The 72,089-nt window shown below is 36.2% G+C and overlaps 6 protein-coding genes across 6 annotated transcripts in view; 2 read left to right on the top strand and 4 right to left on the bottom strand.

The window, feature by feature from the left end:
- LOC137713602 (TPR repeat-containing thioredoxin TTL1-like) overlaps positions 1-1,720 on the top strand; it is a 3,581-nt gene extending 1,861 nt beyond the window's left edge. The window contains exons 4-7 of the mRNA XM_068452928.1: positions 105-438; positions 546-750; positions 858-958; positions 1,348-1,720. Of these exons, the coding sequence (XP_068309029.1) occupies positions 105-438; positions 546-750; positions 858-958; positions 1,348-1,500 (793 nt within the window). The 3' untranslated portion in view covers positions 1,501-1,720. The remainder of the gene's footprint in view (positions 1-104; positions 439-545; positions 751-857; positions 959-1,347) is intronic.
- A 5,625-nt stretch (positions 1,721-7,345) lies between these two features.
- Positions 7,346-8,784, bottom strand: LOC137718546 (uncharacterized). The gene has a single exon (XM_068458102.1). It carries the CDS (start codon positions 8,695-8,697, stop codon positions 7,582-7,584), a length of 1,116 nt encoding a protein of 371 aa, XP_068314203.1. The 5' UTR covers positions 8,698-8,784; the 3' UTR covers positions 7,346-7,581.
- A 5,224-nt stretch (positions 8,785-14,008) lies between these two features.
- On the bottom strand, positions 14,009-16,275 carry LOC137715330 (transcription termination factor MTERF8, chloroplastic-like). Its single transcript, XM_068454621.1, has 2 exons — positions 14,927-16,275; positions 14,009-14,251 (listed from the first exon to the last, which is right to left on the bottom strand). Exon 1 carries the CDS (start codon positions 16,083-16,085, stop codon positions 14,946-14,948), a length of 1,140 nt encoding a protein of 379 aa, XP_068310722.1. The 5' UTR covers positions 16,086-16,275; the 3' UTR covers positions 14,009-14,251; positions 14,927-14,945.
- Positions 16,276-26,693: 10,418 nt separating this feature from the next.
- LOC137747158 (F-box protein AUF2) lies at positions 26,694-28,067 on the bottom strand. The gene has a single exon (XM_068487194.1). It carries the CDS (start codon positions 27,762-27,764, stop codon positions 26,793-26,795), a length of 972 nt encoding a protein of 323 aa, XP_068343295.1. The 5' UTR covers positions 27,765-28,067; the 3' UTR covers positions 26,694-26,792.
- Positions 28,068-35,541: 7,474 nt separating this feature from the next.
- On the top strand, positions 35,542-36,534 carry LOC137730709 (NDR1/HIN1-like protein 13). The gene has a single exon (XM_068469669.1). It carries the CDS (start codon positions 35,553-35,555, stop codon positions 36,396-36,398), a length of 846 nt encoding a protein of 281 aa, XP_068325770.1. The 5' UTR covers positions 35,542-35,552; the 3' UTR covers positions 36,399-36,534.
- Positions 36,535-68,233: 31,699 nt separating this feature from the next.
- Positions 68,234-70,947, bottom strand: LOC137709919 (probable trehalose-phosphate phosphatase D). The gene is made up of 12 exons (XM_068448904.1): positions 70,879-70,947; positions 70,462-70,766; positions 70,218-70,358; positions 70,006-70,077; positions 69,786-69,878; positions 69,620-69,676; positions 69,422-69,523; positions 69,207-69,284; positions 69,023-69,092; positions 68,735-68,805; positions 68,546-68,638; positions 68,234-68,440 (listed from the first exon to the last, which is right to left on the bottom strand). Exons 2-12 carry the CDS (start codon positions 70,756-70,758, stop codon positions 68,384-68,386), a joined length of 1,131 nt encoding a protein of 376 aa, XP_068305005.1. The 5' UTR covers positions 70,759-70,766; positions 70,879-70,947; the 3' UTR covers positions 68,234-68,383.
- Between the last annotated feature and the right edge of the window lie 1,142 nt (positions 70,948-72,089).

The following is a 72,089-nucleotide window of genomic DNA, read 5'->3' as shown; positions in this document are numbered from 1 at the left end:
TGCATCCAACTTTATTTATCTGCATCCAGTAATTTAGTATTACTTTATCTTAGTTCAGATAAAATGTCAAGATTTTAACGTCATAGAGCTACGGGGGTTGGCAGGTTTGAGGACGCGGTAGGTACAGCTACAAATGCAGCATGGCTCAATCCAGGTGACAAGAACGTTGGTATGGTGGTGAAGAGGGCTAGAGCTGTTGCATCAGCCCGAGTGAGTGGTAACCTTCTCTTCAAGGCATCAAAGTTTTCGGAAGCGTGTGTAGTATATGGCCAAGGACTACAGCACGATCCACACAATTCGGTTTTGCTATGCAATAGAGCAGCTTGTCGTTCTAAGCTTGCACAATTTGAAAAGGCCATCGAAGATTGCAATGCAGCACTCGATCTGCAGCCTTCTTATAGCAAGGCCAGGCTGCGCCGCGCTGATTGCAACGCCAAGGTGAATTGTTATTACTTGAAAGCCAAGCATACTTTCTGCACAGAAAATTTCATGTGTGATAACCCTTTACTAATTAGTACCGTTCTTTTTGTTTTGTTCTATCTCAGCTGGAGAGATGGGGAGCTTCAATTCAAGATTATGAGATGCTGATAAGGGAAACTCCTGGAGATGAGGAGGTTGGAAAGGCTTTGTTTGAAGCCAAAATCCAGCTCAAAAGACTACATGGCGAAGATATTGAAGACGCAAAATTCGGATCAAATTTGGTTCTTGTTTCCAGCAATGAGCGTTTCAGATACTTTGTGACATCCCCAGGTAGCTATATATTCTTCCCTATTTTCTAAGTGCTCAATGTTCTACTTTCTACCTAAGTAGATAAGAAAGAAGTTCACCAAACTAACACCTCATTGTCTCACCAACAGGGATGTCTGTGGTGCTGTTTTGTAACAAAAGTAAACAAATGAAAGTGTTACAAGCCCTGCACCAAGTCTCCAAAAGATTCCCATCTGTTAATTTTCTCAAGGTTAGTTATTACTAAAGATTATATGGGCAAAAGGAACATTCACAAACATAACTTGTTGCGAACTTTTAATAGAAAGTAGAACTAGGGACACTAAACAAACAATAAGTTGTATATAAATTATGGTTTAGTGTAAAGGTGGGCATAGTCTGGTTTTGGCCGGGATCGGAAATCTCACTGATGGTGTCAATGTGAGATTTCCTCAGGACCAAAACCAAACCATTGATCCCATCAACCGACCTGGTCTACTTTTGAATATGAATTTGTAAATTTTAGTTCCTATCCAATTTTATTTTTTCAATACAAGTTTGTTACCGGTTCTATTTCTGCATATTTAATCAGCTTATATTAGTATTGTTCTTAACATTCAAAGTGATTTTTTTTAAATTCAGGTGGAGGTAGAAGACCATCCCTACCTGGCCAAAATGGAGGATGTGAGCACAATCCCAGCATTCAAGATATACAAAAATGGATCAAGGGTCAAAGAAATTCCAGGCAAAAACCATGAACAATTAGAAAGCTCAGTCAAATTGTACAGCAGTTGATCAGGATAGTTAAATTAAACAGAAGATAAACAAAAATTACACTTAATATATGGTGACTGGCAGCAGAAACTTCACATCTTCCAAAAGAAGAAGCCCACATGACAAACTTAATCCTTTGCGTGCAGTGCACATAAAAAAAAAGGATGGGAAGAGAATCAATGTAATCATAGATTAAATTTAAGGAATATGGAAATTTGAGTGGACTTGAATATGTATACCTTCGTGATTCTTTTTTATATATATATATATATATATATATATATTTTTTTTTTTTTTTTGTTTTGTTTCTGTTCTCCCATATTGTAAGATCTCACATTGCCCAGGGGAGTGTATTCTGTAAGCCTTATATGTATATTCTCATCTCCACCTAGCACGAGGCCTTTTGGGAGCTCACTGGCTTTGGGTTTCGTAGGAACTTCGAAGGTAAGCGAGTTCGCACAAGAGCAATCCCAGGATAGGTGACCCACTGGGAAGTTCTCGTGTGAGTTCCCAGAAACAAAACCGTGAGGGCGTGGTTGGGGCCCAAAGCGGACAATATCGTGCTACGATGGAGTTGAGCCCGAGATGTGGTGGGGACCTGGGCCGGGATGTGACATTTGGTATCAGAGCCAATCCCTGGCCGAGTGTGTTGACGAAGACGTCGGGCCCCTAAATCCAAAGCGGACAATATTGTAAGATCTCACATCATCTAGGGGAGTGGATCCTGTAAGCCTTATATGTATATTTCCATCTCTACCTAGCACGAGGCCTTTTGGGAGCTCACTGTCTTTGGGTTTCGTAAGAACTCCGAAGTTAAGCGAGTTCGCGCGAGAGCAATCCCAGGATGGGTGGACCCACTGGGAAGTTCTCATGTGAGTTCCCAGAAACAAAACCACGAGGGTGTGGTCGGGATCCAAAACGGATAATATCTGCTACGGTGGAGTCGAACCTGGGATGTAGTATGTTTGCACACCAACATGTACTTGGTTCAAATGAATTGTGGTTTGATTAAAAGTAAGTATTTGAGATTTGTACTCTGTTTGTTAATTTTGTTATTTTAAAAAAACATAAATTTATACAAGCGAGAGTTGAGAAGAGAAAGTTGATGTTAACTTTGTTATATTGATAACTTTTGTTTTATACAAGCCATAGTAAGAGGAGAATTTGAACCTAGGATATCATTACCGCTGCCACTAGAATAGTTACAACTACTACGGTACTACCTCTCATTTATGGAATAATACAATAAACATCATTCTACTTTAGGTTAGCTAAATAAGAAACTTCACAAATTTAAAAAAATTAAATTTCATCATTTCAAATCTTATTATTTTAAAATCTTAAATTTTCTCATCTAAACAGAGTTGCACTTGTTGAAGAATATAAAGTCCGGCCTCAAAATTTTGACAAAATCAACTTATATTTCTTCTACTACTAATCACACTGGGCTTGTACCCAAAATTGGGTTCTTCTCTGAATTTCAACTTTTGGGTATTCATTGTGATTTGGACCTGATACATAGAGCTTTAGCCACAAGTTTCAGCTTCATCAGTACCAATATAGGCAACATTTTGACTGCATTTTTGTTAAGTTAAAATCACTTTTATTAAAAGATACAATCTACGGGGTAAAAACCATGAAAAGAAAATAGCAAGAGTGACAAAAACGTAATAACTTAGACAAACATTTTTTTACACCGTAGACTGCATCTGTATTAAAGATACGACATGTAAGGTAATGATTTTAAGATAAATGGATAACATGCATTCAAGAAGAGTGGCAAATAAATAACGTCCAAACTTGGAACAAATGGATAACATGCATATAGAAAGAGTGGTCAAAATATAATAATAAGGTAAATTTTCAATTACATTATAGTATGCTTATCTATTGACTTATTTTTAGGTAAAATCTACAAGGCAATGACAATGAAACAAAAAATAAAATGCATTAGGAAGAGATAAAAATGTAGGTCTGGCAATTCCTGACACGACCCGATAATCCGACACGACACGACACAACACGAAATTAACAGGTGCTCGGGTCGACACGATAACGAATCAGGTTGTTATCGTGTAACTCGATAAGCACATGTTAAGATTACGGGTTAGTTCGGGTATACACATGGGTAACACGATACACGATAAGCAGAATATTAATTTAATAATTTTATAACCCTACAAAAATACTATAATAATTATATATATTAGTTTAACAATTTTATACCCCTAAAAACTATAATAAATAAATAAATATATATATATATATATATATTAAATTAACTATAATAATTATAATAATTATATATACTATAATAGTTATACCCCCAAAATATTAACTATAATAATTATATATATATATATATATATTAAATTTTAAATTAAATTTTATACCCCTAAAAACTATAATAATTAATATGCATCATGCCGCCCTTTGAAGAAAAAGGGAGGGAAAAATGAAAATTATAAGAAAAGCTGAAAAGGAAACAAAAAAGTGAGCGAAAGATGGGACCTAGTGGTATTTTCAATTTTGCTTGCTACTAGTAGGGTGGGTTTTTCCACCGTGGTCAAGTGTGCACTTGTTCTTGTTAAGATAAGATCCGACAGCTGTGTTCCTGACACGTGTACGTTATTTACCTCTCTCTCTCCTCTTTTTTCTTGAGAAAATTTTCATTGTAACGGGAATACAAATAGTACACCATGTGTTTTAATAGAAGTGGTGAGAATTTTTATTTTTTTAAGTTATTAACTTTCTATCACACATATCCCACTATTTTTATAATGACACGTGATGTGCTACTCCGTGTACCGATCAATTATATGTACAAAATAAATAGATTTAAATCTACTTAATAAATATATATATACACACACACACAGAATGCATATTAAAACACATGGTGTACTATTCAATGGTGTGAACTTGATGGGATATGCATTCTACGAAACTAGTTTCAATGATCCAACTGTCAAACATGTTTGTATACTTACAATGATTGAATTCAATGATTTTTTACAGCTACACTCCTTGACCCTATGTGAATACAATGAATGAACTCGATCTTCAATTTAAAATATTTACACTAGTGGATACTACAAAGTCTTATGTTATATTTAATGAAAGTATGAATAAACTCTAAGTGTTAGTGAATCTGTCGTTTTGATAGGATACGCATTCTACGAAATTAATTTCAATGATCCAACAATCAAACATGTTTGTATATACTTTGAGATCGAATACGCCAAAAATTGCAAAAAACAGACATTCAGAGATCAAGTAACGGGAGAAAAGTTTTCGACGGTTATCATTGAAAAATCATAATTTAACGGTTATTTTAACTCCGATTTTGATGATTTTTTACAACCGCACTCCTTGACCCTATGTGAATACAATGAATGAACTCGATCTTCAATTTAAAATATTTACACTAGTGGATACTACAAAATCTTATGTTATAGTTAATAAAAATATGAATAAACTCTTAAGTGTTAGTGAATCTATCGTTTTGATGGGATACGCATCCTACGAATTTAATTTCAACGATCCAACCGTCAAAATTGTTTGTATATGCTTCGAGATCGTATACACTAAAAATCACAAAAAACAAACATTCAGAGATCAAGTAAAAGGACAAAACTTTTCGACGGTTATCAATGAAAAATCACGATTTAACGGTTATTTTAACTCCGATTTTGATGATTTTTTACGACTACACTTCTTGACCTTATATGAATACAATGAATGAACTCGATCTTCAATTAAAATATTTACACTAGTGGATACCGCAAAATCTTATGTTATACTAAATGAAAGTATGAATAAACAAGTGTTAGTGAATCTATTGTTTTGATGGGATACACATTCTACGAAACTAGTTTCAACAATCCAACCGTCAAACATGTTTGTATATACTTCAAGACCGCATACGCCAAAAATTGTAAAAAACAAACATTCAAAGATCAAGTAATGGGACAAAACTTTTCGACGGTTATCAACGAAAAATCACAATTTCAAGGTTATTTTAACTCTAATTTTGATGATTTTTTACAGTTACACTCCTTGACCCTATATGAATACAATGAATGAATTCAATCTTCAATTTAAAATATTTACCCTAGTGGATACCACAAAATCTTATGTTATACTTAATGAAAGTATAAATAAACTAGCGTTAGTGAATCTATCATTTTGATGGGATATGCATTCTACGAAAATAATTTCAACGATCCAACCATCAAACTTATTTGTATATGCTTCAAGATGGCATACGCCAAAAATCGCAAAAAACAAACATTCATAGATCAAGTAACGAGACAAAACTTTTCAACAGTTATCAACAAAAAATCACGATTTAACGGTTATTTTAACTCCGATTTTGATAATTTTTTACAGGTACACTCCTTGACCCTATATGAATACAATGAATGAATTCGATCTTCAATTTAAAATATTTACACTAGTGGATACCACAAAATCTTATGTCATGATGATCGATGAAAATTGAGGATTTTGTAAAAGGAATAATATGCAAGCTTTGAGTTCCATTGGCAAGGTTTAAACTTTTGAGAAAGGCTTCACAACCTTGAAAACAAAAACTCTTTCATTTTGCATATCCTTGCACATTTAAACGACAAATGTGTTTTAATGTTTTGAAGTAATATTTATGTGGCAATGTGTGGTATGTGAAAATTTAAGAAAAAAATACATTTTTCTTAAAGGGTCATAGCGGGTCGGGTCACTTTACCCGTTGGGTAAAGTGACCCGACCTGTTAAGGATCCGTTAAGATAACGGGTGTAACACGACACGACCCATTAAGATAACAGGTGTTACACGAAAACGACACGAACACGACAGACACGACCTGTTTGCCAGGCCTATAAAAACGTATCAGTCGCGACAAATTTCGGTATAGATAGACAAATGCACATAAGAAGACACGGATCAAAAAGTGACAATTTAGAAAAACTTATTAATTACATTGTACACCCATTTATATTTAAGATAGAACTTACTTATGCTAATGGATAAAATGCATAGAAAGAGTGACAAAAGGACATCAATTCTCTCTCAAAATTAAGAGCAGTTAAAGAACTAATGGATAAAATGCATAGAAAGAGTTAGGATCCCTTTGAAGCTTGTCTTTTTGTTCATACTCTGTTTTGGAGTTTTGGTAGATTGTTCAAGCACTACATGAGTAAGGTGCTGCTCTGAGAATCCCTCTGCTGTTACTCAGAGTTGCTGGTTGATATGATAAGCTCATGCTTCTTGACCCTACAATTCTGACGAAATCTCAGTTCTTTTTCTACTTGGAACATTCTCCTTGGTTTGGACACTCACCATCGCTAATCTAAAAATCTCCGTCTAGTGCCGTTTAGGTCCCACCTAACGTCGTCCAGGTCCTGCCTAGACACTAGCCAGCTAGCCATCGCTCTGATTAATGCCTAGACATTTAAAAATTAAGGAATGATGCCTAGACACCCGCCTTGGTCGTGAGTCACTTAGATAGAAAATAAATAAGTTTCATTTTGCATTTTATTTTTTCAATAAATTGTAAGAGATTTATTGCATACTTAAATTACACACATTATATTATTATTCCCCATGTTTTCACTATGTTCCAATACATTATAATATATGTCTTTTTATTTTGTAGTTTATGATGAAATTATATATATTTTAAGTATAAGCAGACATTTATTTATACGAAATATAATAGATTTACTTAAATTCGTCTAGCCCGCCTAGGCGCTATGCCCAGCCTGCCGCCCGACTAGAACCTAGCATCTTTTAGAACCTTGCTCACCACATAATAAAAATCACAAGTAATTTCTGATTTCTTAATTAAAAAGATATACATCACGAAAATATAAAATGCTGGCATAACCCTTTTCCAGGAAAAAAGGAGAAAAGCTGTACATGTAATAATCTAGAGCAACAAGAATGAAGCAAAAGTAATGCTAAAGGAGCTTGGAATTTACCAGTTTCCCGCTGAATAATTCAGTGGACAAACCAGCTCACAAACAAAAAAAAAAACAAAAAAAAAAACAAAAAAAAAAACAAATAAAAGCAGAAAATTAACAGAACCAAAAAAAAAAAAAGCATCATATCTTCCAACTTCGACTCCTGGAAATTGCTTCCTTCAATCCACCAACAACCCACGTCTCCTTTGCAATGTCCGAAGAAATATTGTAGAGATCAGAATCATATGCCATCACCACCAAATTCTCCATCTTCTTTTTCTGCTTGTCTTCCTCCATTAAACTCCTCAGTGTAACTTTTGCTTTTTTCTCTTCCTTCTCCAACCCATTTTCTCCTCCTTCATCGTCGCCGTCTTCTTCTTCGTCTTCGTCGTCTTCTTCTTCTTCTTCTTCTTCTTCTTCTTTCTCTTCTAGCCATGTTTTTGCAGGGGCGGACCTGCACCTCATTAGCAACAAAGCATTTGGCGGTGGAACGGCGGCTGCTGGAGCTTCAGAAGTTGATCCAATTCCGACACCGTCATCGAAATTTGGCGTACAGTTTCTCTCCTTTTTGTCCTCTTTACAAAACCCATTACTCTGATTTTCCTGTAAAACCATAAACCATTTGGAAAACACAGTCCTAGAGCTACTCTGGTCAGAACCGTCACTAATTCCCACACCACCCGCATGGTTTTCTCGACCGTCTCTGTTTTCTTCCTCATCTTCTTCATCTTCGTCGTCGTCGGAAGTTATATCGGATTCGTGAGGAAAAGAACCGAAACACCTAAAATCGAACCTGATACTTCTCAAGCAAGTCAAGAATTGCATGACTTCTTTCTTGAACCCGAAAGCCTCAGCCCAATTGGGTCTCCTCTGTTTCCTCTGTTTTTTGTTGTTGTGAATTCTCTCAATCTCTTCCATCACTGACTGCCAGCTTTTGCACGAGCCTGACTTGTGCCGGACTTTGATTTGTCCGGCACATGTGACTTTTGGGGACGTGGGCTCAGAGATTTCCGAACCCACGGACTTGGTCTTGGCCCACATCAGAGGACTAGCATGACCAAGACCGCTCCTCCCAATGCTCGACTTTTTTACGAGTTGATGCTGATGCTGGTGGTGGTGGTGGGGGTGGCGGCAGTTGGGCTCCGAGGGCCTTGCCGGACTGCAAATTGGTTTCGGCATGAGTTTTAGATGGGTTCTTGAAGGAAAACATACTAAGAGATCAGCTGAGAGTGCTCCCTTGGCCTCCCTTCGCTTCATATTTTGAATGTTTGTTGCTTTGCTGCTTCAATTTTCTCCTCTCTCTCTCTCTCTCTCTCTCTCTCTCTCTCTCTCCCTCCCTGTTTATGTTTCTCCTTTTTTTTTTAAGATCATGTGCTCTGCTTTGCTTTCTTGCTGAAATTGTGTGTTTTTTGGTTTTTGATGTGTGTTCTGGATGGCCTTTTAAAAGAAAGGAGGGATTTATCCTAAAACAAAAACAAAAAAGAAAGGAGGGAGAGCTTGACAGCTTTCCTCTGCTTTTGCCTTTACTTGATGTATTTAACATCTCTGTCTTTGCTTTTTTCTCTTTTCCTAGTTCCTATTATTTTTTTTGCAGTAATTGACATTACATCGACTAACAATCTACAATATTTACTATATGATCAACATTTGAGAGATTATTCATTGATGTTACTAAACACCGACCAAATATCAATCCTATTGTAATAAGCATGGACAAAGTATTCAACTGTTTCAAGTACTATAAATTAATATCTGATAACATTTAAATTGATATTCGCTATCATTTAAATTGATATCTATTAGCATTTAATATTTTTCCTTCAATAAATATAAAAAAATATTATGAATTGTATTAAATACTGTAAATTAATATTCGATATCACCAGTATTTTTCCTTCTAACACTACTTTTTGCACCCTTTGAAATGGGGTCACAAACATTGCTTCTTTCGTGGCCTTCACTTTTTCTCTATGCTTCCATAACATATTCAAACTTTTTTTTAAGAAAGGTGCATGGGAAAGTTAAGGGCCACGAGCCTTGTTTAATTATGCAATCATACCACCAACTTGTGAACCCATGCCCTATATTGCATTGCTAGTGCCCACAAAAGCAAGTGAACAACTACCAAACCACTTCTCTTCATCTTCAATGGAACCCCACAAGAGTTGGAGAGGTCTTCTTAAGTCATTCTTAGTGATTTCACACCCTTTCATTTTGATGGGATGTGTAAATAATTGCTTAGTGATTGAGTTAGTAATATGTCATTCAATAAAATCACTTGGTATAACTACCATTATGGTAGAGTCAAGCCAAAGAAAGAACATTGTTCTGTTCATTCCTCTCACTTATTCACCTGCAAATCACAATGTGACATATTTACAAACATATCTCATGAAAAATTGGAAAATATATTTCTATAACCATGTCAAAAGAAAAGAAATCATAGGTAGGTGATAGAAATGAAAAAGAAAATATCACTCAAAAGTTAAAAACCATTTGCAAACACGTAGCCAAGATAGCTAAAACAAAATACTTAACCGTTTAAATATTGAATATCACTCGAATAAAAAAGATTAAATAACATTTATAAGTTTAGATAAGATTGCTTCTTAATCTTCCAAAGTATTGAGAGACATTACCAAACTTACATTTATGTTCTAATTTTCTATCCCTTCTCTCTCCAACTCTCTATAGCCAAACACAAGATAGTAGTGGCGGCTGGTGAGCTTTGATAATATGAGCAACGCATTGTTTAACTGAATTTCATTCAGCTAGCAAACACGAGTTCAAATCTTCTGCATTTATTTTGTGTGTGACCTCTTTGTAGCATTTATTATTGATTAACATGTGTTCATAAACTTGATCCTCCTTAACTTTGTTGTCATAAAATTAATACGCCAATTAATAATAGAAGTCACATAGACAGCACACAAAATGAATACAGAAGATTTGAAGTCAGTAAACCCAAGAAGTTGTGAAAAGCAAAAAGACTAGAAAAGAAAGGATGGGATCCGCAGAGTTCATCATCAAAAAAGAGGAATGGGATTAGGCAAAGTGTGGTTGTGATGATGAAGTGATAGCAATGCACTTGAGAGCGTGGAAAAAAGATGACCCCCTCTAACCACTACTTGCCTTAGGAATTTAGGATTAGACTTTACTTTTATTTGGGGCCTTCCATGCATGTATATCCGAAAAAGGTCTCATACTCAAATCCATGTATTATATTACTCTCTTTTCCTTTTCGATTCACATTGATAGAGTATAAAATCCCATATCATTAATCCCAAGCCTTCAACTATAATATAAAATCATGTACCTCTCTATTGATTCCATACTAGTTGATTTTGACTTGGATGATGTTTAAGTTTTAGCATACGTTTAGAGTAATATACCTGATGTTAATTGATTCTGAATTGGATGCTCGAGTTTTAATATAGGTTCGTAGCAAGCAACTCTGCCACACGTTACTTTACTTCAGTAAGTAAAACTAGTTCATGTATTTGACTAAACTAATCACACATAAGGGATCCCAAATCGTATATAAATTTTGTAATCAGGATGCAAGGCGAGAGTAATATGAAAATGTAGCACCACTTAACGTACATAGAAGCTGGTCAATTGATATTTGTCTCCACTTGATTGAAGATGGTCTAAAGTTTACATAATTGCTTTCCTAAGGTCCTCATTTGAGGATCTATGAGGTTCTTTTTCATATGAATCCTCAAATTAATCTTATGGTAGATTAAGTTATTAACTTAAATAATTCTTGTTACATCGGTACACAACAATTCTTCGAAGTGATTAAATTAAAACAAAATTTTAGCATAAAATCTTTCGTCTTCTTCCATGTCGTCTTTCTCCTCCACATTCCCTTCCTTTCTTGATCTCTCTCTCAATTGTTCACTCTCCTCTCCTCCTAAGTTTTTTTTTGTTTTCTTCGATGTGATTAACAAAATTCTCGCACAAAATCTTTCGTCTTCTTTCCCTACTGTCTTTCTCCTCCACATCTCATTCCTCTCTCCTTCTCTCTCTTGATCGTTCACTCCCCTTCTCTCCTCCTAAGTTTTTTGTTTTCTTCGATGTGATTAAATTAAAACAAAATTCTTACATAAAATCTTTCGTCTTCTTCCCCCACTGTCCTTCTTCTCCACATCCCCTTCCTCTCTCCATCTCTTCCTTGATCGTTCACTCCCCTTCTCTCCTCCTAAGTTTTTTGTTTTTTGTTTCGCATATGAAAAAGGGAGAGGGACCCTTTTTTTTATATTTTTCACCGTCATCAAAAAATTTCATATGAAAAAAGGGTTTACACATATGAGAAAAAGGGGATGCCAATTTTCGAAAACAATCTCAATTTTTTTTGGTGCTTTGTAACTAACTAAGCTTGAATATTATTGATAAAAGATTGGATGAAATTAGATACATAAGTTATTATGGTTTTACGCAATTGGATTTGTTGGGTTTAGATATTCAGTGAGGAGACTAGGTTTTGCAGATAGAAGGGATTTGACATGAAGTGAAACGTTCTTCTCTCTTCTTGTTTTTTTGTTTTATCAATAGTATTTTGTTTCTGTGTAACAATAATTATTTAAGTTGATAGATTAAGCTATCATAAGATTAATCTGAGAGCTCATATAAAAAACCAAAGTCACATGTTATCAAAATGAGGACTTTAGGAGAGTAGTTCTCCTTAAGTTGAACTTGTATGGATGACATAGATGATATATATTTTTGTGATAAGTTAAATACTTAGTTGTGAATAGTCCACATATGTTTAAAGTGCAAGTCACAAACACTTTTGAGGTTTGATGTGCTGTCAAAGCTATTGCAATGAGTAGGATGATTTTCGTGACAGTATTTTCTAGTATGCACCTATACTCCGGGAGTCTTGGTCATTTAATATTTTCGTTTCATTTTGCCTTGCGCTTATTAAACGCGGAATACAACAGCTATCCAATTCCGTCCTGTGTGTACCTAACATAGCACGAAACCTTCATTCTATCCTATTTTATTCCGTCTTATTTCATCCCATCTACGTACCAAACACTCCTTAAATTCTCGTTCAAAATCTTTGGATGCACATCTAATCATAATATAGTTTTGAGTGAAGTGCCGATTTAGTCCTTGAACTATCACCTCAGTGAAAATTAAGTATTTGAATTAATTTTTTCAGTAAAATAAGCCCCTAAATTCATTAAAATTGCTAATTTCATCCCTACTATTATATTCAAAGCTATTTTATCCAATTTTTGGTCAACGTAAGTCACTTGACACACTTTAGAGTGTCTTACCGTCATTTTCTCCCCTATAAGCCCTTAACATTTTATATAGGTTACGAATCTAACGTCTAATATACCCTCCAAAGTAAACTTCATACACAATCTTTTTATGAAAAATTATCAATCTAACCTCCAATGTGCATTACATGCAAGTAACGTGACTTAAATTGATGGGAAATTAAATATAGTAACTTCGAATCTAATATTAGGGATGTAATTGACATATTTCTATAATTCAAGGACTGCTTTTTCTAAAAAAAAATAGTTTAAGGACCTAATTTTCACTTGGTGATAGTTCAGAGACTAAATTGACACTTTACCCTATAGTTTTTGCATAAAGAGTCCAAGTGCTTGGTACACAAACATTTTTTTGCACAAAAACCAAAGCCCTTCGAAGGGAGAGAAACTTTCGTATCACATAATGCATACTTTAGGAATTGGATTTTCATAAGACCATGCGCACATGGATATTCATGGTATCATGTGATATTCTAAACCACTCTAATATACAAACAAGTTTGAATTCGAGTACAAGGCAGCGAGCACACTACTTGACCAATCAACTAACCAACATTTAATACTAATCATGCTCACTTAATGGGTAATTTTCTGTTCATTTGATCCTTAAGTTAAGATAAAAAAGTTCAAAAAAAAAACATGCCGGCCAAGCAAAGCCAGCCCAAGTCTAAAGTTTGCGAAAAATAATGGAGAAAGTACATCTATGTTTGTTGACCTATTTCTTATCTTATGCATCATTGAGAATTTGAGACACGTAGGGTGAAGTGAACATGGATGGAGAAGTTGAGTTTTTAAAGTTGTGGGAGGTGAGAGGTGGATGATGTCACCCTCTCGTTAACACAATGATTCCTCCTATATCACTACCATTCTCAAACACAACGTAAACATGATTTACACCCTAATATTGAACTTTTATAAAATAATGAGACAGGTGAAACCGTGAAAGTTGAACGAAACAGTGACAAGGATTTAAACTCGGGTGCGTAGGAGGAACACATCCGCTTTAGATAACATCGACACTATATGTTTATTTTACACCGAAATGTTAAGGTTATAGAAACAGTTTGAATTGTTATGATGGTCTATGAGCTTAAAAGAGGAGATTGACTTTGAAATGGTAAAGATGGATACCATATTGGTAAAAATTAAAGCAATTAGGACTCTAAAAAGCTAGTAGTTGTATAGTCTAATCTAACTAAAAGTAGAGTTTCACATGTCCTTATATTGGTATCAGAACAGGAACAACCGAAAACCCCCTCTTCAGAGGACTGCCTTATTCGGTTATACACGGGAGGGAATCGAACTCATGACCTATCTTAATCCTAGTTCATTATCCTACCCTCCCTCACCGCTTGGGGTTACCTCACCGCTTGGGCTAACCCCAAGGGGTTAAAAATTGGGCCCTTTCTTTGGCATCCCTTACCACTTTTCATTTTGAGGTACAGAAGTATATAAGCTTTGACATTCATTCCCAAGTGTCAAACAGAGTTTTCTGTGGCCCTGCAATATGGTATCACCTGAGGAATTAATAGCAGCATTAGGTACACCTATAACTACAATCAAGTCAATTTTTCCATAGAAGCGCAAATGAGGCAAACGACAGACCCAAATGGTTCTAAATAGAGACATGCGCTTAACCCCAAATCATCTCCTATCAACGTCATAGGTATTGTCAATGAAAATCTACAGTGAAATTCAATATTCACTCTCAGATAGATGAACCCAATGAAACTGCCTGTATCTGGTTAGAGATCATAATGTTAAACAAAAAGTTTGCAGACTGCAATGCAATAAAGGGTTAATACCTAGCCATCTGGGAAACAAATTTATTTGTCACGATCACTAATATACAACCAAGGAAGACCAAAGTAGGAACATATGCAACCGTAAGAGTCAAACACACAGCAGAAACTGATAACCTTAGTTCAAGATATTGGTAACCTAAAGCCTAAAAGAGCACTAAGCATAACTTTCGAGTAGCAAATATCGTTACTTGTCCGATGATCACTCCTTTATATTGCATTCAAATTTTAAAGAATTTCAGAAATGCGGGTCATCCTTCTATCGCATTCAAAGTTCAAAAATTTAATAAATGAAGCAGGTATAACACATCAACAATAACATGAATTGAAAAGTAACAATTTTCTTAGAAAGACTAACAGAAAGAAACAGAAGTACACAAAAGAAAATACCTTAGTAACAATGAGGAGATCATGATTTCCCTTCATGCACTCTTCCTTCAAGTTCATTTGCATAAGGAATAACATATAACTCAGCAAACTTCTGTTTAGAGTATTTGCAGATTGTGATCAAATTATGTTTTTTACCAAGTAGTTTTTTCTTTTCGAGGATCTCCATAACTCGTAAACGTGGTTTCAGCCTGTGCTCGACACTATAAATAAGCAATTCTGGGCGATTAACTATAAACGAGATATCAAACTTGCCAGTGCTGAGTAGCAATTCTGCAACCTCCTTAATCTTGTTCTCAGATACCGCAAACACCTGAGGTACCCTCCTAAAAACCGCTGAGATATCATCTTCTGAAAGCCCCAAACTCTTGAAAAGCTTCACCTTCCGTTCCCATGTATCCACAGTCAGCGAAGTCATGATCCGAATTGCTGATAGGAACCTCTTGGACTTCATATCAAAACCCATCTCGTTAACCCTTTTAACAACTTCCACAATACTCTCCGGCTTATGCACAAAAAACCTTGGAAACTGAAAAATGTATTTGATAATCTGTGGCGATTTTATACCATAACTCTGTAAGACCTCAACATTGGACATCATTGTCTTCTCCAAGTCATATTTAAGAAACCACCCGGGCAACTTTAAAGCCTTGAGCACACGAGCATTCGATCCGAGAATCTTCTTCAGCACCAACAGAGCAGGGGCAAGCCTATTATCGGCACTTCGCCACAGAATCCAGGGGTCAGAGGACACAATATCGACAATGTCGGAATCCGAAAAGCCCAAGTCCTGGAAAACCTTGAATTTGGGTTTGAGGACAGTGTCAAGATTGGAAGTTAGAATCCTGGGGACCCTTTTAATCACATCTTCCATATGGGTCTTCGAGAAGCCGCTTTCTCTGAGAAACGAAATCACCGAACTAGAATCTGCAGGGCTTTTCAGAAAAGCGATTGTTGATGCGGCTTTCAAAGCGGCTTCTGGGGAAAACTGATGCTGGGTGATTAAGTATTCAGATACAGATATTTTGGATTTGGATTTCGGCTTTTCGAGTCGGGAGGAAGAGTAGAACAAGAGTGAGATTGAGTGGCAGAGAGGGGATTTGTGTAGCTCAACTGAGGTTAGTGAGAGTAAGATTAGCTTTTTGTTAAGCTGGGCTATCATATTTTGGGGGATTTTAGAAGTGATTTGCAAATGAAATACGGAGAAGTTGGAATTGAAATATAAACTTGCCTGGGATTCGTACCAAGTGGTGATGCCAAGAAGTATGCTCTGTGTCTCTGGCCAACTCCCGCTTGTTAGGGTTTCGTTCTTCCTGTATAAATTTGGCCCATACTCTTCATGTTCCTAAACCCTAAATCCTGATTTTTGTAATCTTTTTCTACTTTCAACTTACTTTCTTCACTTATATTGATTTTTATTAAAGAATTAATATCTTTTTAAACTCAATTTTATTACCTAAATTCTTATTTCAAATCTAATTCAAAATGTAAAGTTATGTTTACACTCATTCTTTTATAAAATAACATCTCTAATTGAATATATATTTTTTTTCAAAGAGGTGTCCTTTGCATTTCCATGGCCTTTTTATTTTTTTTTTCTCTCTCTGCGACCAGACCCAGACATTTGCTCTTTTTTTTTTTCTTTTTCTTTATGCTGATGCGCATAAGCAACAAATCAAACAATTAATTTCCTTTCATTTAACAACCGGTAAGCAAGTTTATAATCTAAGAACATTGATAAGCAATTTTTCTTTGAAATTTTTTCCATTTACGAGGCTTGCTGTGTTTCTGGCCAAGTTCGATTCAGCTGATGCTGACAAATAAATAATGTCTTTCGTAATCTGTCCACCTACCTCATTGCTAATACTTTGTGACGACACATTCATTTGCTAAAGTAAAGATGAACTCTGTCATCCCATATACTTCGTCAGTAGTAATCATACTACTGTTGTAATACATAAAAGTAGTAATTTTAAAATGTTAGCAACAATCTAGGTCGTGGTCCAATGTTAAGGTGTAAAGATTATTAAGGTCCTTGCAATGTCTGCAAGTCTGCAAGTCTTTGCAATGTGCTGCGTTGTGTTATAGGTAAACTAAAAATTCTTGTATAAGTCGAAAAATTGAAAGAACAAAAATCTTGGTGCTTGAAGTTTTGCATTTTTCCAATCATCACAAAGTAGTATAGTTTCCTTTTATATTGCGTTTTCATCTCGAAAAGAATCTCAAAGAAAGAAAAAAGTCTCATGAGCAGATGCCACCCCGTTAGTTAGTGGTTAAGGTTGATGAGGTTGGGCAATCTTTATCTGCACCAATAATCAAGTTATATGTCTTTGCAATATTAATCAAAAGTCCTTGCAATGGTGTTTTGATGCACAGATAGACACCGACAAAGAAAAACAAATACAATATAATATAAAAAGTATGAAATTTGACCCAAAGGAGAAGCAAATGAACAAAATATTCATAAATTGAGTCATACCTTAGTTGAAGGATTCAAAACTTCAAAATCACCATCTATCAATAGAAAAACTTGTTTAGGGTTTTAGCCGGAATGAACGTATGATAAACAAAGGGTGATGCAAGCGTTTAGTTATAGTGTGTGGGTTTGATAAATATGAGTTTTATTATTAATTTTATTTTGTACTTAATAGTAATTACATAATAGGGTAAAATAGACAATTAACATTTAAAATTTAAGTTGGATGTAAAAAAAGTTACATGGATTTAAATAAAATTTTCTTTTTTTATAGATTATATATACTCGTCAAAAATAGAAGTAAGGCTAGACTAAAAAGAAAACTAATGAAAAAATGCTTCAAATCTTTGCATTTTAATAAAAATTCGTATAACTCTAATTTTATTTCATAATAAGAACAAAAGAATAAAAAGTCAAAAAAAAAAAAAACATAAAAAAATCCCATCCTCCTCCCTCTCGCATCGCCTGCACCGTTTCCCCAACCCTTGCGAAGAAATTTGGTTTTAATATTTTCCCATGAAACATATAAAATTATGAAATTAATGAAACTATTGGTTGGAAAGGAAGAGGACTCAGACGAGACCAAGGTGGAGATGGAAGCAGATAGACGAACACCATTACCAAAAATCATCCAGTCTAGGGATAGGTAACGGTTATGACGGATAGGTAACCATGGTTAGTTATCCATAACCATTTATGTTCATATCTACATAAACGTTTACTCGTTGGGTAATTGCATAAATAGTTATATCCATACCCATAACCGTGTACCCATTTAACTATAACCGTTTACCCATTTAACCATAACCGTTTATAAATTGAAAGTTTCAATCTATGAAGGTCTGGGCGTATGTCAAAGAGGGCATCATGGCTTGGACTTATGCTTCAAGAAAACTTATGACTAGGCCTGGCAATTCTTGACACGATTCGATAACCCGACACGACACGACACGAAATTAACAGGTATTCGGGACAAAACTAATTTGAATGATCCAACCGTCAAACTTGTTTGTATATGCATCAAACGGGACAAAACTTTTCTACATTTATCAACGAAAAATCACGATTTAACAGTTATTTTAACTCCGATTTTGATAATTTTTTACAGCTACACTCTTTGACCCTATACGAATATAATCAATGAACTCGACCTTCAATTTAAAATATTTACACTAGTGAATACCACAAAATTTTATGTTATACTTAATGAAAGTATCAATAAACTTTTAATTGTTAGTGAATCTATTATTTTGATGCAATACGCATTCTACGAAACTAATTTCAACGATCCAACCGTCAAACTTGTTTGTATATACTTCGAGATCGCATACGCCAAAAATTGGAAAAAACAAACATTCAGATATCAAGTAACGGGACCAAACTTTTCGACGGTTATCAATGAAAAATCATGATTTAACAGTTATTTTAACTCCGATTTTGATGATTTTTTATAGCTACAATCATTGACCCTATATAAATACAATGAATGAACTCGATCTTCAATTTAAAATATTTACACTAGTGGATACCACAAAATCTTATGTTATACTTAATGAAAGTATGAATAAACTCTTAAGTGTTAGTGAATCTATTGTTTTGATGGAATACGCATTCTACGAAACTAGTTTCAACGATCCAACCGTCAAACATGTTTGTATATACAAAAATTGTAAAAAACAAACACTCAAAGATCAAGTAACGGGAGAAAAGTTTTCGACGGTTATCATGGAAAAATCACGATTTAACGGTTATTTTAACTCCAATTTTGATGATTTTTTACAGCTACACTCCTTGACCCTATATGAATACAATGAATGAACTCGATCTTCAATTTAAAATATTTACACTAGTGGATACTACAAAATCTTATGTTATACTTAATGAAAGTAAGAATAAATTGTAAGTGTTAATGAATCTATCGTTTTGATGGGATATGCATTCTACAAAATTACTTTCAATGATCCAACCGTCAAACATGTTTGTATATACTTTGAGATCGCATACACCAAAAATTATAAAAAAAAAAATATTCAAAGATCAAGTAACGGGAGAAAAGTTTTCGACGGTTATCATTGAAAAATCACGATTTAACGGTTATTTTAACTCTGATTTTGATGATTTTTACAGCCACACTCCTTGACCCTATGTGAATACAATGAAGGAACTCGATCTTCAATTTAAAATATTTGCACTAGTGGATACTACAAAATTCATACTTAATGAAAGTATGAATAAACTCTTAAGTGTTAGTGAATCCATCGTTTTGATGGGATACACATTCTACGGAATTAATTTCAACGATCCAACCATCAATTATGTTTGTATATACTTCAAGATCGCATATGCCAAAAATTGCAAAAAACAAACATTCAGATATCAAGTAATGGGACAAAAACTTTTTGATCGTTATCAATGAAAATTCACGATTTTACGGTCATTTTAACTCTGATTTTGATGATTTTTTTACAGCTACACTCCTTGACCCTATATGAATACAATGAATGAATTCGATCTTCAATTTAAAATATTTACCCTAGTGGATACCACAAAATCTTATGTTATACTTACTTAAAGTATAAATAAACTCTAAGTGTTAATGAATCTATCGTTTTGATGGGATACGCATTGTACGAAAATAATTTCAACGATCCAACCATCAAACTTGTTTGTATATGCTTCAAGATAGCATACGCCAAAAATCGCAAAAAAACAAATATTTAGAGATCAAGTAACAGGACAAAAACTTTTCAACAATTATCAACGAAAAATCACGATTTAACAGTTATTTTAACTCTGATTTTGATGATTTTTTACATCTACACTTATTGACCCTATATGAATACAATGAATGAATTCGATCTTCAATTTAAAATATTTACACTAATGAATACCACAAAATCTTATGTCCTGATGATCGATGAAAATTGAGGATTTTGTAAAAGGAATAACATGCAAGCTTTGAGTTCCATTGGCAAGGTTTAAACTTTTGAGAAAGGCTTCACAACCTTGAAAACAAAAACTCTTTCATTTTGCATATCCTTGCACATTTAATATTTTGTAATAGACTAGTAGTGTATGGATGTTTGTTTATTAGGCTCTTATTTTCAAGTGTAGATGTAGTACTTAAACGACAAATGTGTTATATGTTTTGAAGTAATATTTATGTGACAATGTGTGGTATGTGCAAATTTAAGAAAAAATATATATTTTTCTTAACAGGTCATAGAGGCTCATAACGGGTCGGGTCACTTTAACCAACGGGTAAAGTGACCCGACCTGTTAAGGATCCGTTAAGATAACGGGTGTAACACGACACGACCCGTTAAGATATCAGGTGTTACACGAAAACGACACGAACACGACAGACACGACCCGTTTGCCAGGCTTACTCATGACTCATCTGTAATCGAAAAATTTAGGGTTTTTAATATTTTTTTAAATTTTACATGTATTAAATTAAATGGGTAAATGGATACCCATTATAATCGCAGGTAATACTCATAACTGATAGATACCTGTTATAATCGTGGGTAATACCCATAACCGCACATTTAAATTTCACAGATAAACAATTATACCCATAACCGTTTGTTCATCTAAACGGTTACCCATAACTGTAACCGTGAATTTTAAATGGGTGGGTAATTGCAGTTATCCAAACCCATGAGTATTTTGCCCATCCCTAATCTAGTCCTCTTGCTGTAAAGCACCGCAGGGGAGAAGGATGAGAGAATTTAGGGATGTGAAACAGTGAGAAATATGGTTGGTGTCTTATTTTGCTCATGACCACATTATATAATTTCAACATCTAAGATTAATTGATCTTGAGGATCTGCAGAAAACTGATCCAGAGAGGATCCTTGTCTCCCTCCACACCTCTTTTTTCTCTCGTTGTTAGTTATCATTAATAGATTTATTTATTTATTTATTTTTCTTAGAATAAGAAAAAGACTTCAAATTGAATCACTATTTATGAAACTGGACAAAAAACTAGACACTCTTTATGAATCATGACAATGAACTAAGCACTATTTATTAAAGTGACCAATAACTAGGTACTATTTATGAAATTGGACTTAGAAAGAGTCACTATTTATGAAACTGTACCAATTATTATACACTATTTATGAAACTAGACCCAATAACTAAGTACTATTTATGAAACATGACCAATAACTAGGCACTATTTATGAAAGTGAACCAAGAATTAAGATTAGTTATGAAAGTGGACCAAGAACTAATGTAATACTGTTCAATTTCATAAATAGTGTTTAGTTTTAACAATGTCTGTGATGGACACACCGGTCTCGCGCATCAGATTTGTTTTTTAACTTTTTTATATTAAAATAGTGTATTTTTTCCATTAAAATTTTAGTTCTTTTGTCATTTTTATTAAAATTTAAGAGTTTTTCATTAATATTTAATTATTTTCATTAAATAAAGTTATAGTATGATTTTTGTTTAAAATAAACTTAGCTCAAGCCCTTTTCATAAAAGATCCCTTTATTATTTGCTCTAGTTGGTTTTGGTATAAAGCAAATGGCGCGGTCATATGATGTTTACACTGTTAGGACTTTGGTTTATTAGGTAGTGAGGGGTTTATCTTATGGTAATATGGTCCTTTGAATTGTTAAAATGTTGGCTTCATTCAACGGTCTGAATAAAGTTATAGTATGATTTTTGGTTAAAATAAATTTAACCCAAGCCCTTTTCATGAATGCTCCCTTTATTATTTGCTACAGTTGGTTTTCGTATAGTGCAAATGGCGCGGTCATATAATGTTTACGACTCTGGTTTATTAGGTAGTGAGGGGTTTATCTGATAGTAATATGGTCATTTGAATTGTTAAAATGTTGGCTTCATCTAATGATTTGAGAATGGTGATGTCGTTTAAGCGTCCACACTCTTACCCTAGGGTTGTATAAGAACCAACTTTCACCATTTGAGAAAGTATGAATGAAATCAAAACGTTTTAGTCTTTTACTTTTTCCTCTTTCTTCTTTCGATTTTCTTCCTCATCGATTGGTCCCTATTAGTTGGTATCTAGAGCTAGGTGTTGCTTTTATGGGCAAGAGCAAGGCCTCCGTCGTAGTGGGCGACGTCACGGAGGCTGACCTGGAGTTGGAAAACCAACAACACCAAATTCTTGGGCAACTTAATGGATTTCATGATTTTGTCTCCCTGTCAGCCACTCGTCAGGAAACTTTCTAGTCTTATCTGACAGACATCCAAGATTCCGTGGCAAACATCAACCTCGTTCAATCCCATTTGATGGAGGAGTTCCGTTTGTCCGATTCGTCGCCACCGCTGCACACCTAGGTTTCCTACATTCTGATCGGCTCCCTCTAGATTCCAATTGGACCGATGGCCATTCCACAAACCCACCCATCCAACGCTATCCCTCCTCTTGCATGGGGCTCTTAGTTTTCGAGATTTTCACCCATACCTTACTCCCTACCATCAGTTACAAGCTATTAGCAAGCGTCACTGCAACTCTCGATATCCACCACCACCCTTCGCCCCCACCCACCACCCACATCGTTTCATCTTAATTAGCTATCTCCCATATCCACATGTCCTAAATACATGAAAATCAAGTTACCCCAATTTTTCAGTGACGATCCGTATAGCTGGTTGATGTTGGCATAGGAATATTTGGACTACCATAAGGTTAACACTAACAACTGAGTCACTATTGCCAGTCTTCATTTTATGGACGGTGCGGTTTTGTGGTTTCAGTGGTACAAGTTACATGTTGGGTCTGCGTTATAGGCCACTTTCACAGAATGTCTTCTACAACGATTTGCGTCAGGTGACCAATTGAACTTTAACATGTATTTCTCTCATGTTTACCAAAATTAACCTCTCAAGGTCTACATTAACGATTTCATTTGCTTGTCTTGCCGGGCCTAGGGTTGGAGTGATACACAACTCTTAGGGATGTTTCTTGGTGGGCTTAGGATGGAACTCCAGGATGATGTTTTAGCCCAAAGCCCTCGTCTATTGACTCATGCCATTGAACTTGCACGCATCTACGATCATAAATAGCAACGTCAACGGAGCACTTTTTGCCTTTACCCTCCTCGTCCTTCTACAACTTCCCTTTCACAATTGTCGCACATCACTCATATCCCTCATTATAAGCCGGCTTGACCACCTCTACGCCTATTTGCGGCAAAGATCTGTGAGCGTCATTCTCGGGGCCAATGCTTATATTGCCCAGAGAAATACTTTTCTGGCCACACTTGTGCGACCTCTCATCTTTTATTATTAGATGCTACATTAGTCTCTGAAGTTTCCTCTGACCTGACTCCTGATGATTCCCCGCGGGCACCGAACTAGCCCTCGGTAGACAAGATCGTCCCAATCGCTCTCAACGCTCTGACCTTTCCCAAATGCACATAAGGGCGTGCTATGCTTACATTGACACCTTGCTTATTTAGGTATTTGTGGATTCCAACGCTGACCTCAATTTTCTCAACCCTTATGTAGCGATTCATCTTAGCCTTTGCATTGATCGTTCCTTCGTTAAACTGGTGGTTGTGGTTAATGGTTGTCTTTGCTATACTATAATACTCACTTACGATCTCACAGTGAACTTACAGGGGTATACATTTTCCTCTGATATTCGCCTTTTACTGGTAATGGGCTGTGATTTGGTTCTCGGGGCTGACTGGTTAGAAACCTTGGGTTTCATTGGATGGCACTTCAAAAACAAGGCAATGGAGTTCCAAATTGAGGGCCATAATTATTGCTTGGTGTGACTCCAATCATCTAATCCTCCTTCCACCCTGTCTTCCACAACTTCCGCCTCTTCCCTGTCGGATATTAACTTCATGCTAGCATCTATATTGAGTGCCAGTTCCACTACTGAGGCATTTACTCTATTCCCCCACCACTCGCCTCCTTTATGGACGACTATTTAGACCTTTTCACTGCTCCAACATGCCTTCCTAAACAAGCAATCAACCACAGAATTACCTTGTTGCCGAGCACTCAATCGATGAAAGTGCGCCCTTATTGTTACGTCTATGTTCAGAAGAAGGAAATGGAGAAAAAAAAAAGGTTGATGAAATGTTTGTTGCAGGCATAATTTGCCCAAAGTTCAAGTCCCTTTTCTTCCCCCGCATTCTTGGTTCACAAAGATGACACTACTTCGTGTTTTTGTGTGGATTACAAGGGCCTAACCTAATGACTGTCAAATTTCCTTTTTCGGTTCCAATTATTGATGAGCTACTTGGCGACTGCGAGGCTAAGATCTTTTCCAAATTAGATATCCGATCCGGGTTTCACCAAATCCGTATGCATGAACCTGACATTCCGAAAACGGCTTTTCGCACACATGATGGGCATTTTCAATTTGTGGTCATACCTTTTGGACTTTGCAATGGCCCTTCCACATTTCAGGCACTAATTAATGAACTCCATCTTCAAGCCATTTTTACGTAAGTTTGTCCTGATTTTTTTCAATGATTTACTCATCTTCAGCCCGGATTTATCTACCCACCTTAATCATTTGACATTTGTCTTTGATGTTTTGAAAGCGAATAAATTAAAGGTGAAGGCGTCTAAATGCTCCTTTGGACAACCCACTATGGCGTACCTTGGTCATATCATTTCTGTAGAGGGTGTCATCGTTGATTCTCAGAAAGTGTAATGTATCATGGAGTGGCCTCAACCACGTACACTCAAAGCCTTACGTGGATTCTTGGGTCTAGCAGACTATAATCGGAAATTTGTGCGTAACTTTGGTCTTCTCGCTCAGCCTTTAGTTGATCTTCTAAAAATGGATAACTTTAAACGACCTTCAACAGCGACCTAAGCATTTGTGGCTCGTAAGCAGGTTCTCTCCTTTACCTCTGTCTTGGCCCTCCCAGACTTTTCTAGGCCATTTACATTGCGGTGTGATGCCTCTAACATGGGCATTGGTGCTGGGCTTTCTCAGGACCATCGTCCAATCACCTTCCTGAGCAAGTCACTATTCGACAAACATAAGACTTTATCCATTTATGGTAAAGAAATGATGGCCATCGTCTTTGCTATCCAGAAATGGCGACCCTACCTGCTCGGGCATCCTTCAAGATTCTTACGGACCACCAAACCTTGAAACATTTTCTCAATCAGCGCATCTCCACGCCTACTCAACAAAAATGGCTACTCTTCAAATTGGAAAGTATGAATGAAATCAAAATGTTTTTCTTTTACCTTTTCCTCTTTCTTCTTTCGATTTGCTTCCTTACTGATTGGTCCCTGTCATACACCAATGGCAAAGGAGACAAACAAGGTCGTTGATGCTAAGCATGGAAGGGAGGAGGGTGCAACAAGAGCCGTCAGTGGGAAGAAAGGACAACATTTCTGGAGATATTCAAGTTCGACGGTGGTGTACTAGGTGAGAGGTGCAAGTGGAGTTGTCGACGAGAAGGAAAGAGGCACAAAGGTACCTAGTGCAACAACACGCGCCATTTTTACTCGGTGGTGATGATTTAGTGGCAATGGGCTCGAAATTGTAGGGTTCATGGGCAATGTTCATCCACAGAAACAGACTATCCCGTCCTGCACTCCCATCTTGACAAAGCCATAAAACCCAAGATCAAGGTTATGGCTTTTCGAAATCTCTGACATTGCCGAAATTATATGCCATGATCCCTGGAGTTTATATGGCGAAGTGCCCATCGTTGGATTGCCCTTTCTCTTCTGGTGTTGAGGAGATTTTTCGGTTGTAAGAAATTGATGTTTTAGGGTGGTATCTCAGACATGATGTGGTGAAGATTTTGATGCCCATTTTTGAGTTTCTAAAGAGTTTGGGTATAAGCTCTAAATCGCATTTCCAAAATTATGTTCCACTTTCGGAGATTTGTTCTGTTTAAGAAGGAAAAGATTATGGAATTTGTTAGAAGGGTTGATGAGATTAGGTGTGGTAGGAACTCCGGAAGCTACATATGTATAATTCAGGCCATGAGTTGGAAGAAAGTGGAGACCTGGGAACAGAAGATGAAGACTTTCCGGTGTTTGGGGTTTTCGGATAATGACAATGTGTACGCAAACTAACCTAACTCACGTCTCCTGCAAGTGATCACTGTTCAAATGTTACTCATTGTCAAATAAATTTGGTTTGACAATAAAACTAGCAAATAAATTCTATTGAAACTGGCAATAATATGTCAAATAGAGCGTCGGCGACGTAATTTTGTCATGAGTGAATTACCTCGTTGTAATACCAGCTCCGTTAAGAGTTCGGAATTTAGCAACAAAAAAACAGGATTTCATTCCCTCATAATATTAGCAGGTACAAAGTCAGAAAATCATGGCAACACAAAATACAGAGAGAATGTACAAAAAACAAGTGAAGTAAAAGCAAATACATTTTTACCATTTACCATTTACCATGGTCAACTAAAAAGAGTTCATTTCCAGTAAATAACTCTTGGCCTTGAGCAGCTCCACTACAACCTCCCCGTACATCCCATCATTCCCAAACGCCTCCATCGCCAAATCCCCATCCTCCACGTCATCCCCCAAACTCGGCCTCACCACAACAAGTGTGGCCCCCTCCACCCATACCCCGCCCTTCAGCTCCACCCTCGCTACGTGCCTCATCCTCATCCTCACGCTCGGCACCTTGCTCCTCCCTCTATCCCATCCCTCTTCCTCCTCCACCTCCTCCGCCTCCCCACACGCGTCCTCCCTCCTGCACTCTCTCAGCCCCTCCTTTCTCATCACCACCGTGCCTTCTCCTTCTCTGTCCCTCAGAACCAGCGATTCCAGCCCTCTCTGCTCCCTCACCACCTCCTTCAGCAGGTAGTGCCTCGCCGACGCCGCGATCAGCGCGCTAATCGTCCACACCACCCTCACCTTCAGACCTCCGGCGAAGTCCGCTTCCTCTCCGGCCACAGGATTGTCCCCGCTGGCGACGACGGATCGGAACCCTAGGATCACGCACGTCTTCAGAGTTTTCCCGAATTCAGCTCGCCATTTCAGCACCGTCCCCTTCTCTAACCGGAGATCGCCCGACGGGAGCTCGATCGAGAGGCTTCGGACGCGGTGGAAGGAGCGGAGGATCTGGGCGGGGGAATTCTGAGAGCGGGTCTGGGTCGGGTCGGGCTTGGCCGAGACTAGGTCCTGGAGCGATTTGAGGATGGATTTGAGGAAGGCGACGAGGAGGTGCGAAACGTCGTCGCTTTCCGAGTCGGAGTCTGAATCGGAGGATATGACGCGGTCGACGGTTAGGATGAGCGAGTCTGTGTGGGGGACGAGCGAGTTGAATCGCTTGGAAACGGCGCGGCAGCGGATGAGGGTCTTGATGTCGGAGACCGAGTCGAAGATCTGGAGGATGAGCGAGTCGGGGAGGCGATCGAAACCGTCCATTGGAACGATCAGAGAGTCGTCGTTCGGATGGGCTCTCAGCTCAGAGAGACAGAGTCTAGTGGGTTTTGCTCGATTTGGGAGAAATGAGAAGCGACCGCGTTGTTTTTGGAAGAAATCGAGCGTGGGGAGAGCCCATTTGACTAATTTGATGGGTGGTATGGAGGGCCCCACGCAATATGCTTAACGCCGGCTCCGGTTTTCGTTGGAGATATTATTTTTTTCCCTTAACGTGTAAGTTTATAAAGAGAAACCTCGATTACAGCTGAAAATTTCTCATTGGCATTAGGGCCCCAAACACATGTATCATCTTTCTTGCTCATGTAAAGGCAAAGGAATAGCACAAATTTTATGAACAACACAGGTATCCTTCTCAGGGATTACCTGGAAAAGTTCTGATTATGGGTCTGAAACACGATATTTTTGCACTCTCTATTCATTTCTTGAATCAAATTCTTAATTTTCCCACCCTAGATAAAGTTTTTACTTTTCTCACCGCATGTTTCGGTTTAACTTTTACAATTAAATCTTTGGAATTCAGCGGATCCTTCCAGAAAACTATATTATGAATGTCGAGGTATTTACCAATTGTAGTTTTATTTCCGATATGTAAAATGTTAACTATTTCATTTCTCAGCACACAAGCAGTATTGTTTGAACTTCCACATAAGTATTTTTTGAGATCACCGACTCAATTTTGACAAATCATTTGTTTCAGAAGTTAAAAATACATTATTGCCTAATGTGTTACCAAGCTACATGAAAAGAGAAAGGGTTTTTTTATTTGCACCCCACGTAAATATGTATTATTAAATCACTCATGTATCTTAACATGAAATGACTATTTAGCCCCCAAAAATTTAAAAGAAATTGAATACACAAATTATTTACTAATATGAACCCTAACTCTAAATTGGTTGTCTAAACCCGAACCCTAAAATCCTAAAACTCCTAATTGGCTAAAACCCCCAAATTGATAGAAACGTAAACCCTAAAAATAAAAAAAATGTTACTGATTCGTAACCAAACGTACTTCATTATGGATTTTGTAAGAACTACAACATTTTTTTGTTATCAAAATCTATAACTATTCCAAAATAAATTTTCGATTTCTCAAAAAACAAAATCCATTATAATATAAACAAATTTTCCTCTAAGTGGTAAGCTTGGCAGTTGGCGCTACTTTCTTTTAAGTTTTGTATAGTAAAAAGAATTGAACCTATGTTCACCCGAAAAAAAAAAAAAAAAAAATGAACCCATTATAATCTTCCTATTATAATTTTGAAAAAAAAAATAAAAAAATTCACCCAGGTCGTATCATTCTTTTGTGTGAAATTGACTCTAGAGGAGTAACAAAGAGGGATACAAATTTTGGATTTGTGCTCTATCAGTAAAATAAACCAACAATTGAATGTCATGTAGTCGATCTCGTAATTAGCATTCACATGTTTACCGAGAGTCTTGAAATTTGGAGGTGTGGTGAGAATGAACAATGAGATAGTGTTGAATGTATGTGAAGAATGTGGGGTGTATGTAGAAAGTTTGGGATGTGAGGGTAGAATAAGAAAGTATGTGGGGCCCACTGATATTTTGTTTTTCACATTATAAAAATTACCGACTGCCGAGCCGATTTACCCACCATTGATCGTACATGACCATCTCAATGTACATTGCAACGGACAACAAATTACCGTCGTCTACACGTAAATTAAATGACTTTCGGTTACGGTCAACAGACGGACGATATCGTGTGCGGAACCGTTTAGATCGAATAATCGTACGGCCCACAGTGAGATTTGTCAGAAGAGGATATAGTCTTTTACTAGCTACTGTAGGCCCAACTAATCTATTTGCTTCATATTATAAAAAAAAGTAACAAATTTATTATTAGTTCGTAGTTAAAAACTTAAAACCTATTTTAGTCATGCCAGACAATTCATTCTGATTTTTTTTTTTTTTGCCTAAAAATGGAAATCTCTTGTTCGTTTCATTTTCATACTTATCTGCTAAGCAACTTGTCATTTTCATTTTTTTTCTTTTTGAAGAAACGATATATTTACATTAAAGGATGAAAAGTTGGTTAAGCTTCATAATGGGTGAGCAAATGTGTTTAAATTCGCATTTGACGAGAATCGAACTTATGACCTCTCACTTACAAGTGAAGAAGAATACTATTAGAACGTAGTACTAAGTAGAAACTTGTGAAGAGTGACTAGTGATTTTCATTTTTAAGTGAGAATTTAGACCAGAAAAAATGCTAGTCGTACTACATTTTTATGTGAACGTGGCACATGTAACAATTATTTTATTGCAATTAAATGTTGAGTTTATCTCATTAAATGTGGTCAATATATTGTATGCTTGCCTGCTTGATATTAAAATGCGTTGTAAATATGTGATAAGTCTTATATTACTTATCGAAGGATTAAGCTAATAAAAGAGAAGAAATCTGTTTAATTAACAAAATGAATAATTTATTTACAACCATTATGGATAGCCTTCCAACCAAGCAATGATGGTTTAGTAAAAATTATTAGTGTGACGCTAGAATATTATTGTCACATTTTGTAATTATCTAGTCATGTATGAGTTATACACTAATATTATATTTCAAAGAAAATTTCATCGTTTAACTTTATAACACAGCAATTAATTATACTGCGTGTTGAGATTTCATTACTACGTTATAAGTTTTCCTAATAAGTGGTCACCTAGCCTTCTCGCACGCAATAAGTTCATTCGAACCAAAAATGTATTTTTCAAAAATGGACATAGAGTAATCCTTTACGCTTATCCTTATAAAATTAGAATTGGAGATTAAAAAGTTAAATGGTGATGAAGAAAGGTACGAAAGTAAAACCTGAATAGAACAGTTGTTTAATCAAAACAAGTGGGAAAAAATTTAGGGAATTTTAATTCCTTTTTTTATTCCTCTTTCAGTAATTTAAATTAATTTAAAATAAAATAAAGAATGAAAATTTGTCTTAACATAGTCGACGTTCTGGAGGAAATACCAGGACAACCCGCTACCAAACTTCAAAGAAAATTGCTAAGTCTGCATCCGTAAACGACAGTCAAAACGCTCTCTGCCATCATGCCCCCACTATAGTGACTTGGGGCGGCATCAAGAGTTGGTGTACAACCACATCAGCAGCGTATCCGAGAAAAATTATTTGGAGTTCATATCAAAAAATTCATAAACATTTTTTTGACAAATAAATTGCCTTATAAATTAAATCATAACCCATCGGTCATAATTCATGAAATAAATAATTACAAACTACAATTGTTCATAACAAAGAGACAATTGTTCGATTTCATACTTGAAAATGTTGTATTTTTGCTTCATTATCAATATAAAAGAAAAATTAGAATTTTAAAGATTTGAAATTTGGGTTGAAATTTGGTAAAAATTAAGATTTTATATATGTTCAGACCGCTCATGCCCTTTGGTGAATCTGCCCCCACACAACACAAGAGCTAAGTTTGATGGCTCAAGTTCAACTGCTAAGGTCATCTCCAACCGAATGAGGGCCAGATGGCTCGTTTTAGTCCTATAACCCTCCAAAAAATTAATATTTGAATGAATAGTGTCAGACCATGTTTCTTATCACCCCCAACTTGGGGACTAGAGGGTCATATGCCAAACATAACCCTTTGACAAAAAACTATGTCCAACCGAGAGGCCAAATGGCCAAACATAATTTATTATTTTAAATTTAAAAATTACAACAACTTAAATTTTAAAACTATAACTTAAATTTAAAAACTACAAGCATTGGATGATAGTCATTGTTCATAGAGCTAAATTTCTGTCTTTTATAGTAACCTAAATATTTGAGTTTGGGTCGAAGCATTGGAGTTGGTATAATCAAATATCGTTTGTATAACCATTGTTTTTAGGTATTTAGTTTTTCAAAAGCGGTTTTTTTAGAAGCACGTCAATATTTTAATCAAAATGCATGATATTTTAATCAAAATGCAATGTTTTTTTTTCTTCTAAAAGCACTTAAGTGCTTTTGGCGCAAGACCACTTTTAACTTTTTTTCTTCCAAATATTATTAGAAACACTTTTAAGATGCGTTTGTTGTATTGGATTACGTCAGACTGGACTGGTCTTGGAACTAAGCTAATTTGATTTAATGAAGCGTTTGATGCAGTGTCGGACTAAAAAAAACAAAATAGTAACAAATTCAAATATTATATTAAAGTCATATTTATTAATATTTTATTAATACTTATGTTTTTCTATTCATTCTAGAACACCACTTCTTCCTAGTTTTCTTGTCCACCTCCCTCTTTTTCTTCCTGGACTAGTTTCCATCCTTTTCCCTCTTTGCCTTCTCGATTTCAAATCACGAAAAAGGAAGAACCTTTCCTTCCTATTTTTCTTCGTCCATCTCCCTCTTTTTCTTCCTGAACTAGCTTCCGTCCCTCTCCTTCTATTTCTCCCTTCTCCCTATTTGCCTTCTCAATCTCAAATCACAAAAAAGGGAAAAAGCTTGCTTTGTTATGCTGCAACAAGAAAATAGCTTTTCCATTGAATCACAAACTGAGACTTGGAAGGAAAAAGAAAAAGGATAACGCACAGTAGCATGGAGGAACTTGAGACTTGGAAGGAAAAAGAAAAAGAATTATAAAGGAGGTTAATTTGAAAGAAAGAAAAAGAAAATACCTGATGGTATTCTAGAGTGGTGGAGCCAATTTTAATCTGTTTGGTTGCTGAGAAACAAAAGGAGGGCTTGCTGGTTGGCTGATCTTGGCTAGCCCACTAGCCTATTTTGAGATTGTTGGAGATGGTTTTCGTGTCAAAACAGATTATTTTTAGCCTTATAATCCTTTGGCCGGGTCGGTTGGAGATGGCCTAAGAATAGAAAAATAGAGCATATAACACGTGTTTTTTTCTTCTCATTGTCTTTTCCATAAACACACAATTGAAATAACAATAAGATTGATATAGTATTGTAAGATCCCAAATCGTCCAGGGGAGTGGATCCTGTAAGCCTTATATATATATATATATATATATATATATATATATATATATATATTCTCATCTTTACCTAACGCGAGGCCTTTTGGGAGCTCACTGGCTTCGGGTTTCATCGGAACTCCGAAGTTAAGTGAGTTCGCGCGAGAGCAATCCCAGGATGGATGACCCATTGGGAAGTTCTCGTGTGAGTTCCTAGAAACAAAACCGTGAGGGTGTGGTAGGGGCCCAAAGCGGACAATATCATGCTACGGCGGAGTCGAGCCAGGGATGTGTTAACTTGGTATTAGAGCTAATCCTTGGCCGGATGTGTGCCGACGAGGACGTTGGGCCCCTAAGGGGGGGTGAATTGTAAGATCCCACATCGCCCAAGGGAATGGATCTTGTAAACCTTATATGTATATTCTTATCTCTACCTAACGCGAGGCCTTTTGGGAGCTCACTGGCTCCAGGTTCCATCGGAACTCCGAAGTTAAGCGAGTTCGAGCGAGAGCAATCCCAGGATGGGTGACCCACTGAGAAGTTCTCGTGTGAGTTCCTAGAAACAAAACCATGAGGGTGTGGTAGGGGCCTAAAGCGGACAATATCATGCTACGGTGGAGTTGAGCTCAGGATGTGGTGGGAGCCCGGGCTGAGATGTGACAAGTATCATATGAAGATCTCACCTCCCATTTTTTAAGTTAATGCCCAAGCCTAACAAACTGGAATAGTCAAGCCTTTTAACCAGCTGGACATTTGAATGCTTCCTTCCAACACAAAATGTTGGAAACAGATCTTTCATCCACGAAATCAAGCTTTTTGGTCCATTTTCTGCTTCCTATTGAAACTTCTTGATCTTTATAACAACGAATCCCTCGAAACTCTCCACTATTAAAGCAGAACAAAAAAAATTTCATTGTGCTAGTTAAAGTAAAAGAATCAAATTTAAGATGAATAGTAAAGGTAGACACATAAAATATGGAAAAAAGGGCAACTCCTCTTTGAGACATTTATCAAGCAATTGGAGGGCATGTATAAAGGGCAACTCCAACCTTCAAAGGGGTAGTACTCAAGTTATTCATGGAGATTCATCGAAGTCCGTAGGGTTAGTTGACCCCCCTTGCCCCTTAATGCGTCTACCCCTATGTACATTACATATCGTTTGAAAATTCTCCTATTTTTTAACTAGAGGTTATTGGAGCTATAGTCTTTGAATTGTAGCTCAATTAGAGTTTTGGTCTCTAAACTAAAATTTTGTTAGTATTGTTCCCTAAACTTATTATAATATAGATCAATTGTCTTTTTAGCTAAATCTGATAGAACTTCCATCCAAATTAAAAGATTTAAAAAGACATAAAATAGATGAAAGTTGTTACGGAGTTAATCAACATGACTATTGGTCCACATTATCACTACTCATAGACCAATACTCGAGGAATTTTAGTTCAAAAACTAAAAATCCAATTGGATCAAAGTTCTAGAACTGTTGCTCTAATTTTCTATTTTAACTAATTGTTTCAGTTGATTTGATTTAAAAAAAAAAAATATTGATGGAAATCGGGAAGCACAATCTATAGCATACAAATTGCAAGTTGCAATCTTTTGTATTGACTTGACTAATTCACCAATTTTATTTATTTTTTATTTTCCCCATCATATCATGTTAAAGGGTTGTTGAATTTTGTATTTAAGTAATTAATAGTATTTTCTAATCTAGTTGTTGACCAGGTTTGGGATATTGTAAAATTCAATGGATTGTCTTATAATAAAAATTGCAATAAAATTTTGAAGCTGTGTGCGCAGAGAAAGGGGTTGGGTGTCAATGGATAATTTGAAAAGCTTCGGGTAAGGCCTTTTGGCCCAGTGCTTATTTGTAAGTAGTTTATTTTGTTTGGCTTATTGGCCTCTGTCGTAACTATATATGCTCATGTAAAACGTAATAAGAAGGCGTATGGAATTACTTACAAGATTTCTTAAGCATGTGTGTGTAGTTTTTGTAGAATCATCCTTGTATTTGTGTTTTCCCTTTTCATAATTGAAAGCATGAAACTCTCAAATGTTGAGCCTTTAAGAGTATTCATATTGATAAACTAATGATGATGCATGAGGAATTTGATTGTGCTAGCTAGATCAGTCACATGGTTATGGTGGACAGTAGAGTAGGTTATGGAGCTTCTTTTTTTCCTTTGAGAGACAAATATGATCAGTGGTACTTATGAGAGAGCATGAGATAGCTGAAACCCTAAGGGCTTGATGCCAACTCAAAATTTAACAAGCAAAATTTACAATAGCATGTGACGATGTACAAGTTTAAGACTAAGACAAACGTATCAATTAGTTATGTGTGATTAGTCAATGGATAGTATTCCCTTGTGGTATACTCAAGAGCTCTTCATGTCATGACCTGAGCCAAGTATTTTCTTTTGTGAATTAGGCGTTTGTAGTTGAACTTACTAGTTTACGGTTAAATTGACAAAGAATAAAAAGTTGATCGTAAAGACTAAGGTTTTGCTAAGCAAGTAATGATTAGAGTAAAATCTACTAGATGCTTGTATTTCCTTATTTAGGGAGAACCAAAAATCGACATGAATAATCCTTAAGCGAGTATTAGGAGATGTAAATTGACCTAGTAAACGACCTCTAATAATAGCCTTAATTTGGACAAAAACCTCACTTTTGCATGCAAATTGCAAACCCCTCTTTAGTTTGCTTCTCTTCCACCTCACAGCCTCCCATTTGTCCCATGCAATCCACGTCCCCTTCTTCTCCAATTGCGCTTACACACCACCTTCCATCTCCTCCCCACCGTTCCCCATTTTCCCATGGCGGAGCGGTCCCCACCTGATCTCCCTATCAACAAAAACCACTCCCCTCCTTCTATCTTTGCAATTCCCGAATACCTCCAATTCCTACCTCCAACACTACCCCCGTCGACATCCCGACAGTTGGTCATCTCCCAACCCCAAAATCCTTCCGTCGCCATCTTCCGCTCAGGTACCTATGTTATCCAAGTCCCCAAGGACCAAATCTACCACGTGCCCCCGCCCGAAAACGCCTACATTATCGAATGCCACCAGGACCCATCCCGCAAAAGAAAAAGGCCGTTATGTTGCAACCTTTACTGCATTGGCATCTTGGCTTTCATTGTCCTCCTTATTGTCATGCTCATAACGATTTTTTCTTTTATGTTCGCCAAGTCCGAAAATCCCAAATTTAGTGTAGAACGTGTTGTTGTACATAGCAAGAGTAATGGACGGTCGGACTACAGCTTGACGTTGATGGTTCGAAATCCGAATTCGAGAGTGACAATTATGTACAATGGTGGTGGTACTAGCCTTCATTTCAAGCAAAAAACAATAGCTGAAGGAAAATACCCATCTTTTACGCAAGGGACGGGCAAATCAAAAGAGGTTACTATCGTCGTCCACAGTGCAAACGTTATTTTGCCTAAAGAGATTAAGAAAAGCTTGGGAGTTAGTGAGAGCAATAGCAGCACGAAGAAAGTGCAGGTTAGTTTATCCCTCAACATGAACATTTCGGCGAGGTTGAGAATTGGGACGTTGAAAAGTAGAAGCATGAAATTTCATGTGGCGTGTGATATAACGGTGGATAAATTGTCGAAACGGACTAAAGTATTGAAGCAAGAATGCGAAACCCAGCGGAAGTAGTAATCAACGTTGGTGTTGGTGTTGTTGTTGTATGATGATTAGGAACAAGTTTGGAAGCCATGTAGCCGTGGTAGTTGGTGCTAATTCAAACTCATTTGTACTGTATTTTTTGTTCATTAATTATACATATTTATATTTTGCCCTTATGGATCTAGAATTTATACCCATTCGCCTTTTTTTTTTTTTTTTTTTTTCTTTTTTCCTTCCTCTATCTTGCTCGAGTTAGTTCTATTAGTTTTATGTCAGCAGCTGATGAAAGGATCAATAGAGAGTCTGTCATGCATGATATAGGTATGTAGACCAATTTTGCAAACTATGTTTGCGATTCATGTGATGTATCACAAATAGAAAATTATACGTACAATATTCAAGACTCTTACAAATATATTCCACATTAGGACAAAAAAGGTCAGCAAAATTTCACTCTAAGATATATATTCTAAGTAAGATTTCCAATGAAGTTAGGTCAAGACTCCTACAAATATATATGAAGCCTAAACGCACCAATCAACAAACAAGCCTATGACTCATATATAATCCAGTATTTAACTTGTTTATCATTATTCCAATCAGTGGCGAAACCGTGAATTGTCAAAAGAGGGTTGAAATTTAAGATGAGTGCATCTGTACCCTATTACTGGATCAACAACTTGCACATTTGAGGCATGGAGAGACACTTCAACAGTGAAAATCCCACCTTCATGACCTTGCCATGCTTGATATGTTTCTTTACCTGCAATAACAGAGTAATTGTTCAGTAGCAACCAAAATCCACATAATTCATTAGAAGAGCTTCCAATTGTAAAAGATATTTTTAGTAAATAAGCATCTTGTCTGGCTAGTTCATTGTGAGACTTAGTCCATCTCCTTCCCCTTAATATAGATACTATCGTTTGCTCAAAAAAAAAAAGAAAAAAAAAAAGAAAAAAAGCACACTCTCTGCAAACTATCAACCAGTCAATTCCACTTGCTAAATGGTAAGCATGAGAAAAAGGCATAAGCCGAAAAACGTTATCGAACATTTTTGTCGTGATAATCATAGAGACCATCTACTATCTCAATCAGATTGTTGTAACCAGAATAGAGTTGGTTGTTAAGGTCTAAAATGATTAATTAATCTTTAATTAGAGTAGTGTTGATGTGGCAAGAGTTTGTTAGAGATTAAGGGTTGAGATTGGTCTATTAGATCTTAGGCTCAGATGTGAGCAAGTGGCAAAGTTTTATAGGGCATTGCTCATACACCGTTGGATGAGCATAACTTGTGCTCTGTGATCTTTGGATTCTTACCATCATCATTTTCATTTTCTTATTCCTCTGAGCTCAGTAAAACTATCATAAAATTCATACACAAGTACCATATTCTAACATGGTATCGAGAGCTTAGTTCAAGTATCAACTGGGCGTTGATTTCTATGAAAAATTTGAGAGAAATCCAATGAGAAAACTCTCGGATTTGAATCGATTCAGTTTGAAATGGCTAGATCTTGAGGTGGTGAATTGTGAGCTCCTGTATTTGATGGTATCGAGTTCGAGTTCTGGAAAGCCAGGATGGTCACAATTTTCAAATCATATGGGACTTGGAAACTTGTCGACAAAGGGATAGTGATCCCAGAATCATAGAAGAAGAAAGATAAGGCGTGGACCCTAAAAACTACCTAGTCTACGTGACGCGCAGGCTGAGTAATTAATAACTTAACTACGTCATTCGGTTATCGAGTTTGGCCAGGGAGTAAAATGTATGTTGATGTGGTATTGGGTGTGCTGCTGACTTCTGTGTCTTGCGATGGCAGCTGAGGAAGGAACTCATCTCGGCCTTTAGGTTATAGAGCCTGAAGACAAAGCTGCTAGTTTCTTCGCAGTTCACAAATCATCAGCATCGCGTTTGGTCTCAATAATTATATTTGTGCAAATATAAGTATGCCGAACTGGTACTAGATTGTACAGACACAAATATTCAAAAGAGATAAGTGTCTTGATTGTAAATGTGGTTCAGTCGTCTGAATGCTGAACTCTAAAATGTATCTATGAATATCCAATCATAAAATAAACTCGACTCTCAACGTGCAAAGCTTGGTAATTCCTCACTTCGTTGAGAAGGCTGATGAGATAACCTCTTCCAATAAGGACTCAGAAAAACTCATTAACCGAGACTTGGATAGATAACCAGTCGGTCTCGAAGCAATGCTATTTATCCAAACTAAAAGTGCTCATTGGTCAGCTGATTCTACGGCTTCAGTGCTGTTTATCCAAACTGAAGATGTTGCTGGTTTCTTCCACATTGTTGTTTATCCAAACTGAAGATGTATTGGCGAGGAAAAAGAAAATAAAAATATCAAGATGTTTGAGAGGTTTGCGCAAGGCAGTTGTGTGTTGAATTGGATATACTTTGAATGATGCACTCATCTCTCTATTTATAGTAGTAATTTCCCTCATGGTCGAGGTAAAATTTCACTTGGACTAGAAATCCTCAACCTAATCTTATTAGGTTTTGACTAATCCTAACTCTCATGGGATTCTGAATTGAACTCTTTAATCACTTAGATTCAATCCCTTGATTCTCGGCATCTTTTATGATTCAAAGCATCCTTAACTTCTGAAGAATCCTTATTGCACTAGGATTTGACCATTTCACCCTTATCCAAGAAAAACCATCTTCTAATAGGGTTCGGCCAAACTCTACTGGACTCAGCCCATGGCAAAGAATATTCTCGATATTTCTTATTGGACTGAGAACAATTCTAGGCTCGGCTGTGTTATTTTAGGCCCAAACAGAAGGCTAAATTGAAGAAGAAGTAGGTTAAATCTTTGTCTATTGATGATGAAGAAGATGATGGTGAGCATGATGCCTATCTAGAGGAGCAACTCATGTGGAGTGTTGATTCAAAGGAAAAGTGAAGTGCCATAATTGTAGTAAGTTTGGGCACTTGATGAGAAATTGTCATAAGCCAAAGACGGGTCAAATGACAAATTATGCCAATTAGGTGCGAGACACTGCAATGATGTTTTATGCATGCCATAAAGCTTATGTTCAAGTGAACTATGAGATCTGGTATCTAGATAGTGGTTGTAGCAACCACATGACTAACAGTGAATCACTCCTAATTAACATTAATAGGAGTGTGAAATGCAAAGTGAAGATGGGTATTGGTGATCTTTTGGAGTTAATTGGCAAGGGAACCTTGATTATAGAAACCAAGATGGGTAATAGATACATTCCTGAGGTTATGATAGTGCCTGGGTTAGATGAAAACTTGCTTAATGTAGGGCAAATGGTAGAGCATGACTATTCATCAGAAGAAATATGCATTGAGTTTGCTTGAGAAATCTGGACTGAAGACCTGTAAGCCAGTTCAATTCCTTTAGCTTCCATTGATAAGCTAAGAAGGATGATGGCAATGAAGCAACTGATGATGAATTGTATAGAAAAATTGTTGGCAATAACCTCTTGTATTTGATTGCAACAAAACCTGATGTTATGTTCTCATCTTATATGCTTGCAAAGTTCATGCATTGTCCTACAACCAAGCATCTTGGCACTATAAATAGGGTTATGAGGTATACTCAGGGTACCTTTGACTATGGAATTAATTATAAGAAAAGGGATTCTGCACTGCTCATTGGTTTTTGTGACAGTGACTAAAGTGGGAATGAAGATGATACCACTTTTCGTTATACTCACTTTGGGCAATGGAGCATTCTCTTGCGCATCTATAAAACAACAAAGTGTGGCACTTTCCACAGCTGAGGCTGAATACATGAGTGCATCTGAGGCCGCAACACAAGCCATTTGACTCAGACATTTTCACCAAGCCTTTGGGAAAGGACATGTTGTATTGCTTGAGGAAGCTAGGAGTGATTTCAGTTAAGACCTTAGAAGGGAGTGTTGGTTGTTAAGGTCTAAATTGATTAATTAATCTTTAATTAGAGTGGTGTTGATGTGGCAAAAGTTTGTTAGAGATAAGGGTTAAGATTGGTATTTTGGCTCTTAGGCTTAGATGTGAGCAAGTGACAAAGTCTTATAGGGCATTGCTTGTAGACCATTGGATGGGCTCATAGGCTCACTCCTTCTCTCTGTAGGCTAGTTACTATTTTGTATTGTTATGAGTGAATGGAATGAAATGCACGATGAGCATGACTTGTGCTCTGTGATCTTTGAATTCTTACCAATATCATTTCCGTTTTCTTTTTCCTCTGAGCTTAGTAAAACTATCATAAAATTTATACACAAATACCAGATTCTAACACAAATTTGTAACAAGTTTTCTCAAGAAATAAAATGCTATAATACTGAATGAAACAATATATAAAGTTGCTCAAAGAACTGCAAGACAAAATCAGATAAACCAGAACAATATACCAAATTACAAATAATAGGGCTAGACTAATACCAGATTTTTGCCTTCCACGATGACACAATTCTGAGAGTGAATGACTCGCCTGAGGACACATGCCTCGCCCTTGTCTTTGCTTGTTGTCGTCACCTGCAAATGAGATTAGAAAAATGTTAGTTAATAAATAATAGATAAAGAAAGAGGCACAAAGAAAATGATATACATTCCTGCCTTCCCCCACATGATCTCATCTGAGAATCTTCCAGTGCCTAACGAGTTTATCAGCCACTTTCTAATCCAGTTCGAATTAAACTCAGATATATCCTGTAGAAGCTTTACAACAAACATTACAACCAAAATTTGTGGTATTTCAATGGCTGATTAACATCAAACTCACATCAAATCTCATAACATAAGAAACAACCCATTTCCTAAAATCAGCAAGTTGGTTCATCAAATTGTTCCTGATAAATACGATTTTTCATAGAAAAATTTGGATTTACAAGTAAAGAAGCAAAGAGCCTAGCCACTTCAACTTGTCAAAACTCTTTGAGACATTTTGTTAGAGGGCAGATTCTCGCTCTTAGGGTTGATTTTCGATAATTAGAGGTGCGGCCATACCTCCTTGCCCTTCTGTAGCTTCGTAGTGGTTCAAATCACAAACTCAGATTCCCAACTGAGATTTAGGGAGGAGGATGAGCCACAACCTAATTAGCTACTCTCATAGGTGGTTGTTTAATTAGTTGTTAATGAGTAGTAGGTTGGTTAGATTGGATTAGCTTAGATCACTCATGTGACCACAAATATAGGCATGAAGCCCAATGGATCACAAGGAAATATCCTTTATTTTGGACATCTCAATCTTTGTAGCTGCAGTCCTCTGGGCTTTAAGCCTAGCTAGGGTTTGTTAAAGCATGTAGTCATTCTTCGTAAACGAGTCGTTACTTATAATTCTTATACCATATTCATGAATGAATATTTGAAAGCTTGTGAAAGCTAAAACTTTTTCTCCTCTCTGATATTTCTCTTCACACTCTGCTAAGCATATGAACTCCTTTTTTTTTTTTTTTTTTTTTTCTTTTGGTAATTAAGCATATAATTATTTGGAATTTCTTGTGCTACAATGGATTATAAACACTTGAAATTTCTTGTAAACCCCATTCCTTCAAGAAATACATAAATGTAGCAAAATTCTGTTAGCTCACTCCAGTAAGCATATAAATACACTTACCGCTTCTTTTAATTAAATTTTTTAGTTAAAGTTTTCGAGATAGAGTAACGATTCTTTGTACGGAGTTTTCAATGAAGGTTCTATACGTTATCCAAAATAAAAATAAAAATGAATGTTCTATACTACATGACTTTAGTGCATGCTTATGTAGAAACTAAGCCCTATATGCGTGATGCATACTATTTAGAGAATATATTGCCTTCCCATGGATTGGACTTCATTTACACTTGCCTCTTGGGTCTGCCAAGAGGTCGTGTTACCTGCACCTCACAATTTGCTACTCATCTCCATTTAAATCAAGTTTTGCTCTAGTTTTAGAATGAGGATCCTTTCCGGATCGTCTTTGTAAGAATTTTCTTCGAATCCTCTTTGTGAGCATCCCAGAGATCCTCCAATTATGTCTGTTCATTGTACATCGTGCAGTTAGTTTTTGTCAGGTACTATTTATGTTCAAATTTAAATAAAAAAGATTTAAAAAATTTCAGACTATACAATATATCTCTGGAATTCTCATAAAGAGGATCTGGAGAGGATCCTCATTCCTAGTTTTATATAAGAAAAACTAACGAAAAGTAAAAAAAAAAAACTTTAGTTTTAATGAAAAATAACAAATAAAGGTGTAGTGAATAGTACTAGGAAAAGGTAAAAATGTGGTTTTTCGTTAAAAGTAAACAGTACCGGGAGTATTTCTTTAAAACTCCCTTTTATATATGGGAAGAGGATCCGGTACGGATCTCTCCCATCAAAGGCCTAGGATCAAGTGATCCGGACTGTTGAAATTTGATTCAACGGCTACAATTATTATAACTTTTAGAGTAATCGTTGGATCAAATTTCAACAGTTTGAATCACTTGATCCTGAACCTTTGATGGGAGAGATCCGGACCGGATCCTCTTCCTTATATATGTTCATAGAGAAAGCCAACTTTGTGCTACGGCGCGACCTTGCTGAGTTGGGCCACTCTAGCCTTTTTTCTCTTTCGTCTTTGGGTTGCCGATCTTGGTTAGGTTTACGAAGGGGTTACAAAGCTTGAGCTATTTATAACCAAAACTAAATGATCATTCAGAACTTGATTAAACAAGGTCATGAGTAGTCTAAAGCCTATGAGCCTTAATACCGGTAGCACGGATTGGTGGAGTGACCCAGTTTCGAATGTGATCATGTAATAGAAAAGGATGAATATTATTTTTAGTTAATGAAAAAAATGATGAATAAAATGGTGGGAGCTTAGAACTCCACTGGTGCAGAGTTTGTTCTCCCACACCTATTAATCAGATTTCAAATTGTTAATTTACCTTCATCAGTAACGCCTCTATCATCCCCATCATCACCATTCATTGTCCTCATCATCTTTTATTTCTTAAACTTTTATCCGTTTTGAATACCTTCGATAAAATTTTGATAAAAGAATAGCGCCGAATAGCACAATATTTTTTCGCATATCTTAGACGAACGTAACACAAATCGTCTTCCTTGTAAGAAAAATGATGCAACAATTAAATTAATGATCAATCACGAGCCTGATGTCCCGACCCAAGTGCCTTAGCTGTATTTTGATTCTTCCCCCAAACCCAGCTCTTAGTCCATGATTAAGCATTATAATGTGGATTAAATTATAATTATTAGCACAAACACTGGATGAATTAGGTCCAAGCTACCTCCTATGTGAACACCTTATGCATCTGCTCCCTCTACCAAGATCATTTAGCTAATCACATGAGCAATAAAAAAAGATCATTTTATCCAAATCTTGAACACATGCATGCATATACTTGGATTCACGGGCCAAATATATGTCGACAATTATATTGCACCACCCTCTCTGGAGGATGGGAGAAGGGACCAGTTTTCCTAAGGGCTAGAGCTGACACGTTCATATACATACAGTACCATAGTCAAATACCCAACGCCACAAACCATGTTAAAAACTCAAAAACAAAAAAGACATCCCTTTTGGTACCAATAATATTCAATTTTCAGAGATCCCCTTTTATTCTTCTTTTTCTTCTGAAGACTTTGTCTAACCACATGGAGACCTCCCACCATTTGCAAACTCTGTTCACATAACACGTGGACACTTCTTTCTAGTACACTTTTTATGGAGGTTTGGTCTTTGTACTTTATTTTTTTTATACTTTTAGCTTTCATTTTTAATTCCCCCCAGGTGTTGTTTGTTGCCACTTCTTTCTAATAAAATTAGTTGTTTATTAAAATTATTTTTTCTTTTCTTTATTATTTTGAACAAATTAAACAACGAGAATCCTCAAAGAATCTTTACAGACATATAATTTTGTCCAAAATAATATAAAAAAATATGATATTCACACACCTTTTTAATTTTTGACCGTCGGATCAGATGAATTGAAGAAGATCAACGGATAGAAATTATCAAGGGTGTGTGAGAAATAAAATGGAATGTGGATAACACATCCCTAAAAATGGGACATATAATTATCACACATATATCTTATAATTGTGAATGCCAAACATAATTATGGTTATATAGATCTTAAGCACATATATCTTATAATTGTGAATGCCAAACATATATAATTATGGTTATATAGATCTTAAGCTCAATCATTGAATCGACTTTCACGTTAGTTATATAAAAATTTAAATAAACTTCATAGAAGTTTTTTTGTTAGAGATACATCATATATTATAAGGGAAAGTAATAAAAAGACTTGAAAACTTTGAGTTTTAACGATAAGGGCAAGATATAGGCTAAAGTGAATAGTACTATGATTGATTTTTTAATGTAAAAATGTGATTTTTCGTTAAAATGAACAATACTAGTATTTTTTGTTAAAGTTCCTGTATTATATCATGGATGACGATTTGAGTGAAATGAACTGTAAAAGCTGCAGGAGCCAAGTGTGATACAGGGAGTTTTAGTTGGTTGAAACGTCCTCGGTGAAGCTTTTTCCTAATTCCACCAATAATTGGGGACTCTAACGTATATAAATATAGAGGGGTTATACTTTCTAAATTTCTGGTTAAGGAGCCAATAATGGGTTGAAGTTAAATCTAAGTGGGAACCTTGCTTTACACGTCTGAAAAGAAACTTAGGTTTTTCATGGCTTGGAAGCATGCTTGGTGTCCCAATAGAAACTTAAATAAAACCCCATGGCTTCTGCAAATATATCAAGCATTTTAAGTGGATGCCAACTCCTCTTCAACCATATTGGGATCCCCTTAGGCCACCTGGCTCTTTAAGTTAAACTTATAAATATACATAGCTAGTGGGTTTCCCTCTCATCACCTAACTCGATGAAAATAACACATTAATATTCCAATGAAAAATTGGATCCATTAAAATACTACTTTCTATGATTCTTCCAATAATCTTTTGATGTGGGCTCTTCCAAATCCTGGTGCCCAATAGCTTAGGTCCTTCTTTCGAAAGCCAATGCGCTCCTCTTCACTCATTTAAACCCTTCATAATATCATAAATTAGTTAGGAACTAGCTACTTGGAGTTAGATCTTTTACCCATATATTTGTTTTATAAGGATAACATATAGATATATTTGTTTTTAAGGATCATATATATATATATATATAGACACACACACACATACATATATCTATCTATCTATTATATAATCCATCACCCGAATGAACCTATTATTTTGTGCGATCGGTTTAAAAAGCAATGGCTCTTTAATGTTCTTTAGCTGCCTAAAGTTGCACTAAAAAAATACGATCATGGTAAATACTGTGCTTTTGCACCCTAATAGTGGTGCATCCATATCTTTTTTAGAAATTAATTAAACTTAAAAATATGAGCTCTCGTGCGTGCCTCTTCCATGATCTCTTGTCTGAGACAAGGATGAAGAAGAAATGGTATCTGTGAAAGGAAGCAAACAACATGGCGCTAGCTAAAAGATTTAGTAGTTGGCTAGCTAGCTACAAACACATCAATTATTTTGTGTTATTTAAAACACATCAATGACCAGGATAACTTCGTTCTTCTTTTTATCGCCTCAATTATTGGTAATTTGATCATGTACTGGATGAAAAGTTTTCTTTGCACGCTGTAATGGATAAAATGTTTACTTTTAGGTCGGATAGGTAAAATGTTTGCTAGATTTCTATCATGCGCGCATGGTTGTTAGCCCTTGCACAAATAACTTTATTACATAATATGGGATCATGATGGAGAGGGACTTTATAACAGCATAGATAAACATCTGTCATATGCCTACCACTAATATTATTTAGATATGCAAAACCGACATATTGCTGAGACTCTCTCTAGTATGGATGAATCTCACATACAATAGTATATCCACTTGTATTACAGACAATATTGGTAATGAAATTATTATGTGTTTCTAATAACATTATTGTACACATTATTTAGCTATATATGCTAATAGGATTTATTTATTTATTTTTTTTTTTTTTGAGGTTAAACGATAGATTTTGTTAGATTAGCCATTGACGGAGAAGTTATGTCTATCAAGAATTGTTGATTAAGCACAATTGTTCTACATCAGAGAAGTTATGTCTATCAAGAAGTATACTAATTGGTAATTTTCTCTAAATTACTGGGAGATCTTTTGAAATGAAACATTTTATCTATCTGATCACGACACCTTAGTGGACCTAAGTGGTGAGGTAACTAATTGACTTACACTCGAGTAAAGATAATGTGTTTTGACACGCTCCGATCCCTATGTTTGAAGGACAACGGGATGACTACGTGCTGGCCGACACCCAAGGTGACGCAAGCCATTTTATGAATGTATATGCCGAGAACATGTGAAACATGCATATAAATTTTGCACATAACTATGCAATATAATATTCAAATACAACCTTAACAAAATAATATAATAAGTTCAACTGCCAACAAAATAATAGTGATAATGCATGACATGTTCAGAGTATACTACTAATTCAGAATACAAGTGGAAGTGTAACATAAAGTGATATTACAAGAATGTCCAAGTGGAGAGAAGGACAGAAAGTCACTGGTATGAGAATGCCTTGTAACTCGGATCGTATACCTCGTTCCTAGGTCTTGAGGGGGCGCAAAACAAAACATGAATGAACCAAGTTGATATATAAGTAATATTAAAACAATTATTCATCAACGTACTAACCCCCAAAGATTAGGAAAACTCAATAGTATAATATGTAATAGGTTTTCTGATAACCCTAGCGTGCCATAAAACCTTTCATAAAACATATATCATATAAATTGTGCTTAGTAGTGGTATCAAAATCGCTTGAAGGCAATATCTTTCACCCGTAGGCCCTACATCACCCGATTGAAACCATATAAGGATATCAATCGTTCGTAGGCAGGACTAAATCTTCATTTGCCTGAAGGCAGTGTCATTCGCCCGTAGGCAAATCATATGAGTAACCACTAAATAAGCACAATAAAAATATGAACATAATATTTCCAAAATATGTGTATATATCTCAACGGAGCTCAATAGCTCAAACATGATATCTTAAATCATATTCGTGAATATCTCAATAAGCATAAATCCAGTGAAGCATGATATTTCCTAAAGCGTAAAACCAATTTACTCATAAACGTTTCATAAAATGTAGTCATCAAAACAAGCTTTTCATGTATGCATTTCTAGTAATTAAATCATGCACTTTGGAAGGGGTCCATTTACAGATACGCCGTAGTCAAAGAGCCGTGCAAACCAGGGAAGACTGAAACACCACTAACAGATGCACCTAAACACATAAAGGGACCAATTAATAAAGCTATACTAAAACGATTGAATTTCAAGAAACGGACATCATAAACGGATTCAAGACGTTGAAAAACCTAAGGGGAAACCTCGGGTACCCCTATGTGCCGATGCACGCGCCGCCATGGGGCGGCGGCTCGAACAGTTACGCGTCGAGTTGGGTCATCGGAAAGTTGGCCGAAAAAGTTGCTGGCGCTACCATCCACAATGGAAAAGCACAGTATCTTCGGTGGAGGCAAGTGTGCTTCACATGCTAGCCAAGAGAGACGCCCACACGCGGACCCACGCGCTGATTGGAATCTGGGCTGGGCTTGGGCCAAGGGTTTGGGTTCTGGGCTTGGATAGCATAGCTAGGCTGGGTTACATTTGGGTTTAGATTCAGGTTTAGGGAAATCGGGTCGGGTTGACCTGATTGCAGGCCGTGGGTTGGCTGGTTTTTGGGTAGAACTTCAAACACTCATAACTTTTTCATTACTCAACCAAATCGAATGATTCAAAAATTAAAATCATAGTTCTAAACGAGATGAAGAGAATGGTACCTTGCATGATGACTAACTCACCGTGGTTTGGCTGAAAAATCCTCGAAAGTGGTGGTGCTCACTGGAAAACAAGCAAAACTTACTCTGAGTTATTTCTGCGTTTAACACGTATGTACAACTTAAAACAAACTTCAATCTAACCTTAAAACACATCCCAAGGGTTTCTAGAAGCTTACCTAGGTTGGAAAGTCACGAAAGGCGTAGGAGTTTGTTGCGGGGAGGGGGGTGCACCATAACTATCACGGTTGAAGTATCGAGTTTGGCCTGGGGTTTCGAGGTCCAACGTCTAAGCCTTGAGTCTTAGGGTTGTTGTTGTTATGAGAGTGAACTCAAAGAGAGAGGAGGGGAGATCGCAGTGAAAGGGCATGAAAGAGCTTTAAGAGAGAAAGAGAGAAAATGATGGGGATAGAGAGAAAAAGTGTTATAAAAGGAAATAGGAAAATTTGGAAATGTGGGGAGGGGATATCCAAATAGGACAAGGTTAAGGGGACAAGAATCCCAAGTGGGTCCCCTTGGTTCATAATTTAAGAATGCATAAGATGAAACAATAAATATCCGAAAACGTTCGATGGTTCGAATGTAGAATCTTCGTTATACATCCGAATTTGAATTCATTCACCCCTACACGTTCATGACGATGAGTACGATACGAATAAATTAATTAAATTAAGACTATGCATTTCGACGAGATGATCAATGAAAGTCAACTCAAAGGTACAATGGTAATTTCATAAATCCAATAGTATAAAATATGACATCTAGGACAGGGTTTCACAATCTATCCCCTTAAAAGAATTTCATCCCTGAAATTTACAACCTCAAATAAACAAGTACGGATATTGACTCCTTATAAGTTCTTCCATTTCCCAAGTCGTTTTCTTGACTGCGAGGTTCCTCCACAACACCTTTACTAACGAAATGACTTTGTTTCTCATCGTTTTATCCTGTTTCTTGATGATCGCCACTAGTTTCTCAACCTAACTCACGTCTTGACTCACTTCTAATGGTTCCGACTGAATAACGTGAGAAGGATTTGGTACATACTTCCAAAGCATGGAAACATGAAACACATTATGTATCTGTGACACCTCTAGTGGTAGCTCCAATCCATAAGCAATCATGTCAATTTTTTCTGTGATCCTGTAGGGACCAACACATCGAGGACTCAACTTCCCTCACTTACCAAAACGAACCACACGCTTCCAAGGTGACAACTTCAGGAAGACAAAATCACCAATCTCATACTCACGATCTCTAGAATGTCGGTTCGCAATGCTCTTCCGTCGATCTTGTGCCGTTTTCAAATTCTTCTTAATCAACTTGATGTTAGTATTACTGGTGTCGACAATTTCTGGCCTCACTAACACCCACTCACAACACAACGACGTCCGGCACGCCTTCCCACACAATGCCTCGAATGGTGCCATGCTGATACTAGAATGGTAATTGCTGTTGTAGGAAAACTCGATCAATGAAAAATAGCTATCCCAACTGCCATTCCACTAGAGAACACACACCCTCAATATGTCCTCCAAAGTCTAAATCGTCATCTCAGATTGACCATTGGTCTATGGATGATAGGCAGTGCTGCATAACAGCTGAGTATTCATGGCATTATGGAATTCTCTCCAAAATCTGAAGGTGAATCTTAGATCTCTGTTCGAAACAGTGGTGATGGGTACACCGTGGAGTTTAAAAATGTTATCGATGAACAACTGTGTTAACTTCTCCAGTGTGTAAGTTTGTCGAACCGGTAAGAAATGAGCAATCTTAGTGGGTCTGTCCATAATTACCCAGATGACATCAAATCTTAACCGCATGCTCGGCGAACCATACACAAAATCTATGGTAATATTCTCCCACTTCCAAGCTGGTATAGGGAGATTTTACATTAACCCTTCAGGCCTCTGCCTATTCGCCTTCACCTACTGGAAAATCATGCATCTCTTCACATACTTTGCCACATCCCGTTTAATCCCATACCAATATTAGAATGGACGAATAGTGTGATACAATTTAGTACTCCCCGGATGCATGGCATATGCCAAAATGTAGGCTTAATCCAGAGTTTCCTCCTTCACCAATTCGTTGTCCTTAGGCACAAACAACCTGTTTCCCATCATCAAGGCTCCATCTCTTCGGATCTTCAAATCTCGCCTTGTACCATTTTGAACCTGTTCCTTTAGGTCTGCACACTGCTGATCAAGCTCCTGAGCTGCCGGAACCAAATCCACCAAAACATGACTAATTTGGAAGTGTGCTAACAATGTTCCCTGTGAGTCTGGTGTCACTGTAATGCTGGTTTCTTGAAGAGAAAATAGTAGCGAAACATGGATAGCTCAAAGGGAGGCAAGTTGTCTATAAGATTTTTAGCTAAGTGTATCTGCTACGACGTTGGCATGACCAAGATGATACTTAATAATGCAATCAAAGTCATTAATGAGTTCCATCCACCTTCTCTGCCTCAAATTTATCTCTTTATGGGTGAAGACATACTTCAAACTCTTGTGACTTGTAAAGATACGACACTTCTCGTTGTATAAGTAATGTTGCCAGATTTTTAGAGAAAAAACTACTTCTCCGAGTCCAGTTCATGTGTGGGGTAGTTTATCTTGTGAGTTTTAAGTTGCCTAGAAGCATAGGCGATGACTTTCCTATGCTGCATTAAAACACAACCCACACCTGACAATGATGCATCACTATAGATTTCAAACTCACTGCCACCATCTGGAAGAGCAAGGACAGGGGCATGAGGAAGACGATGTTTAAGCTCCTGGAAACTTCGTTCATAATTCTCATCCCAGTTGAATTTGACCCCCTTTCAGGTCAATGTACTAAGAGGCAGGGCAATCATCGAGAAGTCCTGCACAAAATGTTTGTAATAACCAGCCAGTCCTAGAAAACTCTTCACTTCAGTAACATTTCTTGGTTGTTCCCACATAGACACAACATAAATCTTCTGAGGGTCCATACAAACTCCCTTAGCAGAAACCACATGCCCGAGGAAACTGATCTGGTCCAGGTAAAACTAACATTTACTAAATTTCGCATACAGCTGATGCTTCCTTAATTTCCCCAACACCAACTTCAAATGTTTCCTGTGTTCATCATTACTCTTGGAGTAGATCAAGATGTCATCAATTCATCAAATCCATGAAAGCTGCATGTGTATTTGTTAACCCAAAATGAATGACATAAAATTCATAGTGTTCATACCTAGTGCGAAAAACAGTCTTCAATACATCTTCATCCCGGATTAGCAGCTGATGGTAACCCGATTAAAGATTGATCTTAGAGAACACCTGAGCATCCCTCAGTTGATCAAACAAGTCATTAATCAGAGGCAAGGGATAACGCTTTTTACCGTTACTCGATTAAGCTGCTTGTAGTTGATGCAGAGTTTAATTAACCCATCATTCTTCCTGACAATCAGTACATGAGCGCCCCAGGGAGACATGATGGGTTGGATATAACCTTTGTCCACAAGCTCCTGAAGTTGAATCTTCAATTCCATCAACTCAGCTGGTGCCAAGGAAATAGGGTTGGTACCTGGACGTAAATAAATGGTGAATTTGATTTCCCTCACATGTGGTAACCCCGAAAAATCCTCAGGAAATAAATCGGTGAACTCATTCACCACTGGCACATCTCTAGCACACAGAGAAGGTTCACCCTGCGTGACCACGTAAGCTAAAAATCCCATATAACCCCTTTGTAGTAACTTTGCCGTCCGAATGTCAGAAATAATACTATTCTAAAGGATTTGTTGTTCACCCTGAAACGTGATCGCTAGTCATCCAGGCTGATCAAATGTCACCAATTTCTCTCTACATCCAACATAAGTGTTGTGCTTAGATAGCCAATCCATTCCCAGAATGATTTAAAGGGAATTAAATTGACCTCCAAAAGTTCTCCCTCGACAATAACTGGGCAATCCCTAAACTCCCACTATGCACAAAATAAATCTTCAAGAGGCAATTGTATAAATATATCATACCCAATTGATATACGTTGCGGGTTTACCACCCGCACAAATTGTGAAGACATGAAATAGTAAGTAGCACCCAGATCTATCAGAACATTAGCCCAATGACCAAAAACAAGTAACGTACCAGTGATAACTCTGGGATCCTGCTCTGCCTCCCTCTGAGTCATGGCGTTGATACATCCATGGGCCTGACGCCCCGAACCACTGCTACGGGCTCCATGAGTCCTAGTACCTTGGCTATTTCGACCTGCACGGTTCTTTTGAGCATGACTGCTTGAAGCTACTTCAAAATACTGTGGTTGCCTCTTAGCAGAAAACTGAGTACTCGGATTACTACTTCCACCATAACTCGAACCAGAAGCATAATCATTAGATGAACACGCACTAGCGTAATTACGGGCTATTTTTCTAGAGTCACCATACTTGAAACACATGGCTGGACCAGCAATGCAATCTCCCCGATGATGCTTACCACAAATCATGTAAGCCTTAACTGCTAAATTAGAATGGCTGAAAGACTACCTCACCATCTCATTGCCTGAGCCTTCACTGGATGATCTCAAATCCTTACTGTGTCGTTTGAACAACTAAGAGTGTCTAGGGCCAAATGAAGAAGAAAAAGAAGTAGAAGGCTTCCTTATGCTTCAGATCAGAATATACGCTGCTGATTCTGGTTTGGAGACTGGTTTTGGTTTCGGTGTTGGTCCGGGTTAAGTCTGTTCCACCATGACTGCTCGACTCTCAAAGCTCGCATATGTCATTGTTCATAGCAATCTTCAACTGTACCATCGTTTCCCGGGGGTTATCATAGACCACAGTGTGGTGACTCGCCAACCGCCGAAATGTGTTATTAAACTCCATGATAGTCAAGTTGCCTTGGCGAAAATTTATGAATTCCTGTCTTTTCCTCAGCTGTTACTCGGGGCTGAAAAAGTGTTTGATGAAAAGTTTCCTGAACGTAACCCAAGTCATCAAAGAGTTACGTAGGCGAGAGTCTTTCACTGATTTCCACCAAAATCTCGCGTTACCCTAAATGAAGTAACCAGCAATATTCGCCCACTCAGCCACTGGGCACTTCATACATTCTAGCGTATCCTCCATCTTCTTTAGCCAATCCTCGGCCTCCTCACAGGCTCCAACTACACACAACTCGGTAACACCCCAACTCCTAGCAATCTTTATATAACTACCACTCTGCTTGTTATTCCTAGGGAACTCATGTCACAGAGCAGAGGTCAACTACTGAATTCCACCTATTAAACCAAAACGAGGTCACCGAGGTACATCCCCACCAGGAGGATCCATGATTCTGATATGAGACAAAAATGATTTAGAATGACGAAAGATTATGGCCATAAGAAACCTTATGATTACCAAATGGAAGAATGAAGTCTTAAGTATGTTCTGATACCAATCTAACATGCCTCGATCTTGATGTCCGAAGGACAACGAGATGGCCACGTGCTGGCTGACACCTGAGGTAATGCAAGCCATTTTATGAATGCATATGCCGAGAACATATGAAACATGCATATAAATTTTGCGCATAAGTATGCAATGTAATATTCAAATACAACCTTAACAAACTAATATAATAAGTTCAACTACCAACAAAATAATAGTGATAATGCATGACATGTTCAGAGCATATTACTAATTTAGAATATAAGCAGAAGGTGTAACAGAATATGCTATTACAAGAATGTCCAAACGGAGAGAAGGACACAAAGTCACTGGTATGGGAATGCCTCGTAGCTTGGATCGTATGCTTCGTTCCTAGGTCCTGAGGGGGTGCAAAACAAAACTTGAGTTGACCAAGTTGATATATAAGTAATACTGAAACAGTTATTCATCAACGTACTAACTCCCAAAGTTTAGGAAAACTCAATAGTGTAATATGTAATAGGTTTTCCAAAACTCTAGCGTGCCATAAAACTTTTCATAAAACATATATCATATAAAGTGTGCTTAGTAGTGGTATCAAAATCGCCAGAAGGCAGTATCCTTCACCTGTAGGCCCTACATCACCCTACCGAAGCCATATAAGGATATCAATCGCCTGTAGGTAGGACTAAATCTTCATTCGCCCAAAGGTAGAATCACGCCCGTAGGCAGTATCATTTGCCCGTAGGCAAATTGTATGAGTAACCACTAAATAAGCATAATAAAAACATGAACATAATATTTCCAAAATATATATCTCAATGGAGCTTAATAGCTCAGACATCATATCTAAAATCATATTCGTATCTCAATAAGCATAAATTCAGTGAAGCATGATATTTCATAAAGCGTAAAACCAATTTACTCATAAACATTTCATAAAACGTAGCCAGTAAATCATGCTTTTCATGTATGCATTTCTAGTAATTAAATCATGCATTTTGGAAAGGGTACATTCATAGATATTCCGTAGTCGAAGAGGGGGACGAAAATGCCACTACCAAACGCACCTAAGCACATAAAGGGACCAATTAATAAAACTATAAAACGATTGAATTTTGAGAAACAGACATCATAAACGGATTCAAGACGTTGAAAAACCTAAGGGGGAACCTCGGGTACCTCCACGCGTCGTCGCACTCGTCGCCATGAGACGACGACCCGGATGGTCACGCGCCGAGTTAGATCATCGAAAAGTTGGCCGAAAAAGTTCCAGGGGCCACAGTAGACGACGGAGCACAATACCTCCGATGGAGGCACGTGTGCTCCATGCACCAGCCAAGAGAGACACTCACACGTGGACCTACACGCTGATTGGAATCTGGGTTGGGCTTGGGCCGAAGGTTTGGGTTATGGGCTTGGGTAAGATAGTTGGGCCGAGTTGCATTTGGGTTTGGATCCGAATTTAGGGAAATCGGGTCGGGTTGACCCGGTTTGAGGCCTTGGGTTGGCCGGTTTCTGGGTAGAACTTCAAACGCTCATAACTTCTTCATTACTTAACCAAATTGAGTGGTTCAAAAACAAAAATCATAGTTCTCAATGAGATGAAGAGAATGGTACCTTTCATGACTGCTAACTCGTTGTGGGTTGGCAAAAAAAAAGGCTTCAAAAGTGGCGGTGCTCGCCAGAAAACTGGGAAAAGCTTACTTTGACCTATTTCTGCGTTTAACACTTGTGTACAACTTAAAACAAGCTTCAATCTAACCTTAAAACACATCCCAAGGGTTTCTAGAAGCTTACCTACGTCGAAATAGTCACGAAAGTCGTCGGAGTTCATCGGGGGAGGGTGCACCGTAACTGTCATAGTTGAAGTATCGATTTTGGCCTGGGGTTTTGAGGTCCAAAATCCAAGCCTTGAGTCTTGGGGTTGTTGTTGTTGTGAGAGTGAACTCAGAGAGAGATGAGAGAGAGATTGTAGAGAGAAGGCACGGGAGAGTTTTAAGAGAGAAAATGATGGAGAGAAAGAGAAAGAGTACTTATAAAAGGAAATAGGAAAATCTGGAAAGGTGGGGAAAGGGTATTCGGATAGGGTCAGGTTAAAGGGACAATAATCCCAAGTGGGTCCCCTTGGTTCGTAATTTAAGAATGTGTAAGACGAAACACAAAATATCCAAAAACGTTTGACGGTTCGAACGTAGAATCTTCGTTATACATCCGAATTCGAATCTGTTAAGGCTTACGCGTTCGTGATGATGAGTACGATACGAATAAATTAATTAAATTAAGACTACGCGTATCGATGAGATGATCAACAAAAGTCAGCTCAAGGGTACAATGGTAATTTTATAAATTCGATAGTATAAGATACGATAAATCGAGGATAGGGTTTCACATGTTTAATTTCTATTTTCTCAATATTGCTTATTAAATTAAATATCAACTAAAACACTCTATAAAACAAAGCTCTTGGTTTTTTTTAGAATAAAACTAAAGCATTTCCTTTAAATTAAGGAAGTTTTACCTATAGAGACAAAAACACAAAATACAATTTATAAAATTCGACTGTTTTGAATCATTTTAAACGGAGAAACAAAAGTTCAAAACTCAACAAACCTAAAGCAAACCAAATTTTAAAGTTCCAGCCATGCTCCCAATTGACTTGTTACTTAACTAAGTCAACACTGCAAACCAACACCATCTATAAAAAGTTCAAACTGATTTAGAAAAATTAAGTTATGCACTTTTGCAAGATCAGTTTCAAAACTTTCTGCACTTCTACAAGATTAGTTTCAAAATTTCAGTATTTCTGCAATATCAGTTTCAAAGTTTTTCGCACTTCTGCAAGATTAGTTTCAAAATTCCAACACTTCTGCAACATCAATTTAAATTCTTTTAGCACTTCTACAAGACCAATTTTAAAATTCCAGCACTTCTGCAAGGTCGATTTCAAAATTTTTAGTACTTCTACAAAATCAGTTTCAAACTTTTCAGCACTTTTGCAAGATTAGTTTCAAAATTTTCATCACTTCTGCAAGATAATTCAAAATTCCAACACTTCTACAAAATCAGTTTTAAAACTTTTAGCACTTCTACAAGAGAAGTTTTAAAATTTCATCATTTCTACAAGATTAGTTTCAAAATTCTAGTACTTTTGCAAGATCAATTTCAAATTCTTGTACATGCAAGATCAATTCCAAAATTCATGCATCCATATAATCAAAACCTCAAAAATCAAATACTTTCTAAAAATACTAAAAAAAAAAAATTTTAAAAAAATCCCATTTGTTTTCATAAAAGAGAAAAACTCATAAATTTAGGGAACAATGCGAAGAAGAAGGATAAGAGAAAGAAAATTACAAAAAAAAAAAAAAAAAATCCCATTTGTTTTTATAAAAGAGAAAAACTCATAAATTTAGGGAACAATGCGAAGAAGAAGGATAAGAGAAAGAAAATTACAAATAAGAAGTACAAGAAAGAGAAAGACGAAGATAATGTAACCAAAAAATAATAATTTGAAGTTTAACTGTATCTATGTTGCATTATATTTTTTTAATCTTTATTTTGGTTACAAATGAAAAGTCAGCTGACTCTTAATCTAGTAGTATTTTTCTCCGCTTGGTTTAAAGATATCCATGTTCGAATACTCCTCTTTGAATAATATAGGAAACTTCATTCTAATCCTTGGCAAATATGACTTTTAGACTAAAACCTTAAGTAAGTTCAAAATATAATTTTAATCCCTTGATACAATAGACCATCTCCAAAGGATATGTCAAAATTGCCAAATAGACATATAACAGTAACAAATGACATACTATTTATTCCAACCGAGATGTCAAAGCTAACATGAAATAAAAGACTAAGCTGACATGGACAAAGAGATGTCAAATTTGAAGGTGCCTTCAAATATGGTTTTTGCTATTTCCAAAGCCATTCAATTTGCCTTACCTTAAATGCTAGCATATTTCAGTATTATTTTATTATTATTATTATTATTATTTTGAACAAAAAATATTTACACTAAGGGGGAGGGGGTAGGCTCAGCCTAACAATACGCTAGCAATAATGTGGTTCAAATTTGCCTTTGATGAGAATCGAACCTAAGACTTGTCACTTACAAGTGGAAAAGAATACCACTAAACCGTAGTACTAAGTGGTATTATTTTATTATTTTTAAACCAACAACAACCCAACTTTTATTATTTTTGTTAAAAAAAAAACATAAATGCCATATCAGGTGGAAGGAAAATATTGACAAAATGTCAAATTAACAAGTCAACCAACAAATCTAAATTTGAAGTTAATGTAACAAATAAGAAGTAGGAGAGAGAGAAAGACGAAAATAATGTAACAAAAAAAAAAATTGAAGTTTAACTGTATCTGTGTTGCATTATATATTTTTTAATCTTTATTTTGGTTACAAATGAAAAATCAACTGACTATTAATCTAGTAGTATTTTTCTCCGCTTGGTTTAAAGATATCCATGTTCGAGTACTCCTCTTTGAATAATATAGGAAACTTCATTCTAATTCTTGGCAAAGATGACTTTTAGACTAAAACCATAAAGAAGTTCAAAATCTAATTTTAGTCCCTTGATACAATAGACCATCTCCAAATGATATGTCAAAATTGCCAAATAGACATATAACAGTAACAAATGATATAATATTTACTCCAATCGAGATGTCAAACTGACATGGACAAAGAGATGTCAAATTTGAAGATGCCTTCAAATATGGTTGTTGTTATTTCCAAAGCCATTCCACTTGCCTTACCTTAAATGCTAGCATATTTAAGTAATATTTTATTATTATTATTTTTTTTGAACAAACAATATTATCTACACTAAAGGCGAGAGGGTGGGCTTAGCCTCACAATAGGATAGCAATAATGTAGTTCAAATTCACCTTTGGTGAGAATCGAATCTAAAACTTTTCACTTACAAGTGAAGAGGAATACTTGTCACATCCCGGCACAGGCCCCTACCACATCCCGGGCTCAACTCCACTGTAGCATGATATTGTGTACTTTGGGCCCCAACCACGCCCTCATGGTTTTGTTTTTGGGAAGTTAAACGAGAACTTCCCAGTGGGTCACCCATCATGGGATTACTCTCGCGCGAATTCGCTTAACTTCGGAGTTCCGAGCTAGTGAGCTCCCAAAATGCCTCATGTTAGGTAGAGATGAGAATATACATATAAGACTTACAAGATTCACTCCCCTGGGCAATGTGGGATGTTACAATACTACTAGACGGTAGTACTAAGTGGCATTATTTTATTATTTTTAAACCAACAACAACCCAACTTTTATTATTTTTGTTAAAAAAATAAAAATAAATGGCATAACAGGTGGAAGGAAAATATTGACAATATGTCAAATTGACAAGTCAGCCATCAAATTTAAATTTGATGTTTTGAATTTGACGTCTCATTTGAAGATGCTCTTCATCACCTAATTTATTAAACTTCCCTTTTTCTTCCTAATTTTAATCATTTCATTCATCATAATATATTTTGTTGTAACCATTTAGATAAACTAATTTTTGTTATACAATATATTTCAATATACGTTGTCTTCTTTATTTAGGTACATTAATCCATTTAATATATTTTAGTGTATCCATTTCGGTACACACATTTAGGTACATTAATTTGATGTAATATATTTCAATGCATACATTTTGGTACATACATTTTGGTACTAACATTTAGGTACAAATATTTAGGTGTATTAGTTCGATATAATATATTTTTGTACTAATATTTAGGTACATTATTTGAGTCTTTCAAGTATGAAGAATGTTAAATAAAATTAATAAATTTAAAAAACTTTTTTGGGTCAAAAAAATAAATTGAAATGTGTATATTAATAAGTTCAAATCTTTAATTGGAGACATTGAATAAAATACTCATTAATTAATTTGAGTTAAGGACACATCAACGTACTATAATCAATATGTAATCTCACACCAGGTTTGTATTAAAATTCAATCTTTTTCAAGGATTAAAGTAAAAAAAAAAAAAAAAAAAAAAAACCCTAAGAAAATGATTGCTGCAAAAATTCATTTTAGAAATCATTAAATTAAAGATGCGATAATTGGAAACGATGTTAACAGTAAACTCACAGTACCATGTTTTTTTTTTTAGTGCATCGATATTTTTATACTAGGGGAGGGGGGTTCGGCTAAGCCACACAATGGACAGTCTAATTTGGTATCGAATTTGCCATTCACGAGATTCAAACTTAAGACTTCTCACTTTTAAGCGAAGAGGTATACCACCAGACGGTAGTACTGAGTGGCTCACAGTACATGTTAAATCAAAGTTTATGCAAGAATGATTACCATAATTTAGGATTTTCTTTAGGATCATATGAGTCCTTATAACAACATAAACGGTCACTAGCATCTATCTTTTGATTGTGCCAATTGGTTCTCATATTCCTTTCTCATACAATCATGCATAGAGCCATAGACTGATGGATGAAGATAAAATGATTAACACTAATGGAAAACCTATACGAAAATGGTAATCTATTGGGACTTTCCATGTTTTGGTTTGAATTATGTTCTTGTTGACTTATGTTGACTGATACCACATCAGATGCCACATCATCAAGGAAACAGTTAAGAATTAGTTGAGGTGGTTATAAGAAAACTTACTGTGTAAGAGAGTTAGTTAGAGGATGTAGTGTATAAAAAGGCTGTGAGCAGCTCATTGTAATAAACTACAATTTCCATCAATACGAAAACTTTCATTGTTTTTCTCCTTGTTTATTTAAATTCTTCTTATTGTTCTTAGGTTTCTGGTATGTTCTTTCATACTGTTAAGATGGTATCAATCGCCTGAACGATTCTCGGTGTTATTACTTTCGCTGATGATTTCGTTGACATTGTTGGAAGCTTGTTACAGTTCTTGGAGGCTTACTCATTGAGTTTCTTCGATTGTTGGGCTGCTGAATTGAGTATCTGGTTCTGTAATTTCTGTCTCTAATCTCTGCACATGAAGTGTTTGTGTTTTTGCGTTAGTAAAGAAATATGGTGATTTTGGTGTTTTGCTTAGTGTCTTGTATCTGGGTTTCTCTTTGTACATGATTATGGCTAATGAGAAGAGTTGTTGACGGTAGATGAAGTACGTGTATGATTGTGATAAGGGTTGCAGTTGAAGATTTGGGTCATTGTTGAGATATATGAAGTTTTTAGTGGGTAATTCAAGAAAGTCGATGACAAGATAGTTCTGCATTTGCTAATTTGAGAAGTTGATAATTGTTAAAGACTGAAGGTGAAAGCTTACTGAAACATTGGTGTTTTGTGATTTATGAATTGATATCTGAGTTTGCTAATTTGAGAAGTTGATAATTGTTGAAGACTAAAAGTGAAAGATTACTGAAAGATTGGTGTTCTGTGATTTACGAATTGTGTAATTCTTGAAAGATTGGTGTTTGTGATCAACTGTTAAAGATTGTTAGTTGTTGTGAAAAGAATTAAGTAATCAAAATGGGTGATAAATCAGTACAAATTGAACTTTTGCTTGGCATGTTGACTGTAAAGTTGCAAGATGATAATTTTGTTAAGTGGAACTATCAGTTTCAGTCAGTTTTAAGAGGGTATAATTTCTTGGAATTCATTACTGGTGAAGCTCCTTATCCATCAAAGTTTGTGATAGATACTGAGAGTTGAGTAACTAAAGAAATAACATAGGCTTATAAGTCTTGGGTTCAAAATGATATGGCACTGTTGAGTTTGTTGATTGCTACCTTATCAGATAATGCTATAGAATATGTCATAGGGTGTAAGACATCACATGAGGCCTGGACAAATTTACAAGAAAGATACGCTTTTGTGTCATGGGCTAGAATTAATTAGCTCAAAACTAAATTTCATACAATTAAAAAAAGAAGTGACTCTATTGATAAGTATCTGCTCAGGTTAAAAGCTATTCGTGATCAATTGTTGTATGCAAGAGAAAGAGTTACTGATAATGATTTGATTATAACAACCTTATCTGAATTAACACCTGAATTTGATATGGTTAAGACTGTTGTTCTAGCAAGAGAGACCTCTATTCCTCTGAAAGATTTTAGAGGACAGTTGATTGGTGCTGAATATGCTATAGAGGCAAGAATTACTACTTTGGCAAGTGGTATGGCTGCGATGTAATTTCAAGATGATTAATCTAAAGGGTGGGAATCAGAGTTCAAGGTATACACAAGGAGAAAGTTCAAGTGCAGGATCAAGGTCTGGTGATAACCAAGGGTATTAAGGGAATAACAGATCGATTTCAGAATAGAAATGGCTTTAATTCTTTGCAGTTTAATAACAAGAATGGTTATGGTTCATTCAATAATTCAAGACCTTATTACAATGGCAATAGATAGAGAGGGGGCAACAACTATAATGGCTACTTTAATACTGGAAATCGAAACTCTTGGAATCGTAATACAAATTTCAAAGCTAATGTTGTGGTTGAATGCCAGATTTGTTCTCACAAGGGCCATACGACTCCAAATTGTCTAAATAGAAGTGATAATGGCTCATCATATAATGGCTATCAGGTTACAATGTGTCAAATCTGTGGGAAAAAAGGTCACAGTGCCTTGGAATGCAGATATAGGAATAATTATTCTTATCAAGGTGCTCATCCACCTTATTCTCTAACTGCTTATACAACTTAAGCTCTATCACAAGTGTTTGCAGCTGAATTTGGACAACATTCACAAGGTTTTTCTGTGGCTGATACTTGGGTATTGGACATTGGTGCTTCCCATCACATGATACCAAACCTTGGAATTTTGAACCAATGCAATATAACGGTGATGAGAAGATCACTATTGGTAATACTCCATGTTCCAAAAATTACAGTTAATCTTTTATCTGTAAAGAAGCTTTGCAAGGATAATGGTTGCTGGTTTATTTGTGATGAAATTATGTTTTTCATACAAGACAATCTAACAAGAATGATTGTACCAAGGCAGGAGTATAAGAGCTATATGAGATTCCAATGAAAGTGTTTTCAAGAAGGCTTGTTGTTGATTCAACTATGGTAGTTGCATTACTTGGGAAAGCTGCGAGAACTTCAGTATGGCACAAGGGAGTTGGGCACATATATGAGGAAGTACTTTCTGCAATGCTTAGGAACTTTAGACATTTTGTTAGTGAGGATCCTTCACTCATGGTGTGTTCTTCATGTTTGTCTGGGAAAATGTGTAGACAACCATTTTCTGTAAATGAAACTAGAGCTAGCGTTTTGTTTGAGAAAGTACACTCTGATATATGAGGACCAACTCCAACTAAGTCTCTAGAAGGTTTTAGGTACTATATAAGCTTTATTGATGAGTTTTCAAGATTTCTGTAGATTTTCCCAATTATCAATAAATTAGATGTGTTTCAAGTATTCATAAATTTCCTTTCGTTTGCTGCAACTCAGTTTAATGCTCAAATTAAGTGTTTACAAATTGATGGTGGATCTGAGTATTTGAGTAACAAATTCAAAGCTTTTTTAGCATCAAAAGGCATTGTACATTCTATATCATGTCTTTATACCCCTCAACAAAATGAACTTGCTGAGAGGAAACATGGGCATTTGGTTAAAACAGCAATCACATTGTTAACAGATGCTAATATTCGATCACAATTTTGGAATTTTGCTTGTAATCATGCTGTTTTTCTGATTAATAGAATGCCATGTAAGAACCTAGGTATGAAGCCACCTTACCAGTTGCTATTTCATAAAGATCCAGTTTTACATACTTTGAATTTTTTGGATCTGGTGTATATCCATTCTTAAGGCCCTATAATCACAACAAGCTTCAACCAAGGTCTAAACTATGTGTGTTTTTGGGATTTGCTGTTGGATATAAAGGGGTTGTGTGTTATAACACAGGTAGTAACAAATTAATTCTTTCAAGACATGTGATTCATGATGAAAGTGTGTTTCCTTATAAGCTTCAAGGGATAACAGTTACTGGGAATACAAGTAAGGCTCAATATACAAGAATATCACCTGTTATTGTTCAAGTGTCTAATTCTATTACAAATTCACATGTTGGGTTATCTCAATCTATAGAGCAACAAACTACAGATCCATAAACTGTTGAAGAAGGGTTAAGGCACAATACACATGAGTCTAGTTCTTTGGTTCAAGACATACCAGATATCATTCATGATGCAACAAATAGTTCTTCTTCCTATCATTCTCTAGTCTCTACTTAAGGTCTAATGACAATGTTACATGTACATGAGGCCTCACAATTGGAGGTCATACTTCCAATTTCTTCTCCTTCATCCTCATCTGATATTCATAAAGAAGCAGGTTATCCTATGGTTACCAGAATAAGGTCAGGATCAATTCCAAAGAGGGCATACATTGGTTTTCTTGCTTCATGTCCAACATTACAAACTTTGCAATTAGATGATGAATTTGAATTGTTTGGTGGGTTTTCATTTCTTGCTGCTATTAAAGACTCAGATAAGCCTTCGACATTCAGACAAGCATCTCAAATCTCTCAGTGGCAAAGTGCAATACAAGATGAATATAATGCACTCAAATCTCAAAGGACATGGCAATTAGTCCCGCCTCTACTTGACAGATCAATAATTGGGAGCAAGTGGGTTTATAAAATCAAGAAAAATCTTGATAGAAGTGTCTCCAGGTACAAAGCCAGACTTATGGCTCAAGGGTTTTCACAACTTGGAGACCTTTAGTCTAGTGGTGAGACACATCACAGTGAGGTTGATATTGTCCTTGACAGCTATATATAAGTGGGAATTGAAGCAATTAGACATCAAGAATGCCTTTCTGCATGGTGAATTACAAGAAGAGGTGTATATGAAACAACCTCAAGGCTTTGTGGATCTTTATCATCCAGATTATGTGTGCAAAGTTCTTATATGGTCTCAAACAGGCACCTAGAGCCTGGAATTCGAAGTTCACGAGTCATTTACTAGCATTAGGGTTTATTGCATCTGCCTCAGATACTAGTCTGTTTGTAAAGAATGATGGTCAAGATGTGGTGATCCTACTATTATATGTGGATGACATAATTCTCACAAGGTCCAATACTACTAAAGTTCAGAAAGTGATTAAACATTTGGCTGGTGTATTTGACTTAAAAGACATGGGTACACTTACCTACTTCTTGGGATTATAGATTCATTACAATGCTAATGGAGATATAGTTTTGAATCAAACCAAATATATAAAGGATCTTGTACACAAAGTTGGGATGAAGTCATGCAAGCCTGCAAATTCTCCATGTAAACCTCATAATCAGATGTTAGTCAATGAGGGTAAACCATTACAAGATCCTACTTTGTAGAGAAGTTTAGTTGGTTCCCTACATTATCTAACATTCACATGCCCAAATATAGCTTATGCTGTGAATTCAATGTGTCAGTTCATGAAATCACCAATTGATGTGCATTTGTGTTTTGTCAAACGAATTATAGATATCTTCAAAGGACTGCAGAGTGTGGAATCACCTATTCTTCTAATATAGATGTGCATTTAATAGCATTCTCAGATACTGATTGGGCTGCTAATTTAAATACAAGATGTTCAGTGACTGGTTATGTGGTATACCTTGGTAGTATTCTTATCTCTTGGCAATCCAAGAAGCAAATTCCTTGGTAGTATTTTGATCTATTGGCACACACTGCAGTAGATATAGCCTAGATTCGATTGATTTTGAAGGACTTAGGAGTTGTATTGTCTGTTCCACCAACTATAAACTGTGATAACATGTTTGCGATAACACTCAGTGCTAATCTAGTGTATCATTCAAGAATCAAACACCTTCATATTGACTATCACTTTGTCAGGGAAAGGGTACATAAAGGTGATTTGGTGAGTGAATATTTGCCTATAGATGAACAGGTTGTGGATGTTCTTACAAAAGGGTTGCAAAGTCGTACATTCACTCGTCATTTTTTCAATCTCAAACTAGGATACCCTAGTTGAGATTGAGGGGGGATGTTGACTTATGTTGATTGATGCCACATCATAAAGGAAACAGTTAAGAATTAGTTGAGGTGGTAATAAGAAAACTTACTGTGTAAGAGAGTTTGTTAGATGATGTAGTGTATAAAAAGGTTGTGAGCAGCTTATTGTAATCAACTACAATTTCCATCAATACGAAAACTTTCATTGCTTTTCTCTCAGTTTCTCTAAATTCTTCTTAGTGTTCTTAGTTTTCTGGTATATTCTTTCGTACTGCTAAGAGTTCTGTGATATATGCCAACTTTGCCAAATTAAGAAGATACTTAACGGCTTGTTTGTGTATGGCGATGATGAATATACTCCTGCTAAGGTATATAGGAAAACTATGTCAATTTAGCAGCAATGAACAATGCCACTGACTGGTGCAGGTACGTCCTCTCAACCCAAGACTTAAAATAATGAATATGGCATGGATCAAAATATGTAACCGTCGTCAACTTAGATATTTTGGGCAATGGACTCAGTAATTCGTATAAACATAAATTATAGAATTCATTGGGTTCTTTGATTATAAAAATAGGGGTGTGATATCTAAACATCCCATTTTACTTCTCACATAAAATTTTAATTTTTGGCCGTTGGATTGGATGAATTGAAGAAGATCAATGAACAGAAATTATCAAGGGGTGTGTGAATGGCACACCCCTAAAAATATTAGAAAGCCCAAACTTAATTCTAGAAAAATTGTTTGTATTTTAAGCATTATGCCTAACTATTTGGGCATTTTGCCAACTGTGAATGGATGCTTCCTATTATTGAGGTTTTAACATTGAGTTTGGAGTAATGATATTCATACCATGTTTTTATACCATATTTTTATACCACCTTAGGTGGTATATGATGTGGACAGCCACATCACTTGAAAAATTTGCAAAACCCAAGGAAAAGAAGGAGAAAGACTCTTCGTATACCACAATCATCATTAATTAACTAGTTTTTCTTAATTATTAGTTTATTAAATAATGAACTAAATTTAAAAATCTGATTAATTCAAATGATATGACTATCTACATTAAATGCTACCTAAGATGGTATAAAAATGTAGTATAAAAACATGATATGAATAACATTACTCTTGAGTTTGTGTGTAGATGCTTCCTATTATTGAGGTTTTAACATAGAGTTTTGTGTGGACAGAAGTCACCCAATAATATTGGTGGTCTGAAACACACAGTTCAAGAATTCGTATTGTGACAACAGTTCAAGAATTCGTATTGGACAGAAGTCACCCAATAATATTGGTGGTCTGAAACACAGAGTTCAAGAATTCGTATTGTGACAACAGTTCAAGAATTCGTATTGGACAGAAGTCACCCAATAATACTGCTGCATGCATATTTTTCCATGCTTTGTTTAGGTTAATTAGTAATAAGTATTAACAACAGATTAAATTAAACAACACCCCCATGGATATCCATGAGGGTCTCAGAGCACTGCTTCCAACACCACGTTAGTATTTCAATACCATATATAATTATCATCTTATTATATATAGTCTAGGCAATGTGCACAAAACATTTTCCCCAAGTTCTCTTGGATTCCTAGTGTACGCAAGATAGCTTATATATGGGCTGCCATTTTCGAAAATTAAAAGGAAACATCCATAAAATAAATTAGCAGAGATAAAAGTAAAAATTTGGAACATGTAACTCAATAATGCTCATCTTCATTTACATAATCATACATGTAGATTCTCCCATTCGATTCTTATTGGAACAAAATAAGTAAGACAATAGTTAAGCCCAAAGGTCCCCAATTATTATATATGAAGTAGGGTATAATAATCAGTAGTGCCCCTCTAAAGAGACATGTCTTGGTTCCATAATACAACTGTAACCAAGTTAATTCTACAGGATGTTATGCTTAAAAAAAAAAAGTAAAAATAAATGAAAAGCACTAGCAAATGGTTCAATGCCAATATACCGTACCATGCAATTCATTTTTTGTAAAAATAATGATGGTTGCATGCGTGTGGAAAGTTGACTCCAAGTATATAACTGCCGTCATTGTTATTTGCAAATGTACTTGGCTTGGAGACGAAAATAATTGCTTAAATTTCTTTTATCATATATATATGGGAATTTTTTTTATATGATCAAATGATAACAAAGTGACTGTGGGAAAAAATTATAACCTTTAGACATCTGAATTAAATTCGAATTCCTCAATTGTACAAAATTTCTTGTGTTTACATCCGTGTATTCAAGTTTCAGTTTTAAGTCCTCATTTTTTGAAGTAAACTCTACATTGAGAATGTTAAGCATTGTGTTACAGTACTATGTAATGCCATGGGTTTTTTTTTTGTTTTAGTTTGGATGCTATTTGGCCGATTACTTATTGTTGTTATGATAGTGATCGGAATTGGTAACCTTCAAATGAGAAATCAATTACTTAACTCATCTGCCAATGTACCCCAAAGGGCTAGGGAAGGGCTAGGGAAATACTGCTTTATTTGCGTTTGGTCCTATGCATATTTAATTGGGGTTTGAAAGTTTATTATTTGTTTAATTGTGAAAGTCGGTTTTCAGTTTGAAAAACACAGCTGGAAGAGTGTATTCATATTACATCATGATTAATTAAACAATGGCCATGCAAATACATGTGGTTGATAAAACAAATAGACCGCAAGACAATGAGAGATCTTGAGAGGGGCCATTATATACAATTTCCAAAATTCATTATCCATAATTAATAATCACTTAACAATAAATTAAACTTCATATTTCAATCCACCCTTCACAAAATTTTGGGGTGGGTTTCAGTCAATTGTGCGCTCCCCATTGTCGACCTAGCTAGTTAGTTTGCTGGTTTTCCATTTCACCAAACGCCGCAAAAAATCCTTAACCTGTAAAAGTAATGCAATAATATGAAACTTTATGGTAAAAACCAAAGAAAATATAAGATATATATATCGAATAGCATAAATTCCATTGAATAATATTGTTCTTACCTCCGCTGGTTCTTGTAAAGTGTAAGACGCATTTGTTTCTTTTGGAACTTTAGAAACTAGAATACCAAATCCTTGTCCTCTATCGCGTAGCACCTGATCATTTTTAGGATGTGAAAATATGTCAAGGACTTGTAAGAAAATATCGATACTTTCAGCAAATTAAAGAAATGTAGGGAGGGCATTTCATACCTTGAAGGCGTCCTCGTCTGTTCGATCATCTCCAATATAGACTGGTAGTACTTCGTTTGAGTTCGCATATCCTAAAGAGACAATAATTCAACATCTTCAGAAAAATTATTTAACTAACATATGATTTTGTTAATCAGGAACAATCGCCGACACATGCATAGATACTTGTGAACATTAATTAATGTGAGTTCTCCTTTAGGAACTGCACCATTCAGACTGACTCACGGCAACATTTCTTCAAATACAAATCATAGACTTTAGAAGAAAATATTTGACTCCAAGACGCACCTAATGACTCTAGCAGGAATTCAAGAGCTTTGCCTTTGTCCCATTTGATGGTTGGGCGGATCTCTAATACCTGTTTAAAACCAGCATACCACTGTTAGGCATGCAGTTACTAATGTACAAAATATAACCATGGCCATGCAAAAAATTCACTGAAAATTTTAAAGATACAGACATGATGAGTTACCTTCCTCCCTTGAGTCAACCTGAGCTTCGGATACTCATTGAGAACAAGTCTAACTTGCTCCGCTAAAACTGCCCAACTCTGCCAAATTAACAAAAATACAAAACAAATTTTTTTTTAATTCTAAATGAATGTGTTATTTATCAGATTACATGAATAAAACATGATAAAATTAAGAAAAATAAATGAAAACTAATAGGTGGGACTTGTTTGCTTACCTTCTCATCAACACAACGGAAGTGTACAGATAAGCAAAACTTATTATTTTCCACCCTAGCTCCTGAGATGGATCTGGTTTTCTCCAACAAAATTTTGTACACCTATTAAAAGATTTACACAAATTTAATTAGTCCTCCCAACACACTTTTGAATATTCTCAATTTTCTTGTTCTTAAAATTGATATCAGTGAACAAACCTCATCAATCATTGGTACAAACTCACTGGCCGGTTGGAAGAGAACTGCTTGATTACCCTAAATAAACCATGAAAAATATTATATTAGTCATAACAAAAAGTGATACGGTAATAAAATAAAAACAAAGATAAAGAACTTTTTATTGTGGTATCACACTAGAGCTCACATTCTTATATTTGCTACTTTTGGATGGTCCCTTGATGTCCATCCCATGGCTGCCTGCATAATAAAGCTCTCCTAATTTTACAAAGCTGTAAACCTGCAAATTTATCAGAAACAAAATTACCACTATTTATATAATTCCACTAATCATGAAGTAGAAGAAGAAAAAAAAGAAACAAAATTACCACTATTTATATTTCTTTGTATAGAAAGAAAAACTGTACCTTGTCTCTGCACCTCCCGCTAACAATTGCTGTAGGAAAGTATCTAGCAGCGGCCTTCACTGCCTTTCTCATCTGACCAAAATTACCACAGTAATTCAGAATCTGAGAAAGGCATATACACATACATATACGTATATATGGATACGGTGTACAGTATAAATATATATTTACTGAAGAAAGTTGAGCAGAATCAGATGGGAGAAATAATAAACCTCATTGGACATGAAAGCACGATCTGGGTCTTCCACAATTGGGGAGAGGGTGCCATCGTAGTCAAGAAACAATACAATCTGCTTGCCCTTTGAAGCATTTGTTATCTGCTCGAACATGCTCATAGCTGATGGATGGCGACTCTATATATTTAACCCCAAAAAAAAAACAAAAAGATTACTCTAAATTTAATATTAAAAACACCCATAATGATTGATTTAAGTTATTTTTTAGGGCAATGCTTACACTCCAAGAGTTATTATCCACTGTTTCAGAAAGAGACTGAGGAGTGGCAGCGGATTTGACACGAGGCGGAGAAGAAGCTCTCAAGGAGTCAACCCAAGCATTGACTCGGGCTGCTCCCCCTTCTTTGTCAACATTCAAAACCTTGATGTTCATGGGAATGGTGAAGCATCCTCCTCCTCTTCCTGCCTCAGTCATCGGTTTTGGCACCGATTGTGAAAACATATTCTGCTTTGCAGCAACCGTGACTGTAATAGCCACGCCTTTGGCATCAGAAACAACCACATTTTGGTTGGTCATTTTTCTGCCTGCACACACAAGAAAACACCACAAACTTTCACACTCTAAATACATCCAAGCATGCAAAATTTGTTCAATGGATTGAAACGAGAAAACCCATTTGAAGGATTGTGATTATACCTCGAAGGTTTCGAAGAATTTGAGGAAGAGAAAAAACAGAGGAAGAGAAGAACAGAGGAGGTTTGTGGGTTGTTTGGGAGATGATGAAACAGAAGGCAGGGTGGGAGGGTTTAAATAGAAACAAAAAACCTGAGGGAAAGAGAGAAGAAGTCGAGAATCGAACCACACGCGCAGTCGAGTCGGCTGCTCGCTCGTTCACAAGTATTTTCAAACGGGGTCGCTTGTCAATTTAGGGTAAAAGTAATGTTAAGTAAACTAAAATTTTAAAACAAATGATGTATTACCAATAAAAAAATAGGCACGTTAATTAATACTTAAGTAATAATTCAATTATCAACAATTATATCATTTAGCTTATAAGATTTAATTTTAATCTCTTTAGCATTACCGTCAATTTATAATAGTGATTCTACCGCACAAGATGACGAAATTATCGCTCTTGTTCTTGCCTGTACTTTTCGGCCTCAATATTGTAATAGAATTGGAAGGGACGTATAACTGTGACCCCAATGCACCCAATAATAACACCCTTCAGACCTTGTTAATAGTTGATCAACCAAAAGATAAAAAGAAAATAGTCATAATGTTAACTACGAAATTGACAAATTGAGAATATTTTCGGACACATTTTTTTATTCATATACTCACCTTTGATCATTTATGATATTTGAATTGGATAAACCAGAGTGAAATGAAGAGACAGAAATAAACACAACTATACAAAAGAAGAAAAGAATGTGCGTGAATCAGTTATCTCGTTAATTTTCATAAGATACTAAATAAAACAACTAAAATTATTTAGTTGTAGTCATAGTGTTTATTTGATACGTTGCCCAAAGATTTGCTGCTTTAATATTTTTACGGACCACCTAACTAATTATTTAGTAGTATTTTTCTCCCTGAATATTGAAAGAGATATCAAATTTGACTCCTCTTCCTCCAAGAGATTTATAACAAACAAACAAAAAAAAATGAAATCATGTGGGAAACTCTTATTACGTTTGACTGTCAAAGATTTAGGTGCGCCTTCAATTTAATTCTTTTTGTAAGATGCATGTCCTAATGGCTATCGGTAGTCATACTATGAAATCTTCAGTAGAGATTCTCAGCGGATCAAGCCCCTTTGCAGATTAGATTTTCATTAGTGCGATCACAAGTAAAAATATTGCTATCCCCCTATAAATAGAATAATAAATACTATAAATTAAGCT

This window comes from Pyrus communis, chromosome 1 (assembly GCF_963583255.1).
Source record: "Pyrus communis chromosome 1, drPyrComm1.1, whole genome shotgun sequence".
Lineage (NCBI taxonomy): Eukaryota > Viridiplantae > Streptophyta > Magnoliopsida > Rosales > Rosaceae > Pyrus > Pyrus communis.
This window is presented reverse-complemented; position numbering and strand designations above follow the sequence as displayed.

What these genes read in the sequence shown, in the direction of transcription:
- LOC137718546 (XM_068458102.1), bottom strand. Translation starts at nt 8,697, where the DNA reads ATGAAGCGAAGGGAGGCCAAGGGAGCACTCTCAGCTGATCTCTTAGTA.
- LOC137715330 (XM_068454621.1), bottom strand. Translation starts at nt 16,085, where the DNA reads ATGATAGCCCAGCTTAACAAAAAGCTAATCTTACTCTCACTAACCTCA.
- LOC137747158 (XM_068487194.1), bottom strand. Translation starts at nt 27,764, where the DNA reads ATGGACGGTTTCGATCGCCTCCCCGACTCGCTCATCCTCCAGATCTTC.
- LOC137730709 (XM_068469669.1), top strand. Translation starts at nt 35,553, where the DNA reads ATGGCGGAGCGGTCCCCACCTGATCTCCCTATCAACAAAAACCACTCC.
- LOC137709919 (XM_068448904.1), bottom strand. Translation starts at nt 70,758, where the DNA reads ATGACCAACCAAAATGTGGTTGTTTCTGATGCCAAAGGCGTGGCTATT. An exon ending in GTGCTTTCATGTCCAATGAG is followed by an intron (nt 70,078 to 70,217) that starts GTTTATTATTTC and finishes AATTTTGGTCAG; the next exon opens with ATGAGAAAGGCAGTGAAGGC. An exon ending in AAAGTAGCAAATATAAGAAT is followed by an intron (nt 69,677 to 69,785) that starts GTGAGCTCTAGT and finishes TGGTTTATTTAG; the next exon opens with GGTAATCAAGCAGTTCTCTT.